At 39.2% G+C, this 72,089-nt stretch overlaps 3 protein-coding genes across 5 annotated transcripts in view; 1 reads left to right on the top strand and 2 right to left on the bottom strand.

Annotated features, from left to right (window-relative positions):
- LOC116255202 (putative pentatricopeptide repeat-containing protein At5g52630) overlaps positions 1-590 on the top strand; it is a 3,832-nt gene extending 3,242 nt beyond the window's left edge. For all 3 annotated transcript variants that reach the window (XM_050078059.1, XM_050078058.1, XM_050078060.1), the window contains 2 exons: positions 1-127; positions 210-590. The exon at positions 1-127 is cut by the window's left edge. The gene's annotated coding sequence lies outside the window, so the exon portion shown is untranslated. The remainder of the gene's footprint in view (positions 128-209) is intronic.
- A 15,910-nt stretch (positions 591-16,500) lies between these two features.
- LOC116255298 (uncharacterized) lies at positions 16,501-34,469 on the bottom strand. Its single transcript, XM_031631082.2, has 4 exons — positions 33,774-34,469; positions 30,614-31,099; positions 17,036-17,548; positions 16,501-16,935 (listed from the first exon to the last, which is right to left on the bottom strand). The coding sequence occupies exons 1-4, from the start codon at positions 34,284-34,286 to the stop codon at positions 16,852-16,854; spliced, it is 1,596 nt and encodes a 531-aa protein (XP_031486942.1). The 5' UTR covers positions 34,287-34,469; the 3' UTR covers positions 16,501-16,851.
- A 2,709-nt stretch (positions 34,470-37,178) lies between these two features.
- Positions 37,179-60,449, bottom strand: LOC116255162 (uncharacterized). The gene is made up of 4 exons (XM_031630933.2): positions 59,918-60,449; positions 59,370-59,611; positions 37,644-37,747; positions 37,179-37,497 (listed from the first exon to the last, which is right to left on the bottom strand). The coding sequence occupies exons 1-4, from the start codon at positions 60,269-60,271 to the stop codon at positions 37,340-37,342; spliced, it is 858 nt and encodes a 285-aa protein (XP_031486793.1). The 5' UTR covers positions 60,272-60,449; the 3' UTR covers positions 37,179-37,339.
- Between the last annotated feature and the right edge of the window lie 11,640 nt (positions 60,450-72,089).

Below are 72,089 nucleotides of genomic sequence, written 5' to 3'. Positions count from 1 at the left end.
GTGCATGGTTATGATGCACCCGAGCAAGTTTTTCAGTTTAGTTTAGTTCGTGTGGAAGAGAGATTTAACTGTGCAGTCAAAGGGAGGAGACTGCCAGCTAGTTTCAAGTTGAGCGCTCGTTGCATGAGTAAGGATGGATATTTCACTTCTTTCATGGTTAAATTTCGTGATACTGTTATTATTTCTTACCAAATACCGTTGTTCTGCAGGACGGAAGCTTTACTGTAGTGTCATTCAGGGGAAGCTATGTAGTATCCAGAAGATCCAATGGTATAAGAATGGATTTGGTCATCTGATCATCAAGCTCCACTTGCAACAGAGCTGTGTCAACTGTCTTACATATAAGTCAGTATTATTTGGTCACACTTCACCGTGGGAAACACTTTTCTTTTCTGGCTCTAAAAGCTAAATCCAGTTAAAGCAGTTTGCCACTTAAAAACTTTGAAAGGAGTTCATTGTATCTCTTGATAGCATTGAGAAGCTTATTAGTCTGTCCTTTTTTGTTTACTCAGTTAAAGACGCAGCCAGCAGTCCGTAACCCTCAACAAATCGTCAGCTCGTCAAGCAAAAGAATGACCTTAATTCTTTCACCGAACTGGGTGCCTTCCATTCTCTTACTGCTTTCACTTTATCGTCCTCCATTTTGTCCATTCCTTTACTGATTACATGGCCAAGGTATACAACCTGCTCAGTCCCAAACACACATTTGGATTGTTTGGCGTGCAGTTCATGTTGCTTGTAGACAAAACCAACTGCAGGTGCTGAAAATGCTCATCTTCCCTCATGCTGTACACTAGAATATCATAAAAAAACACCAATACAAATCCTCCAAGATAAGGTCTAAAAAGGATCGGTCATTAAGGACTAAAAGGTGGTAGAATGAACTGAAAGGTGGTAGAGGCATTGGTTAGCTCAAAGGGTATCACCTTGAACTCAATAATGCCCGTCGTGTTTGGAAAGCAGTTTTGAGTATGACTTAGAGCTGCCACCCTGATTTGATGATACCCTATCCTTAGATCTACCTTAGAAAAGTAAGTAAGCTGATTCATGCAATTGATCTAATAATTCTTCCATGAGAGAAATGAGGTAGCAATGCTTATTGACATTCAATGCAGGGTAATCAACACAAAATCTCCATCCTCCATTCTTTTTTACCAACAATGCTGGGGACGCAAAGGGGCTGAGGCTGGGCTGAATAATCAGCATTTCTTTCACCAATTCTTCCAGCACCTCTCGTTGGTGTTGGTGTTGGCTATACCGATATGGACGTCGGTTGACAGCTCCAACCCCATTTTGGAGCTCTATATGGTGATCATAGGTTCTTTTCAAAGGCAAGCCCGTGGGAGGCTCACATACCATCCTAAATTCTGTCAAGAGAGCTTGCAGTCGCTGTTCGCATATGTACTCTTGTGCTTCAGATCTTTGATCTTCAACTGGTTTCTTAACTGTCATCAACAACATGAAAGACATTACCGGCCCCTTCATCATCTTTGCTACTTTTTGCGCTCTCCCATGGTCTTCCGCGGAACTGCTTCTAAAGTCTGTCGGCCTTCCAATTCCATTGCTTTTTCAAAGTGCATCTTCATTCCTATGAAGTCCCACACGACTTCACCAAGGCTTCGCAGCCATCGTACCACTAAGACCAAGTCTTCTCCTGCCATTGCTAGGGTGAATAGCTCAACCTGAAACTTATGACCTTGAATTTCTAGGACTTCTTGTGCACTTCTTTGCCTACATTTTAACGTGCTGCCGTCCCCTACAATAACATCAAAGGTATTCTGATTCTCAATCTGGCAGCCCAGTGCTCTTGCTGATTTTTCATTCACATATAAAATTGTGGATAGAGCCTGTGTCCACCAGAATGCTCACCTTTCTGCCTCTCAACTGACCCTCCACCCTCCTTAATTGAGGAACTTCATCTCCTGCTAACGCATGGGTAGAGAGATCTCGAGAGAAGCTCCACTTCCTGCTCCTTCAACCTCTTCTAGTACTGCTACAGGGTCAGGTTCCAGCGCGGCTTTGTTCGATGGATCAGCTTCTTCTTCCACCAAATGCATATGAAGCTTTCGATAGACATGGCTTGGTGTCCATGGTTGATAGCAGTGAAAGCAAATCCGTTGCTGGCTCTTCTCCTTAATCTGTTCAGAGGTAAGACGACAGACAAGTTGGCACGAGGTTTGGCTTCCCTTCAAAAAGGACATAGGTGCTATTGGAGCGTTGGGTCTCACTGAGCACTGAGCTCTATTTGAAAATGGCAGCCGACTACCATAACCCATCCTTTGTTGCTTTTCCTCTATCAATCGAGCCATCTCAAAACATTTCGACAGGCTCCTGGCGAATGCATATTTCATCCTTTAATCCTCCCAAGAATGCCTCGATCAGTGCCTCTAGCGGCCATCCTCTGTCCATGTTGCTGAGATCTTCAAAATGTTCTTGGTACTCTATTACTGTCCCCTTATGTCTGATCTTCCATAGCTTGACATTGTAGTCGAGGTATGCACGTGGCCCAAATCAAGCCTTCATAGCATCTATCAAGCTTTTCCAATTCATCCTTCCTTGCTGCATCACAAGCCATCTATACTATATTATGTCTGTTCCTTCAAAATGCACCGCAGCATGGTTGACACGCTGCTCATCGACTTCAAAATGCACCGCAGCATGGTTGACACGCTGCTCATCGACGATGCCATGGCAGTCAAAGAACTATTTTGCGTTGAAAGAAGGACTTCGCCAAAAATCGAGGGAAATCCATCCTCGGTTGTTTCCAGGGCACTGAACCCATTCCCCTGTCGTTAGCAACCGATATCTCCAGCGTTTCCACTACCAACGGTGGAGGAGGTGGGTGTAGAAGAGGGAATGAGGGTTAAAAGAAAGACGGAGGAGGAGGGGTGATTGGCAGTTGGGGACCGTAACTCACATGATTCTATGAAGTCTGTGCTAGTCGAACCTCATTTCCCTTTCATCTTGAAGAATCTCCCTCATCATCACCGGGAGGGAGGAATTGTCTGCCATGAACACCTGCATTCTCGCTTCTTCTTCCTGGTTTTGGCGTTCAACGGTCTGCAGTCGGTGGCTCAATAACTCCATCGTCTCCTCCACTCTCTTGTTGTGCTTCTACCGCTGCGAAGACTTCCTTCAAGTATAAATTGAGGTAGTGTTGCTGGGCACCGCCGTCAGACATGGCTCTGACAATTTGTTAACTTCCAAAGTAAACACATAAACTCACGCACACAACCTTACTAAAGCCCAACGTTCACTAATAAATCTCATCGTCGTCTTTAGTGTCCGTTTGATGCAAATGAACTTTTTGGCATGGTAAAATTTTTAAGAAAAAAGTTCCCAGAAAAATGTACGGAAGGAGGAATTTTTAGTAGAAAAAGTCAGACCTTTTTTTGCGTGAGAAGTTTTTTCAAATTCAACAAAAAAATGCATGGTAAAATTCCCTTTGTTTGATGTTGCAGGGAAAACAGTACAAACTTAAAAAAAAGAATCACGTTGCACAGTATTTTTCCTACGCATCAAATGGGGCCTAGCGTTTAACCCCGCTCAATTTATACAGTGTACGCTGGGGTGGATTAACCTACCTGTTACCATGACCCAACCCACAGACTGGGTGCATCTGAATGATCTGCAACCCTGACTTCAGACTAAAGGGTCAACATAACTCCAAAGACTCTAACGTGACTCCAGCTTAACACTACTGAAGACCTACTGACTTCAGCATGCTTAACACTTACGTAGAACAATTGTAGGTGAAAAAGTTTATTAAACAAATTTTAGAAGTGTCTAGTTTAGTAATGTTTCCAAGTGAGAGAGTGGGAGAGGCTTGGGGGAGCGCTAGGGTTTTGTGTTTCCATCGTTTCACCTCATGGCCGCCGGCCGTCCAGTGGCCATCCCTCCTCCTCCAGGTTGCTCGGAAGATGCCAAACGAGATTCAATCCCCCTGCTACCAGTAGAGAACGAACTTGGGCCTCCAGCCCCTTCTCGTCAGTGTTGGTCAGGAAAGGAGAGTCCTGCTCCGTTAAATGAGGTGACCATGGAGGACCGTGAGATGGATGATTCATTGGCTTTGCAGTTTGAGACTTACTTTGGCCTTTGTGTTGGTGGTAGAAAGCAGTGCCTCCCTTTAGTTGAGGGCTTAGGTAAACCGAAGCACCCAAAGAGACCTCTTCAATCTCCTCCCAGGAGTTGGGCTGCCCTGGTTAGTAACAACGTTCAACAGGAACTCCCCAAGTTAGGGAACCTACAGATACGAGAGGAGAATGAGCGTAAGTTTCTTTTTATCCCAGATGAAATGTATGAGGAGATGACCAAGCCGCTTAGGTTTGCTGCCATCGGCACTTTTTATGGAGGTTCCAAAGCGAATATGGAATATAGTTTCGTCTCAAGAGCTTGAGACACCAGTGGAGAGAAGTTCATAACTCGTGCTTCTCTGGTCTGGGCAAAGGGTTATACCTCATCAGGATGGACTCTAAAGTTGAACTACAAGCTGTCCTATAGAGGAACTCTTGGCGCATTGGTGCTAAAACATTTGTTGCCAGTCGTTGGCATCCTGGATTGGAGATGAAAGTCAACCATACCGTGGGGATTCCTATATGGATTCAAATCCCTAACCTAGCGTTAGAACCATGGAATCAATCGGTATTTGAGGGAATTGCTAGGACATTGGGAGGTGAAGTCGTCAGCATTGACCCATTCACTCGCTCATTGGTTTGAATGGGCTACGCTTGGATGTGCATTAAGGTTCCTCTCTGTTTCTCCCCCCTAACCAGAAATTTTCTTGCGCAGAACTAATGGGGATTTCATCTGAGTTGAGATTGTTTATGAAAATATGATCAGGTTTTGTTGCAATTGTGGATCACTTTCACACTTGGATTCGAACTGTGCCTAGTCCAGGGTGAGCTCTGCATAGGATGTTGAGAAGAAATATGAGAATTGCAATATCAATGGTTGGACTAAGCCCTGGAGCTATGCAGGAGGTCTCTAAGCAAGTTTCAGATAGTAATAGGTTCCATGCGATCCAAAAAAACATGCAGGATGGGACCCTCAACAAGCACGTGAAAAAGTCCTCCTCCTATGGGAAGGACCATGACTCCCAGATGATGACCCTCGCCTTTCAAGTGCCCTCCTCATAGCCAATTGACCCACATGACACCAAAATACCTCTCATAGACATATCTATTCAATTGTCTACTCTTTCCAGCCAAGACCTCATTATGGAAGTCGATCCTGACGATTTGACTTGCCGCTCCCTCTTCTTATGAAGATCTTGAATTGGAATATTAGAGGGCTGGTCCGAAAGAAAGCCCAACGTGCGTTTTATAACTCCTTATAGGAGAAAAATCCTAACAGTATTTTTACTAGACTCCATTCTTTCTAGTCATCACATTACTAATTTCTTTAATAGACATAACAAATATAATTTTGTATCCAACCACGACCAGGCATATAGTGGGGCTCGTGTAATTGTGGAATGGAATCCCATAACCATCCAAGTTGCAAACATTGTTTTTTGTAGGGATTGAGTTGTCTAATTGCCAAGGAGCATAATGGTTCCCCAACTTTTGCTAGCTTTGGTGTTTACCTCCACCCCAACTGACTCGCCCATCCGTTGGGCTTCTCTTCTTTCGTTGGGCTTCCATGATACATGAATCACACGCATTATGACATGCGTCTCCACAACTTCAATCGAGATCTCAATCAATAGTGTTGTGGATCAATACTTTGATAGCTCTCGTGGCCTTAGACAAGTTATCATGGAGTGTCTTCATAGGTGAACATAAATAAGCTTTGTGGGCCAACTCTCCCAAGGATTGGGAAAGCGCCAGTGGAACTGTTTTTTGATGATGATATAATATTCTTCCTCCTTCTCAAGGTTGAGTTTCTTCAAGAAATCAAAAGCATTATGGGAGATTTAGAGATCAAAGCTGGTATGAGAATTAATGATGCTAAATCTGAAATGTAACTTTCAATGCACATGAAGATTTGAGCAACTTGATTGTGGCCGCCATGGGCTAGCCCCTTGCCTCCCTTCCTTTTAACTACCTGGGGCTCCCCTCTTTGTGGGAAAACTTAGTCTTGATCTTTGCCAATCCCTCGTCCTTAAAGTTCAAAGGAAATTGCAGGCATGGAAGGCCTCGCTACTCTCCTATGCATGCAGACTATGCCCGCTTTAATCTTCCCTTATACCTCTAATATTTTTCTAGTGTTCCCTCTTCAAACTTCCGAAAAAGATTATCTAGGTACTTGAGTCTCTTGCAGTTAATTTTTAATGGGGCTCTAACCTAGAATGCCACAAACACCACTTAGTTGCATGGAATAAGCTTTGAAGACAGTAAGGGGTGGAGATGAGGGCTTGAGCAACATTATAGATCTAAATAGAGTTTGCTTAGGAAATCTTACTTTGCAAGTTGGTCATAGAACATTTTCTTGGGCATCCCTTGTCTCGAAGAAATACCTCATGAACCACAGTCTCTGGACATGCAAGTGTAAGGCCAAAGACTCATGGCTTTGGAAAGGAATAGAATGGGGTTGGAACACCATTAAAAAAAAGTCAGATGGTCTGTGGGGGATGACTCTACAGCTCGAGTGTAGTTGGATGACTGGGGGGAGGACATTTTGTTGTTCAAAGTCTCTTCCTTTGAGTTTTGTATCTTAGAGGCCATGCGTTCATTTTCTATTGCAGATTTAAAGATTGTCATTTAGCATGACTTCGATGCCAAACACTTGGCTATGGATGTTCTACCCCATCTAAACTCTATCCGCCTTTCTCAATATCAAGTCTTGTGGCAATGGAAGGGCTTAGATTAGAATAACGTATCTTGGCATCTTATTTGAGAGGATTTCAGGAAGAAAGGGAACTCTTTCTATTGGAAAAAGACTATCTCGGATGTTGTTGTTCTCCCAAGGGCCCAGTGGTACGTCTACATCGCGAGCAAAGAAAAGTTGAGCACTATGGACATCCTCCAACGTAGAGGGTTTCATCTGTCGAATAGATGCCCTCTTTGCCTATCTGATGAGGAGTATATTAATAATCTATTTTTTGGTTGTCCAGTCACTACTGGCCTTTGGCTGCTCATCCTCACTAAATTCCAAAAACCTTGTGGGACATTGAGGTAGTTCCCACAATGTATCCAGTGGTGGATCGCCTCCTCTTTCAAGAGGAGATGGTTGAGCAGGTGCTGGCGAATAACCATTCCAGTAGCGATCTGGAATACTTGGGAATGGAGAGGCTCAATAGTCTTTGAAGATCGTCCCATTTGCCCACAACAGAATATTGACAAAATTTTGGAAGGAGTGCTGCTTGATTTACAAATCTTTCAATGGGCCACCTCTGATCAGAGAGGGAGATTTCTTTTTGGGTGAAGAAAAACTTCCTTCCTGGTCTAAATCTCCTCAAAGCATATTATGAGCATTGAATCCAAATAGCTACATTAAAATTGGATGACTTTGTTAAAGTTGGGTGCTGATCTCTACCAGAGGCAGATTCGACACAAGGAAGCAGTTCCAGGTTTCCTTTTCACGTTCACTTCTTCTCTATTCCATGAAACTACTAGTTTGGAACAACTACTGTCTATTTTGTAGATTGAGGGGCAGAGTGTGCAGGTTCTTTCTAACAACATGCAGTGGATTAAAGCAATGTGTCAGGTAATTCACGGTCAAACTCAACTTCAACCGGTTTTCCACAACATATGCAGGCTGAAGTCGCATCTCAATTTTGTTGTCATAATCCTTCTAAGAAGTTGGGTATCATTTTGTCTTACTCATGGCAATCCAATGTTATCCTTCATTAGGACCCCTCCTCTCGTGGATGGTATTTGAACTCATCGCTTAGCTCTTTACCATAAGTGACGCTTTTATGTTCTTTCATGTGTACATTCCTTCTACCCTTTTGTATCTTTTGTTTATAGCAATTTAATAATATGGTCGGGGGCCTTCCCCCAACAGAAACAATTGTAGGCACTGGAAATCAAACATAAAGTCTTGCACTGGAGGCAAGACTCGTAGCCTGTTATATTGGATACAGTACTGTTGTTACTTACCTCAGCTTTCACCGTACTACTGTCACAAATACCTCAGCTTTGCCATAAATTTGTGTACTATTTCTACTGCTTTTTCAGCTATTTCATAACACCCATGACTTGTCCCTCCCCTTAAATAAAAGTAGTAGACACAGTTATAGTTGGTACAATTCTCTCTTTATCATTGCGTTAACACCCCAAATTTTTCCAATCAAAATTGAAGCAATGTGAAAATTTTATAAAAGAATTGTGAACATTTGCAATTTCAAAGCCAATTTCGAATCTAAAGAACAATTAGATTCAAATCGTGAATTTAACTCGTGACATGAATCCCAATGCAGGATTACGAGTCCAAATCCAATTGCAAATGTCATTTGAAATCCAAATTCAATTGCAAAATTCAAATTTTGACTTAAATCCAAAAATTTGGATCTAAGTCAATCTAGATCGCTACGTGGGACCCATGTGTGGGCCCCCACCTAGTCTGTCCCCCAGGAGTCACCCCCCATTTAAAAAAAATAATAAATATTTTCTTCCAATTAAATGAAAAAAACCATTTTCAAGGAGAAATGAATGATATCATAACTATAATCTTAGAAAAAGAGAAATATTTATGCATCTCTCTCTTCTTTAACTAGGTCCTCTTTAAAGAGTTTTAGTCTTCGAAAAGCAATAAATAAGCTGGTCAATCCCACTTAATGCAAGTAAGTTCAACCCTAGTACACCCAAATCTTAGCTAGGCTCAGTCAACATGAGCTCAGCTTGGCCAAAAAGTAGGTCTGTCTCCAAAAAGTAGATTTGTCTCACAATCCAAGTTTTGGACGAAAATAGACTTTGACCAAACCAAACACAGTTTGACTAAACTCAGTCAAAGCACAATTTAGCTCGATTTAGAGCTTTCTTAGATCAAATTTATCAAATTACTTCAAACAAAGTCAAACTACTTGAAAATGAGCTTTGACTTTGGTCAATTGGTCGAAATTGATCAATTTGGACAATTTTGCTTTTCTGTGGTCAAATTTAGATTACAGAGCTTAAATTGACTTATGAAAGGCAAAGAAACATTTAAATTTGTCAAATGGACAAATCAAATACCAAATTAAAATTCAATTTTTCAAACGAAAGTTTGATTCAGTTGAAATCTATCTTCAATCAAATTATAGATGAAAATACCCCTTTCGAGCCAAATTTGATAGAATTTTCAAATTTTATTCAAATTTAAATTGAATTATCATAATTCAATGGCATTTAGAGCTTAATAACTAGGTTTTAACTTAACAAGCTCAATTTCAAACAAAGAAAAAAATAATGAGCACAAAATAAGGAAAAACCCTGTGCAAAGGCATTTTCATCCAAAATTTTGATCAAAGTTGATCAGCTAGGTCTGAACCAAGTTGACCAAACCTTACATGAGATAAGAATGAGTAAATAAAGTCATTAAAACTCATTTAATCCATTTTTTATCTCCCTAAGCCTTGATTAATTTTTCAAGGCAAATTTAAGGAGGTGGTTGAACTCACCTCCTCCTCTATATAAACCTGCCCTTGGCTACCAAGGAAGGGGAGCAAGAAGATTCGTCCAAGCTTTCTTCTCCCCTTTCTCTCATTTTCTTCTTCATTCTCTTTATCGAGTTTGCTAAGTTAGGGTGCTTAAGTGGACCCTCACTTAGGATTTTCGTAGAGAGAAGCTCTCTCATTCTCCATTCCAAATTCCAGCAAGCAAACTATTTCTTATTATAGCTTTGCTAAGCTTGAATCCATGGTTGGATTCTTGCTTAGGATTGCTCGAGTTAGAAAACAAGTGAAGACGAAGGACAAGCATCAAGACCGACCACAAGGTAGGTAATTTTAACTCACTTCTCTTCTACTTTAGCTTCTTGTTGATTTATTTTAATTCCAGCAATTCATGGGAGGGTTTATTTTCATTTGCTTACGGCTGGGAATAATGTCCAGCTAAGGGAAACCTACGGTTCAATGTACATGTTAATGCATAATGCATGCATATGTCGGTTTTTCTTAAATATGAACCCTCGTATCAAATTTTGAAATGGGCCCCAAGGCCACGTCCCTTTCAAAGGAACCAACTTAATACCATTTTGATCTCCCTACCATGAGAGAATCCCACGGTGAAAAAGTGATTTTGCTGCATCATGTATGATGAAAATACCCATAAGGGATGGATACGTTCTTATGAATGTGATCCACCCTTATATGGTGAAATGATGGACGAATAAGCTTGAGCATTGTTTTATTTTCTTTCTTATTCACAGTCATTTTGATTCATGTCTTTCAATTTAATTAATCAAGGATAGTAAAGAAGATTTGAAACAAGTTTTCAATCTTCCTACATAAAAGAACTCAGCCATGAATCATCATGATTCATGAGTCATGCGGTCCCTTGATAAAATTTCATTTTGAAGAGTAAGGTATGTATATATATATACGTTGTTATATATATACATACATGTGTCCAATCTCTTGTTAAAAATCATTTTTCTTCTCTTAAAATCAGGTTGGAATATGTTTCCAAACTGGTTTTTAAGAAGGAAGATCATTTTGATTGATTTTGATAATGTAAGGCTATGAGATCATTTTCATTTCATTTTTACTTAATTTCAGCAAACCCATACGAAAGATGTATGTATGTTGTTGAAATAAGAACATGTTTCATAGGAATTGGTTTAAGAATACTAAAATTTACATATTTGAAAGGCCAATTATCCTATAATCATCCAAAAGAGTTGACGATCTCATTACTATCAAATCTGAAATTTGAATCTATTTGAAAGATCTGTCATTTTCATTTAAGAAACAAGATATTTATTGGAATCAATGTCCACAATTTTCAGCTATTTAAATCAATACAAGGTCTGATTTTTAGCTATTTTGAAACGAAAGTGGATGTCATCCACGTCTGTCTCCCATCCATTTCAAGGATTGAACTTGGCATCATTTATATATTTTCATCATTTTGATAATTTTATGTCAAGCCTCAAGCTTATGGACTACATCTCTAATTCATGTGCTTAATTATATCATGAGCACATATAGAGAAAGTCCTACATTTTAATCAATCCTCATGCATAGATTGTATGACGTGCAATATGGACTGAGAGATTATGAGAGAGTGAAGAATGTATGTTTCATATGAATGAATCTTGAGGGATTATGAGAGAGAGAAGAATGAATGTTTCATATAGTTACCATTCCTTTTTCATGCATTCACCTTCACTCAAACTCAATAGCACCACATGCACATTTTCAAAAAATTAAGTGATTCAAATTTGAGTTGCAAAAAGTGACCAAGTCATATTGCAATGAAAATTTGTAAACCTCACTTAACTTCAAAAGAAAACACAAGCAATGCATTCTTAATCTTGGCCAAAGTGTATTTGGAAAACAATATGTTTTCTAACAATTTGGAACCTATGTTCTTTCAAAAGAATGAATTCTACAAATCACATGATTTGACAAAAAAAAAGTTCAAAATCAATTTTGATCATAAGATGATCATCATCATCTAGAGTTCACAACAAAGAACTCAATTCCAAATCTTCAAAATCCTCAAGAATCATGTGTTTCAAATAACACCAAAACAAAGGTTTGTAAACCAACTTGAAACCCCCCCCAATATTCAAATTCATTTATTCAAAAAATGAATTTTGGTTCTTGAATCCAAAACCCCAATACATAAGCATATAGGATTTGCATCAATAACTTGTACATGATCCAAATGATCCTTTATCCTTGGTCTAATTGCCCCTGTTAAAGGCGGCAGGAACGGTCGGACCTCGTACCGACAGGCAGATCCCTTTCTCTTGAAAATTTTCTCAAAACCTCAATTTTAAAATAATTTTACTGACTTTCATTTCGTCCCCCCTTAAAAAAGGGGTGGGGTGCGAACACGTTGTCACGAATACCTCAGCTTGGCCTTAAGTTTGTTTTCATTGAAATTTTTTGACAATTAAAAAAAAACTAAAAAAAAAAGATAAAACCTCAATTTTATACTATTTTCCTAAAGAATAATTATCAAAGTTCAAAAACGTTACCAAGACGTTGAAAGGAACATCAAAACATTTAGGATATATTGAAAACTATTTAAGCAAAAAAAATGCAAAAAAGTGATATTTTCATTTTGGCACTTTCTTTTTGAACAGCGTGTTTTGTACAAATTTTTTGTTTCCATTTATCCTTTTTTTTTTTGTCTTGAGCAAAAGCACAAACTTTTGAAACGGACATCTTGGCGTCCAACATCTCTCTAATTCTCAAATCATCACCTCTTAACAGAAAATGTTAACTTCAAATGAACAAAATAAAAAATAAAAAACAAACAAAAAGGCTGCCCCACACTGTCCGGCGAGGGCCTAGAATAGCCTCGCCGTCCAGCAAGGCTTTGTTTTATTTTATTTTTTGAGTTTATTTGGTTTGTGAGAAGAAATTTTATTAAATAATCTCTTTTAGTTAATGTTTGCCGTGAGGAGGCACTGATTTGAAATCAGACAGAAACTTTGGGCCTATTTGTTAAGCTTGAAAGGTTCGGCAGTTAAAGTTATTAGCCCATTTTTTATGTGGTGTTTTGTATTTTTTTTCAAATTTTTTTATTTTTTTTTCAAGTTTTGTTTTTTACTCATTTCTTTAACTTTTGTCGGGGTTCAGTTTTTCGTCACTGACCTAACTACCCATGACCCAGCCATTGAGCTAGTGCAACCTCAAAGGCGAATCACTTCATCCTCATGGTATTCGTCGGGAACATTACTTTTTTGGCATTTTTTATTCATTTTTCTGTTTGATTACTCTGTGCTTTCTGCATGCTTGATATTTCTTTGTGATCTTTTGGCTTGCTTATTCTTTGTGAAATCTTGAACCTTTAGATTCAACCATAATTTTTGGTGGCTGTGCTCAATATCTCCAAATAAACTAGACCACCAAAACGTATCTTAGGGTGTCAGATACTGCTTTCTGCGGATGCAGGTTTATAGCACAATTAAGCACACCCATATAGGCCAGATGGTGTTTGTGGTCAAGTACTGAACAGTTCCACGCCTGACTGAAGGAAATGCCAAAACCATCCTAATAATCTTTACTGTAGTATACTTGTAAATTACTCACATCTGCTTTATCAAATGGTTCCAAGGAATTATCAACTTCTACTTATTTATTAATTTGCTTTCCACAACCTTTTTGGCTGCACCAGACTTAAGGGTTATTGGGGGCATGAGCAGTCCATTCAATAGGCAGGAGGCAGGTGATAGCAGGAGGCAGGTGATACCCGAGAAGCCAAAGCCTCCCCCTAGCCCCTGCTTCAGGGTTCAATGCCTACTTTGGGACATGATAGGACATAAGTAGCAGCGTGGCTACCGTTTACAGTATGGAAAAGTAGCAGCCACGAAAATTGAACTGGCAACATACCATTTACATATCACGAGCTCGACCAGCTAGGCTACATCATTGGGGCAACAGACCTCATGGGCATCAGCTCCTTGTGGCACCATTAAATCCACCTAGGCAGTCATAAGCCTGGGGTCTTGGTTATTAGTTGCAAGGTCCTAAGTAGTGGCGGAGTGACGATTTTCTAGCTGAGGGGCACTTGATTCACCAGCCCAGGCTTGGCATGGGCACTCCATGTATTTTTTGAGTTACTACTTTGTAATTCTAAATCTTCCAGTGAAATTTTTGATGGGCTAGTGTGGGCATACCATCCCCCATGCATCTTCACCGCTGGCCCTAACGCTTGACTAGGCTACTACATCAGCTATTTTTGCTTGACCACACCCTGCACAATCTTAATTACAATCTCAAATTTGAGAAGAAACAAAGTAAATTCATATTGCAATTTAGCTTGTGCATTTTAAGAAAACCTACCATGGCAGGACCCAGATCCACACTTTCTGTTGTGGTCACTTATTGGTGGCGTAGTATTATAGTTTGTCTACGCAAGGGCAAGAGACAAGAGGTTGGGGGTAGGGCAAATAGTACTCTGTCAAGATTTTGAAACTATAGTTCAGCCCCTGCAGCAAACAATTCCTAGCTCTGAAACTGTGTCTTGCAACTGCCATTCAATGTTATCCATGTAGTCGTCAATGGAACTAAAGGATATTATTTTGGTGAGATCTGGCATCAAAACTAACATCACATCAGAGTCAATTTTCACGATAGGCTGTTGAATTTTCTAGAGAAGAAAAGACTAGAGCGAACAACTGTTCCTCATCTAAGTCAAGAAGGCTCTCTTTTGTTATCTAAATCTCTCCTTTTCCTAAATTTTTGCTCATCTAAGCTCCTTAAAGGCTAATCTCACCTATCTTAGATCTTATTTGTTTCTCAGATTTGACATCTTCTATTTCAGACCTTATGGTTCTTTTTTCTCTCTGAAATCTCAGATCCGTTTTATTTTTCAGATACGAAGTCCAATATTTTCCTTTTAACTTTTCTGGTCAGCCCTCTGACCATACATTATATTTAATCCCTCTTCTAGATTTGACGTCCATTGTTATCTTTTGCAAGTTTCAAACCTGATCGATACATGACATTAAACCTGATATGTCTTCCAAATTTGACATCACCTAGCAGTTCAAAGCTTATTATAATTTCATAGCACCAATCAAATCCATCTATGTTCAGATCCAGCTTCTCCAACAGATCCGATACCCATTACCTGCTATTCTGCTCTAGTTTGAAGTCATGCTATTCAGCCCAATAGTTGAAAGGTCAGAAGTATTCATACACAAGTCAAATCTGAACTATTAAAAAATCCAAGAAAAGAGAAGGCAAAAAAGGAAGAAGAAAAAAAAAGAACAAGTGGCAGCATAACTCAGACTTCTTTTGGTTGAATCCTTTCTGCGTTTTTTCATACGAATATTAGGTTGAATTTCATGGGTTGCATTCTCTTCGGCATGGATTCCTGTGTCCTTAAGTCTACCTTCTTCACTTCAAGTTCTCTGCTTGTGTTTGAAAAATTAAATCCTTCAGACTTTTTGACTCAGAAGAGGCAAATTATTCTTTGTATAAGAGGTTAAGGTCTTCTTAGCAACAACTCATATGGATGATATTATTCTAACCTCACCAGAGTTCATAATATGAGAATAGAATGATGACAAAGGGACAACCTCAGTTTTGTGTCAAACATCTAGAGCATGTCATTGGAGGAAGAAAAGATCAGTTTGTACACATTCATTTCACATTGTCAGAGCAGATGCTTGTAGCCATTCCTGATGACAGTTTAGCTATTTAACCTTAGAATATCTTAGTTCAAACTTATTATCAGGTCTCACAAGCTAGAATGGCTTTCTTAGTTTTAGTTGTTTGAAGGGTATCACATATCAGCTTGCTATTTAGTGAGTGATAAAGGTATGGTGAAACCGACCTTTGATAGTTTGGGACTGGCTATAATATTGTTTGTTATCATACGGCAAAAAAGGATTTGTTGAAGAGACTCAGCCACAATCAAATTCTTAGGACACCCTAGTCACAGGAGTAACTATGGGAAAGGACAGCAAGCTTTAAGTTTTCATAGAAGAGCAAGAGAAGGAGGAGGTAGACAAGGGGGTGAGGATTGCTTCCTATGCCTAATATACCTTGGAACACGTAAGGTCAAAGGCCCGTTTTGACTTGCTCTTTATGCAATAAACAAGAGACTTGTTAGTTCAACCCTTAAAATAAGAGAAAAGCACCTTAGAATGAACTCAAGAAAGAGATTGATAGTGCCAAAGGGTTGTTTGGTAGTAAGAACACATTATGGGTGTTTCATATTATGAGTGTTTCATGAATCTGACTATAAACTGAAGCAGATCCATGAAACACATGTTCTAGTGCTTCACAAATCTGCCTCAGTTTTTTAAACAGATTCATGAAATACTCACATAACATCCCTACTGTGCCAAATGACCCATAAGGGAGCTCGTGAACTTAAAGAGTTATTAATTTATTCTCTCACGAAACTGAACCTAAAATAGAATGATGATGACACATGGAGTGCTGATTCAGTTGCAACAATTCATGTGACTGATAATGTTGGTAAGTTCCTGGGTAGTATTGTCCTTTTTGGTAGAAATAACATTATTACTTTAAATAGAACTTATCATCTTGTTTCTCTATTAGAAAGTTTATTGTTCCCACGTCAAATTCTTTTCTTAAATTGTCCAATGTCCTATATGCTCTTAATGTCTATATCTTGGGAAGAGTTTCAATAGGGAGAGAGAGTGTGTGTGTGTGAGTGAGAGAGAGAGGGGGAACATAATGACCTCTATGGGTAGAGGTCATATGGTTTTACAATCTTCAAATGAGAAAAATAAACTCGGCCATCTTCCCTGAACTCCTGAAAGTATGAATTAGCGGGAGTTTACCAAAACCTAAAGCATAATAACGTAGAAGCAATCGCTAGTAAAAAAACATCATATTACTGCAGGACAAGGGCAATATTTAGTGGAAGAGGACAGGGTCTCGCACCAACTTGTACGTCATCTATAAACTTCATAAATGGCAACTTAAACGAAAAAAGCCCGTCGAACTTTTTAACCTGATTTTCGATCAGGCAATTCTATACAAATGTGATACACGATAATGTCAAGGTAGTTTTGTGAAACAATATTAATATTGCCATCCAATGAATTGATAACAGAAGCCTGATTTGTGTTACTTTTACATGCATGACAACAGTCAGCCAGAAAAAGTTCTCATTTGTCAAAGCACCGTCACTCACACTTGAGAGGGAAAAACAAAAGACATCACGTGAAAAATTGCAGTGAGCAAGCAGAAGGGCTTACTAGCTACCATCTCAATCAGCAGCAACACTGCACCCACTTGGTAGTGTAAATGTGTTGCTAATGCTGAGCAACCTAGGTGGAAGCAGAAAAATTGAACTGAATTCCTGTTTTTCCTTGGTCATAATCAAACTGCCTTAATATATAACAGTAATTCACCTGAAAAAGGTAATATGTTAACATGACAAGCAAGAGATACTCCACGAAGGACACAAAAATCCCTAAAATCCATTGAAAGTTGAAAGATGAAGAGACAAACCTCCACACGTAAAAGCTTCGTTGGAATGATGATACCACCTCCAATGGAAGTTCTGAATGATTCCCAGAATTTCCTAAGAGAGAAATTCTTAAACTCATTCTCAGTCAACTTGGTCAGATTGCCAGCTGAGGCAAAGAGGTGACCATGAATTCCAGAATCCCTGAACAGCTTTAGAGGTAGATCAAAAGACAAATCAGCAAAGGCAGTAACAGCAAGATCCCCCCCTAAGACATCTCTACCAGAAGCATTGGAAACCTCCTTGTTGGATGAATCAGTACAAACCCTTCTCACATCTGTTGGACCTAGACCCCGACATCTGAACCCTAGTAGTGATGTTGGGCCATTCAATGTGCACACTGGAGAAGAATTCCCACCTATGAAGAATCTTTCTGGCAAAGGGGAAGGCAACTTCATGAACCCTTTTCCCCAAGGAAAGATGACACCACCTGAAATTCCCACGTTAACAGCTGCACTAAAGAACCCAAGTGGAAAAGCATAACGCAGATCAAATTCCTGTAAAAATGCAAAGTAAGCAATAATTGAGCCAATGTGATATTAACAGAATACAACTTATTAGTACCTAAGGAAATGATAATAATATACGTTTTACCAGCATTTTTATTTAATTTACACTACACTAAACGAAAGCAAGAAAAAGATAAAAGAAAACAAGAGCACTGCAAATTAAAACAGACAAATAAATGGTAGTAAAAGATAAAAGAAGAAACAAAGAACTAATTAAAATTAGACACAGTAAAGTACTAAGTGATTACCATGGGTATCTAATGCAAATATCCAGCTATAGTACTTAAAAGTTATGGACTCCTTTCAAGTGCACACCAATGCTTTGATGATCATGAAACCCATATGATGACAGAAATACCAAAAAATCAAAAAACAAATAGCACCTTTGAAGGAAAAGGTTCTATAAGAAGTAATAACACTTTTCCTCAATTATTCTTGAAGGAGGCTACTAAATGTAGTCAGATTTGGATCTGGATCCAATCAAATCAGTTCTGTCATATATCGTCTATGTATCAATCTAGATTATTTGAGTACATACATATGCTGTATTTTGTTCTCATATTGAGGGCATATTTGTCCTTTGTATTATGTTACTCTTATAACTTAATCAACCAGATTAGGCACGTAAAAGACACTTTAAAAGTTGAAACCATGACCTATTTTGCACCTCTTCGCCTCTCCTCCTTCTCCTTCTAAAGGTTAAGTTTGGGAAACGCATAGGATTCAACAGCAAGTTGTCATTATGTTGAGGATTTACATTCCCTTTGCTTCTTAAATTAGGTCAGTAATTTTATGCTTTAGTATTAGACTATTAAGTTCTAGAACTTAGAATTAAAAGTTTCATCGTTGTCATTTGACAAATTAGAAAATTTTGTGTGCTCTATAACGAAAGCAGTGATATTAAAACGTAAACTTGCTCGATTTATGTCATGTAACCTATAGAATTTAATTGTTCAACCTTTACCAAATTATTTTTTAAGGCCTTAGTTATGTTTATTATTATGTTATGGGATGTTGAATGCATGGTCCCAGATGGTTGTTCCCAAGGTTAATCACGGAGTTTTTTTCAGATACTAATCAGAAAGTTTAATGTCTCGAGAACTTAGAAAGTTAAAACATAAAAAAATAGAAAAATATCAAACACTGAATTTTCTACTAAATTTCTTACAATAACAACGATAAAATTCAAAATAGTTGACAATATCAATGTTGTGAAAAGTGTATCAGTCAGGCTTACCTATATGCCATCTCGCAATGTATCGCAAACGTAGCATAGCGTATCATAAAATTAATTTTTTTAATTCAATAAACTATTAAAAAAGGGGAAAATAGAGAAAAATCGGGGAAAAAAAAAGAAAAATCAGAAATTTCTACAATCTTGGCTACTTTCGTTCCTCTCATAAAATGTATTTTAATAGAAAAATAGGAACAAGCAGGGTAAAAGGTAGGTTATCAAAGATCTTAGGGGCATTTTGTTGACACCCACAAAAAACCAGTTTTCTGAAAATCTGGTTCTGTGAAAACCAATTTTTTTAATGAGTTTTCAGAAAATGATTTTTGTGTTTCAACAGCGCCCTCAAAATACAATTTTTTATGAATAACCTTGATATCTAGTTATTGATTCTCTTTTTAAAAATCAGGTTTTGCAAAAACTACGTTTTAGCTTACACTAACTTTTTAAGTCATCCAAATAAAACCAAAAGCTGGTTTTAGAGATAAAACTAAAAACATCTTTTGTCTCCAATACCATTTTAGGCTATCATCAAAACATTGTCCATTTTTTTTAGACAATAGTATATATACTTGAATTAGCTTTGGTGCTAGTGACTGTTTATAAAATGATTATGCAACACATGTACATCTAAAAACTATGTCACACCGATGAGGGTGTGGATGTCGGTGCAGGTGCGGGAGAAGCACATCCCAAAGAAATTGGCTGCAGGGGTGTGGCAAATGTATGTATATATATATATATATATATATATATATATATATATGTTGATAGATTTGTGTTTCGGGTCCGGATCCATACCCGACCCGCCTTGTAGCCCGTTTTTGGGCTCTACTTAAGTCATGTAACCTTAATCCTTATGAGTTAATGATAATCTTAAGAGAGAGAGAGTCTGACTGCTAGTGGGCACCAACTCCTCCTCATTCGTGGTTTTTTCTCCCTCGTGTTGAGGGTTTTCCACGTTACATCGTGATCATTGTTTCTCTTCTTCTTCGTCTTGTTCGTATTTCTACATGGTATCAGAGCTGTGAAGTTCCGGCGTTTCTGGTTTGTCTTTTGCCCGTGGTGGAGGAGGATTTGCCCGACACTGTTCATTGACTCGCCAGGCACTGTTCATCGTCTCGCCCGGCACTGTTCATCGCCCGTGCCCGACGCTCGTGCCCGAGCTTCGTCCGTCGCCCCGCTACCGCCTCCGCCTAGCGCTGCCCTGATCAGCGCCGCTCAGCGTCGACCTGCCCAGCGACGCTCTGTCCAGCCGCCTCCGCCCAGCACTGCCCTGATCAGCGCCGCTCAGTGTCGCCCTGTCCAGCGACGCCCAATCCAGCGGCGTTCCTGTTCAGCCGCTTCCGCCCAGCGTCGGCTTGCCTAACGACGACCTGTCCAGCGGCGTTCATCTCTGTCATCCAACGCATCGCCCAGTGCTGCGTTTTTTTTCCGTCCAGCCCCGTGCCGCTCTGCCTGGTTCTCGCCGTTCTGCCTGTTTCTGCCCAGCGCCGCTCCCTCGTGGTCCTTTTTCGGCGCTGCCCTCTTGCTGTCTCTTCCACCGTGAGGCCTAGGCGTTCTCTGCCTTTTTTGGTGTTGTTTTTGTGTTGTTTCTCCTTGCTGCCTACTGGTTTGTGATTATGGCAGCCTCTTTCTCGTCCACCGTCAACACCAATCCGACTGAAATAGGGGCTTTTAGAACTGAGAATGTTCCCATGCAGGTCATTACTTTTCGCCTTACCAAGGAGAACTATTTCTCGTGGTCACCGGCTATGACTATGGGGATTGCTGGCCGTGGTCGCATGGCCTATATTGATGGAAGCAACCCCGAACCAGCAAGAACAAGTGATGTGTGGCATACGTGGTTTCTTGAGGATAATCAAGTGAAAACTTGGATTGTCAACTCTGTTTCCGCCGATATTCAGCCCCTTATCCTTCGGAAGAAGACTGCTAGAGACATGTGGGTGGTTCTCGAGCAAATGTATGGCCAAAAGAAAACGGCAATTCGTACTTACCAAGTAATGAAAACAGTCTATGGCATTCGACAAGGGAACTCGTCTGTTGCAGAGTACTATGGGGCTTTGAAAGCCAAGTGGGAAGAGCTTGACTATCATTCTAATATTCCTTGGCATTGTTCCCATGATCAGGCGCTCTATGTTGCTCATGAATGGGAAAACAGGGTGTTCCTCTTTTTAGCAGGTTTAAATGATGAGTTTGAAGGTATTCGAAGCCAGATTCTGAATTCAGAGGAGGTGTCCAGTATTGAAGATGTGTATTCCTGTGTTGAAGCGGAAGAACAGAGAAGGCTTGTTACAAAAGAAGGGAAGAGGGAACTTGTGCCCTATAACGAGAGATCTGCTCTCGTGAGTCGTGGTCCTGGCGGCCCGTCTAGATCTCTTCGCCGGTGCACTCACTGCAAGAAGACAGGTCACACCGTGGATTATTGCTGGGATCTTCATCCAGAAAAGAAGGGAACCAAAGGGAGATCTTCAATTGGGAGAACGCCTGTGTCTGAGGTGCAGGCATCCAGTGGAGAAAAAGTCTCCATTTCTGCTGACCAGCTTCGTGAACTAAGGGCTTATTTGGGCAGGATCGATGTCAACAAGATTGAGACCTCAGAGGGAACTACAGCTAATCAGGCTCTTGCAGTTATTGGCAATTAAGGTAACTCTTCTGTGGGGGAATGGATTGTCGATAGTGGTGCTACTCATCACATGACAGGTAATCCAAAATTGTTTCATGAGTATAAGTTGGCTTCGGGAAAGGAACGTGTTTCTCTTGCAGATGGTTCCTCTACCTGTGTGGCAGGCGAAGGCACTCTGTCCTTGTTGGACAAATTTCATGTGCAGGGCGCTTTACATGTTCCCCAGTTTCCTTTAAATCTCTTATCCGTCAGTAGACTTACTAAGAATTGAATTGTGAACTTATATTCTCTGCCGATCGTTGTGTTTTGCAGGACTTGGTGACAGGGAAGAGGATTGGGATTGGTTTAGCTTCTGATGGATTATATCGTCTTCCCATACGTGTGGCTATTGCTCTGTTGACAGCGATCCGCAAGACAGATAAGAGAAGAGAAGATTGTCTTCAATCTTTTATGTACTGGCATGAACGTTTTGGGCATTTACCTTTTGGGATTTTGAAACATTTGTTTCCAGACTTGTGTTCCTCCTTTGATTTGTCTTCCATTTCTTGTGATGTTTGTCAGTTTGCCAAACATGTGAGGGCTTCGTACCCTCTTTCTTCTAGTTGTGCTAATGAAGCTTTTTCCCTGGTTCACTCTGATGTATGGGGACCTTCGGGCATTCATACCCGTCAAGGGTTCCAGTATTTTATCACTTTCATTGATGATTTCTCTCGTGCTACATTTATATACTTGTTAAAAGACCGCAACGAGGTTCCTCGCATCATCGAGACATTTATTCTTCTTGTGCATACCCAGTATGGTGCGAATGTTAAAACTTTCAGGTCCGATAATGCCCGTGAGTACATGTGTCAGCCTGTTGAGGAGTTTCTTAGACAACGGGGGATTGTTCACGAGACATCCTGTAGTTACACCCCCCCTCAAAATGGGGTAGCTGAAAGGAAAAATCGTCAACTTCTTAATGTCACCCGGGCTCTTTTGTTTCAGAGAAATCTTCCTAAACACTATTGGGGTGATGCAGTTCTTACTAGTGCCTATCTTATTAACCGCATGCCAAGTCGTGTTTTGAATGGTAGGACTCCCCACTCGTTGCTTCCTGGCAGTCGTCCACCCTTTCCTCTTCCCCCTCGTGTTTTTGGTTGTGTATGTTTTATCCATGATCACAGTCCAAATGTCAAGAAACTTGATCCTAGGTCTATCAAAGGTGTCTTTGTTGGATACTCCCCTACGCAAAAAGGATACAAATGTATTGATCCTATTACTGGTCGAGCTTATGTTACGAGGGATGTTACCTTCTTGGAACATGCCTCTTACTTTGGTGCGAATCCTCTTCAGGGGGAGCAGTCTGTGGGTAGGGAAGAGTATTCTCAGAGACAGGAACTTCAGTTTATAGATTTTTTGGACTACAAGAAAGCAGAATCACTTAATACTGTTGATGTGCCTGAGAAGGAGGAAAGGTGTGACAATAACATTGAGAAGGAAGGGCCTCAGTTGTTTGGACAGTTCTACTCTAGACGAGGTACTTGGACAGAGATGATGACTTGTGATGCTGGACCTACTTCCAATCCCAATGCCACTCATTCCCTGGATGAACCAAGTCCTACCGAGGAGACCGTGAAGACTCATGATGAGGTTGAAAAGAAGAATGATGATCTTCCCATTGCCCTGAGAAAGGGTGTCAGGTCATGTACTCAACACCCCATTGGTAATTTTGTTTCTTATTCCAGACTTGGGAAAGATTACAAGTGCTTTGTTTCTACTCTTTCTTTGGCTGTGATTCTCAGGACTGTAGCTGAGGCTCAAAGTGACTCCAAGTGGGCTGATGCAATGAAAGAAGAAATAGATGCCCTAAGAAGAAACTTGACATGGGAAGTGGTGAAGATTCCTGAAGCCGCTCACTTAGTTGGATCCAAATGGGTGTATACCATCAAGTACAAACCAGATGGGAGTGTTGAAAGATATAAAGCTCGACTTGTGGCTAAGGGGTTTAGCCAGAAATATGGAATTGATTACTTGGAAACCTTTGCTCCTGTTGCGAAAATGAAGACTGTGAGGGTGGTTATATCCCTAGCTGTGATGAAGGAATGGAAGATGTATCAACTGGATGTTAAGAATGCATTCCTCAATGGTGACCTCGAAGAAGAAGTATATGCATATGCCTCCAGGATATGAAGAACCAGAAAAGTGTTGTAAGCTGAAAAAAGCCTTGTATGGCCTTAAGCAATCGCCCAGAGCGTAGTTTGAACGACTGAGAAGAGTGATGATATGTCATGGATACAAACAAGGAAATGGAGATCACACTCTGTTTGTGAAGAAGGAGAGCAGGGTTACTCTCCTGCTCGTCTACGTTGATGACATGATTGTTACTGGAGATGATGAGGATGAGATTATCAAGCTAAAAGGGTTACTGGCTACAGAATTCGATCTCAAAGATCTTGGCAAGCTAAGGTATTTTCTTGGTATGGAGGTTGCTAGGTCTAGTACTGGCCTTGTACTAAACCAAAGGAAATATACTTTAGATCTGCTGGAAGAAACTGGTAAATTGGGATGTAGACCTACTCCTACCCCTTTTGACACTGGGCACAAGTTGAGTCTTAGAGATGGAGAGCCTCTCTGTGAAGAAGACAAGGGGAGATATCAACGTTTGGTTGGGAAGCTAATTTATCTTACCCTCACGAAACCTGATATCACCTTTGCGGTGAATGTTTTGAGCCAATTCATGCATGCGCCAACCGATGCACATCTGAAGGCTGTGGACAGAGTGCTATGCTACCTGAAGAAAAATCCTGGCAAGGGACTCCTGTATGTGAAACAAGAGACTGTGGAAATCGAGGGCTACTCTGATGCGGATTGGGCAGGTTGTGGTGATACCAGACGATCCACTACAGGGTACTGTGTCTACTTGGGAGGAAACCTTGTTGTATGGAGGAGCAAGAGACAGGATGTTTGCTCTAGATCCAGTGCAGAGGCAGAATATAGGGCAGTTGTTATGGGAGTGTCAGAGTTATTATGGTTGAAGATATTGTTGACTGACATTGGAATATAGATTGAAGGACCTATGAAGATGTACTGTGATAACAAGTCTGCAATCAACTTAGCCAACAATCATGTTCTTCACGACAGAACAAAACATGTTGAAATTGATCGTCACTTCATTCGGGAAAGAATTGATGCGAAAGAGTTGATCTTACCTTACATGAAGTCTGAAGACCAAACTGCTGATGTTCTAACGAAGGCTCTTCCTTCAGCTTCATTTGAGAGGAATGTATCCAAGTTGGGCATGTTTGATATGTATGCCCAACTTGAGGGGGAGTGTTGATAGATTATGTGTTTCGGGTCCGGATCCATACCCGACCCGCCTTGTAGCCCGTTTTTGGGCTCTACTTAAGTCATGTAACCCTAATCCTTATGAGTTAATGATAATCTTAAGAGAGAGAGAGTCTGGCTGCTAGTGGGCACCAACTCCTCCTCATTCGTGGTTTTTTCTCCCTCGTGTTGAGGGTTTTCCACGTTACATCGTGATCATTGTTTCTCTTCTTCTTCGTCTTGTTCGTATTTCTACAATATATATATATATATATATGGTTGTTTCTTATCTTAATTTGTCCTTTCTTTACTTTTATTACTATAAATAAAGAAAGAGAGGGAGAGAGAAGTTTTTTTTTTTAAAGGGAATAACATAGGATGCAATTGGGGTGTGAGCCGGACCTGCACCTGCGTCACTCGACATGGGTGCTGCATCATTTTTGAAGAGTCCATGTGACATAGCATAAAAATCATTTTTTGGAAGTGTAAGATGAATTTTAAGATAAAAAATCAGAAAGTTTTACAAAAGAGTATTAATTTTGAATATGATGAATCGAATACAACATAAAGTAGGGTACTAAAAAATAAGAAAGTATTATAACAAAGAATATGGGTCTTGGGGCTCTAGTGGAAGCTGTGAATCATCTCCCAGTCGTGACGATTATTAGTAGTTATGAAACAAAATCTCATTTTCTTCTGAATGCTTCTTCATTTTTGTGTTTTACCCCATATGATACGGGGGTGTATTCACCTGTATCCATGTCGCACAATACGAACGATACGCTTACGATACAAGAGCATATTATGTATCATACGTGTACCCTATAGGTATAGGTTTACTAAATCTATACAGTATAACATTGGATAATATGTTAAAGGAAACCTCAAAAAATTAGGATATATTAAAAAAATTCTGAAAAAGGCAAAAAAATGATAAAAATGTTATAAATTCATTTCCTTTATTTTCCTTATAATGAATACGTTGTATGAAAGTTTTTAAGCAGAAGAAGGTGACTAAAGTATATTAACTTCAAAGAATCAGCTCCATCATGTATCATAGGTGTACCATATAGGTATAGGTTTACTAAATCTATACGGTATAACATTGGATAATATGTTAAAGGAAACAACAAAAAATTAGGATATATAAAATCTTTTTTTCTGAACAAGGCAAAAAAATGATAAAAATGTTATAAATTCATTTCCTTATGTTCCTTATAATGAACATGTTGTATGAAAGTTTTTAAGCAGAAGAACACGACTAAAGTATATTAACTTCAAAGAATTAACGCCACGATGGTTCTATTTTCATGAAACCTTACATTATTTCTCAAGATTTTGTCTTGTCCTAGTTGATCCAAAATTCCAAATCCTACAAAAGACAAAAGCTTGATAGCTTGCGAAACAATTCATGAAAGGGGAAATTTCAATGTTGAAGCATCATTAAGCCTGCATGAAACACGGGGTAAGACCTGGTGGTGAAGTTTCTAATAATGTAAGTGTTTTTTTTAAGTACCTTCAAGAATTTAAGGAGGGTGAACAAAGGAGAAAGATAGACTCTTTGATATTGGAAGACACATAATTTATAGTTCAATTTTAATAGACGAAAATGATGTAGACGAGAAACATTTGAATAGGGCCAAAGGATCAGTTTGTTAGCAAAGCAGCACAACAGAGTTACAGACTAGAACGAATAGTGCACTTAAAATAGAAGAGAAAAAATGTATGTCATATTTATAGACTTTTTTTTTTTGCTAACGCTTTACCTTTCAGTCTTCCAAAAAACCCTTACTTTCGCCCCTACATTAGAGGCAGTTGGGAATTATGGTTGACCATTATAGCCACTTTCTTACCATGAGACGAGGACATGGATTATGGATATTGAAGGTCGAAAATGAAGCCAAGAACACATACCGAATGCTAAAAAGTTCAAAAATATCATGGATGAAGGTGGTTGTACTAGGATATTTGACGGTTGGACCAACAATAAGCAAAGGCGGTTGCTTAACTTTCCTGTTAATAGCTCATATAGAATTATTTTCTTGAAGTCCATTTATGTTGGCTCAATAAAAAACGAAAAAAAAAAATCTGAAAATCCATGTGAAATATTTGAAGCTATCAGAGAAAAGCCAAAAAATATAGACCAAACCATCACAAAGAATGCTCCTAATTTTGATGCTATCAGGGAACACATTTTATTCATTACTGAAGGTAGAACATATCACAAGATATAATACAATCTAAACTTGACTAGAAATCATACAAAAAAGGAACTATTTTTCCCTCTATGTACACATTTTGCATGGCATCTTTACCAGAGAACTGCATGCTTCAAGATGGAGTTGGCTTCAAAATTCCAAACAAGTAATCATCTAAAAAAAAAACTGAAGCTAAGAAAGTATTCCATATTGCCATTGAAGATCATGAGCAGTCATATTTGCAATTAAGGCATTCATGCTTCTTGTCAAAGTGTTCAAAGTAATATGAGCAACCAATCATGGGGCTTTTGCATGAGGCAATGTATGAGGCAAAAGAGCAAACAGCTGCCAATTAAGATCATAAAGATAGAAAAAATAAGGTCACATGAGAATCTGAGATATAGCTGATAGAAGATGGAATATACAACTTCATCAACCACTATATTATTTAAACTTGCATTTCCATCAGATGACAATTTTGATGTCCATAAAAATATTATGGATGAATTAAATAATTGTGCACACAAATTGGTGAAACATCCATATGTTGTTTAACTATTAGTAAGTTTATAAATGTTATGCCATTTATTTATTTTAGCCTGAACAATCGTAATAACATTTGCACCATATTCTTTTGTATGTTTCATTTTACATTGCTCAGCACTGATTGCTGGAACTTATTTGGATAAAAAACTCTAAAACTAATTCATTTTGCAGTATAATTTTAAATCTCATATGCATTGTCAGGTTATGAATATAATCGGGGTACTTTCTCATTTATATGCGCTTTAATCAATGTTGACATTTCTGAGTGCTTGTGGTTTTATACTAACAATTTGGAAGTAGGTGTTAAGTTTGTAAATATGGATCGGGTCACTCAGACCCGACCCATTTGATCCACACGCCCAACATATCATGGGCGGCGGCATACTTGTAAATCTTATTGTTATTTTGTGTATTTTATGATGTACCCTAAATCGTGATTAGTATATAATGATAACAAGAGGCAGACGTCATTTGTTGCTGCTCTCTTTCATCTCTCTCTTGCTTGGACGTGCAGCCCACTTCTCTCTTCCTCCTCTTGCATCTAACTTCATTCGGTGGTTTGGTATTAGATATCAAAATCTTACATGGTATCAGAGCAGGTTTTGCCATTGAGAATGTTCGGTAAGAATCTTTAGTTTCTGCCCTAATCTTTGTTTCTTTTCTGCCCTAATCCTCAAATCTCAAATTTTTGCCCTAACCCTAATTCCCAAATTTTCTGCCCTAATCCTATCGTCTACCCTAATCTGCCCTAATCCTACCGTCTGCCCTAAACCTACTGTCTGCCCAAATGTGCCCTACCGTCAGCCACCTAACCCTAATCTCAAAATTTCTATTTTCCCCTTATTTTCTGATTATTGCATTTATGGATCCCCATCGCAATTCCAGCATCTTGTCGTCCAATTTCCTCTCCCAACTCATCTCACAAAAGCTAAATCATACCAATTATTTGACAAGGAAACGTCAAATAGTCTCGTTCATCAAGAGTCACCGTCTCTATGGATATCTCAATGGCACCACACCTGCGCCACCTGAATGGATTATGTGAGAGGTGAAGAATGCTATAAGGTAAGTTCAAGAGACACGGTCGTTTCCCAGTCATAGTGAAGTCAATATCACAGAGTATGATATGCCATCTTTTTGGCACGGTCATTTAGCACATTGTAGTCGATCTTCCATTCAAAGTCTTGTTGCAGACGGACTATTACAAAAGTTCAGTCTAAGTCCTATCAGTGAGTCTAGCATGTGCTCAAGTTGTCATATTTGTAAGTGTCATGCTCTTCCTTTTCAATCAATAAATAAGCGAGCTTCAAAGTTATTTGACACCATTTATTCTGATGTTTGGGGGCCTGTTCCTATTTCTTCCTCTTCCAAGAGTAAATATTATGTTTTTTCATTGATTCTTATTCTCGTTACACTTGGATCCACTTCATGAAAAGCAAATTAGAAGTTTTCCGCTTGTTCACCCAATTCCACGCCTTGGTCCAAAACAAATACTCTAGTAATATCGTGCATTTCCAATGTGATGGTGGTGGTGAGTTCATTTCAAATGAATTTACTGAGTACTTACTAAATCATGAGATCACTAGACAAATTTCTTGTCTACACACACCACAACAGAATGGTATTGCTGAAAGAAAACATAGGCACATAGTTGAGACTTGAAAGTGCTCTCAGTATGATGCATAACACTGATGTGCCCATGACTTTATAGACTGAAGCCTTCCATACTACTGTTCATGTTATTAATCGACTGCCACTATCCATGTTTGAAGGAAAATCTCCATTCTTTATTTTACATCAAGAACAACCAAATTATGATGAGCTACGTGTTTTTGGATGCATATGTTATGTTCATGTTAATGTTTCTTTGAGAAATAAGCTTCAAGATCGAGCTGTCATGTGTAGATTTGTGGGTTATGCAGAAAATTATAAAGGCTATTGCTGCTACAATCCAAAAGCTAGACGTGTGCATATTTCACAACATGTTGTTTTTGATGAGCTCGGGCGGTAACATACTTGTAAATGTTATTGTTATTTTGTATATTTTATGATGAACCCTAAATCGTGATTAGTATATAATCATAACAAGAGGCAGACGTCATTTGTTGCTGCTCACTTTCATCTCTCTCTTGCTTGGACGTGCAGCCCACTTCTCTCTTCCTCCTCTTGCATCTAACTTCATTCGGTGGTTTGGTATTAGATATCAAAATCTTACAGTAGGCATGATATTAGAGCAGGTGCATACAAAATTTTAAATAGGCTTGAGAAAGATGAGATGAATGTCCTAGTGTATAGTTAAGAGATATGCATCAATATATATATTTAAGCAACATTAATTCCGCAACAAGTGTATTTTTGTATGATGCTTTTCGTTTAACTCAGATAACCTTGAACTAATAGAGCTTCTGGCATTTATAGAATCAAAGACAAAGATACTTGGTCTCTGCATTTGTAGGACAAAGGGCACAAGGTCACTGATACTCTAGGCAAGGACCTTGATGGATTCTTCCAAGCAGAGTTATCCCCATCAAGCTCTCAGCCAGCCCCCATCTCCATTGCGGAGCTTGGATCAGGAAGAAAATCACCTCGGCCTCCACGAGAACACTATCACGCATAAAGCTCTCAAGCATCATTAATTCCCAGGGGTCAAAAGAAGCTTTACATTTATTTGATGCCAGAGAGTCTCAAATTTGTGATATTGAGGGGCAGGAAGCAATTTTTGAAACTATTGGAATTATTTTCTTCTACCCACTTTAATAGCCGAAATGCATCACATTCACTGAGCTTGAAATGGAGTCTCACAGTCTTAGTGTTTCTAAAGACAACAAATCATTAAATTTCAACATAAAGCATTGCACAATTCCTTTTCTATCCAAAAAAACAAAAGCTAGCTTATTGGCATAATTTTAGGTACAAAAAGTCATTGAAATATAAACAAGACAATTTAAACTATGAACGAAAATGTCAACATATATCTCAAATTAATTTAACACAATTTAGACCATAGAGAAAGATATACTAATCAACAACAGCACAAGTAATGCAAAATGTGGGCCATAGCTTTCAAATTAGGTAAGCCAAAATGAGGGGGAAAATGAACAGAATTGTAACCTGTATTTGAATGGAAATAAATGAATAAAATTCTTCACCTGTCTTACAAACCGCAAGGACCTACTATCAGGGTCAAGGCCACCAATATGAAAAACTGATGAAACTGCATAGCCAGATGTTGGCCGTAGTTGTGAATCTCGCTTGTCAAGTTTGTACATGTATCTTACTGAAGACTGCAAACTATGACCAAGCTGCCTCCTGATTGACTTTGAGGACATATGTGAAGGGTCTGTCAAGGTACGCCACGTCAAGTTGTACAATAGATCATGACGCCTTGTTGAAAACAGTCCTAGAGAAAAACCGAGGAGTCCTTCTTTGTAAGATGAAAATTTTAACCAATCTTGTGAAAGTAACGATACTCTAGCTGTTAGAGGGGTTGATAATCTTCCTAGTCTTGGCAATGATACTCCAGAACTAATTTCAGTGGTTTGATTCCATCCATAGGACCCAGAACTGTCCCAAATATCCCCATAGCCAAACAGATTTTTCAACTTTACTGATCCTTCAACAGACCAAGATTGAGCCTGAAATTCATTACAGATTACGAAATCAAGAACCAATCTGTATTAGAAAAAAGAAAACATGAAACATTTCAGTAACTTTAATGGATGTCATTTATGACCATTCTGCATTCCCAACAGCACCAGTTCCTTGCAATTTGTCGAAAGAGAATTTTAATGTGTTACATGGACTAACCTAGAATTGTGCCACACCCATGTCGACACAGTTGGACATGGGTGTGGGTACAGCACATAACTTGGACATGGCAAACTGATATTTGGTACTTTTGGTCTATTATTGTACTTTGTTCACTAATTTATATTTTATTAAATATAGATAATTGAGTTATGTGCCCGTTTGCTTAAAATCTTCTTGTGTGTGTGTGTGTGTGTGTGTGTGTGTGTGTGTGTGTGTGTGTGTGTGTGTGTATATATTATATATATATGTATATTGATTGTGTCTCCGACTCTCCACACCCAAGTTTTTTGAAAAATGCTATGCACCACAGTGTTTGCATTCACACCAGCATCCATGTGACATAGACTTTAATTCCATGCAGATCACAAAAAGGAACAAAACAAACAACGGGAGCTTGGAGCTCATAGTTGAGAGATTTTGCAGCAAGGAAAGGATGAATGGAAAAGAGTTTGATGAACCACTAAGAGCCTCTATCAAGTATCAAGGACTCTTAGTATGAAAGACAATGCACCAGTGACTAGTTTAAACTTTAAAGTTTAAACTATACAACATCATGTACACACAAATAAGGTCACTATTTAAGATGTCAAATGAGATAACTAGATGATTGGTTTGCAATAAGACCAAGGCGTCTTGGTTTGAAAACCATGCAGATTGCCTTTGTACTCATTTAAAAAGAAGAAAGAAAAAAGAAGGCTATTAAGATGCATTCAAGACAAATTCCATGTTAGGCTCCTGAAACATCATTTAACTAAATTTTTAGATATGATTCCAGTCAACAATGATGAAGAAACGGAAGCTGCTCATCTATTTCTATTCCTGTGTGTTAGTGCATATTTGCCACAGCCTACAATTGCTCTAATAAGGCATTCCGAAATTTTCCCAAGGGTTTTTACTTGAGATAGCAACCCAGAATATCGAGAAATTTTGGTACTCCATGTGATGCATCAAATTTCTTGTTCCAAAACACACCTAAGGTATCTCATATAGGTGCAGGGCGCCAATGCTAGTGTTGGCAGAGTACTTTTTAGAAAAATTTGGATACAGGCACAGTAATATATGTATAAATGTGTGTGTGTGTGTGTTTGTGTGGATAAAAAAATGAAAAATAAAAAAATATTTTTCTAACAATAATAAGTCACTTATCATAACAAAAGAGGGTTTAAATTTAAATTTTAAAGTAAGATGTGAAAAGGTGGCTGTTTGCATTCTACTTCTACTGCCATTAGGTATATGCTCCTCCTCCTTCACCATTCTTCTTCTTCTTCTTCTTCCTCCTTTTTTTTTTCTTTCATTTTTTTTTTTTTTTTGGAGACTGGACTGCACCCAGCAGCATCCACACCCCCCAAATGTGATTCATGTACTGCACCCAAAGGGCCACGTCAATGTGACGTAGAAGGTACCAGTTCTCCATCATGTATGCAATCAATTTAGATTTTGAAGAACGCTGGCAAAGTTCCTGATAAACATAAAGCTTTCAAAAGATTAAACATCAAGAAGTAGTGAAGGAATGCACTATCTAATTTTATCTCTCTTTTAAGGAGCAAAGGTATCCCATCCAAACCACATATTGCCAAATGCCAGGTCTTTAGTAGGCAATGTACTTTAGTAATTAGTCACCTTGCCCTGTGGAGAGTACATCCAGCTTCTACTTTATAGCAAGGAACACTGCACGCGGATTTCTAGTTCATGACATCCCATTAGTGGCATTCACAGATGGGCCATACCATATCCACACAGCCAGTGGGCCTACGAAACTAGAAACAAAGCAAAAGACACTAGAAACGTTACAAGCAACAAGTACGGATAAACAGAACGACCAAGCAAACAAATAGCAGCATGTGATGTTAGGAACAAGTTTCATGCCATCCACAGGCATAAGAATGATGAGGACTGACGGTATTGGCCTTTACACTTCAAAGTTCAAACATGGGTCATCAACTCCTCATAAAGATCACCCTGATTTATTAAACCAGCTTGCTAATTGGAATCTCGACCTTCCATTCACAATGATGGATCCCACTTAAAGTGAGGACCTCATTGTTCTCATGTATTACGAGACTGGGAAGGGCAAACTAAGTGCAGTCCAGAAGTTCCACCTTGAGCATGGCGTGGCTGCTCTTAGGACTGCAACGTGCATTTCCTCATATCGGAAGCATCATTAGAGTGCCACCTTTTTGTTTTCTGTTAGTAAAATCTTTCAAATATACATTGTTCTGCTACGTGACTGGTAAAGGTGGCAGACATGTTACTTGCGTCACGGTCATAGATAAATCTCTTAAAGTATTTAGGATCCTACAAGCTCGTATTTGGTCGTCGAACTGGAGTGCAATTGCCTTTGTGTCCAACCTATTGATCGAACAACTACCAATCGAAAACCTCACGCCACCAATAAGTACTTTAAATTTTTAACCAACCTAGGGTTTATGCCAAAGGATCTAAAAGGATAAGCAACGTAGACAAAGAACATTATGCTTATACCATGGTTTTGGGAAGTACCTCTGGTTTCGAGAAGACACCAATGTCCCCTGTAAGCGGGTTCTTCAACTCCCGGATGTCGACAATGACGTTGGCAGTGCCGGGGAGTTCAGGCGGCCCGCTGTCGAGGGTTATCGACACGGATTCAAAGATTTCCCAGCTCCCTAGCCTGGCGTTGGCGATGGAAGCAGCCCGAATTAGTTCCTGCACGGTTTTCGCGTCCCGCATGGCCTCGAGCTCGGCCTCGATCAAGGAATCCTTGGTCTTGGTATTGCCTTTTATCAGGATGTCGTGGACGCGGATTCCCACCTTCTCCGTCGACAACCTCCTGAACGCCCTCTCCAATTTGGCCTTCTCCGCCTCCGGTCCTGCAACCACATTAATTCCTTCAACCCTTTCATCTTCTTCCTCCTCTTCTCCTTCTTCTCCCCCCTCATCATCTTCTTCTGTAACTGCGCCGCCATTGTCTTCTACTTCTTTTGCTGCCTTCACTTCTTCATGTTCTGCGTCGGCCTCTTCTTTCCAGGTCTCCATGAGAGAGCAAGCGAGAGAGAGCGAGTGTGGCTGGGTGGGTAGCAAACGAGCCCGAACCAACCGAAAGGCAGTTAAAATCCCTCCGCAGCACTGTGCACGGCGGGGTTCGACATCGTGCCGAGTGATCTGCAGCTGAGAAACAAATTTCGAATATTTAGTTTGAGAATGCAACTACTATGTTGATCTTTAGAGTACTAGAAGCTTTAAATTGGCCGTTGATTGAATGTGAAACTTCACTTCAACCTCCTATTGAGGCGTGCATGAAGGTTTCTGCGGTCATTATCATGACTGGAAACAAGAACCTGGAAGGATTCGTGGTAAGGTGATAAATTTTTCCAATTAAATTTATCGAGTTTGCTATATTGTATATAACTATTGCTTGATTAGCTGACTGGAATTATTTAAGATTTTTTATTACTGTAGGATTATATTCAATCGAAACATGATCAAAGTGGTAACCAAAATCATTGGAAGTGATTTGTTTCAATAATTTTGAACTAGACACTAAATCTTACCAATTCTTACTAAATTCAGAAGTGAGGAACAATGTACTTGATTTCTGGTGGTATGCGAGAGGTGAACCGCTCTTTCTTTCCTTGCTGTTAGGGTCTAAGGTTGTTTTGGAACTGAAAAGTTTTACTGTACATTGTTTCATTTGAGTGCCAATCATGCTACCATTTGTACCATTTGCAGTTCAGATGAATAACATCCATGGAAATTATTAAACCAAAGATGCATCGTTTGCATGCCCCTTGTTATGCCCCTCAATGTAACCATTTTTGAATTCCCCCATTACTCATTTGTGTCGGCCCCTCCCAGCAGCAACGTAATTGTGGAAAAATATTTTCTATTTAAATGTGCCAAACTTACCAGTTAAAACCTGACACATAACTCTGGGGTGCGGCTAAGATTTCATTCTATGACAAATCAGCCACATATTTTCGTCTAAATTACCAATGTTTTTGTCTACAAGAGGGAATCACTCTTTCAAGCTAAATCGCCCACTGCTTTTTTGCGAAGATTGCAAACCAAGACAACATTGTCTTCCTTGAAAAATAGCTTCATAGGAAAAAAAAAAAAGTTGAAACGTGAAAAATAAGTCAGCTAAAAAAAGGCAAAAAAACGCCATTATTTCATTAAAAAAAAGAGGAAAGCAGGTATTGTTGTGTTTTTTTTTTCATTTGATGTGTTTTTAAAATTTTTAAATGTCAAACTACTTTTTTTTTTAATTTTTTATTTGCTGCTTATCTAACTTTGATGGTCTTTTTTGTTTCTCATTTATTTTATTTTCCCTTAATTTCTATAGTTTTTAAAAAAATTACCGCATTTTTTCTTTCCCTTTTATTTTTGGCGTATTATATCCAAGAAAAACCTCTCCATCCCTGTTTAAAAAGAGAAATAATTATTTACGACTATACTCTATTATTTTAATACTCTAAATTCGCCATCCATTTTTCGTTCAGAACTGAACCTAATGGACCAGCTCCACGTAACTATTTCCCATCCATTTTCTTAAACCTGAATCTCGCACTGAAATTAAATCACCAATCTCCTTTTTCCATCTATTTTCAAATAAATTGCATCAATGGCCAAAATCACCCTTCTTTTTCACCAGAAGAGAAGTGTATTGCATGTAACAATTGCAAATTGCTTCATGGGAGTTTGTGCTGCACTTAACTTGGTGAAAGTGGTAATCGTCGTCTGCTAGCAGTGAAGAATCTATTTTTCAATTGAGTGGAAAGTGAATGCAATGAAGAAATAACTTTCAAGGGTGATGCACCCACGAAGATTATTACACAAGAAAATTTATTGTCAGTGATATTTCACATAAAAACAATGAAGTTCACCTTGGCATGTACCGGTATAAAGACACAACAACCCGACTTGGCCCAATATATATATTATATATATATATATATATATATATATATAATATCACATTCAGGCTGAGCTTGAACCTGATCGTTCATGGTTGGGCTGGGCGCGAGCTTGCGGGCATGGGCTATGGGACAGTCTAAACCTGACTTTCGGTTGGGCTGGCCCGACTGCTGCGCAGCTCTACCTGTGTTCTCACCCCAACAAGGAAAGACCTAGTTGAGAATGGTCACACTGAGATTTGAACCCCTAACCAGCTATATGCTGGTACCAGGATCAGCCCCTCCCTAGTTGTTATTTACCTCTCTGGGTTCAACAAAATGCTTTTCAGTTGCTCCAACTTCTAATTTATGGTTGCATATGAGGTTACCAATGACGACAAAAATTTGTGGCACTTGAAATTAATGCTATGAAACCACATGCAAGGGCTAGTTCGCATAAATCAAATAGCAACACGGAGAGGATGACAACTGAGGCACCAAGTACGACCAAGACGCTATCCATCTCACAAATACAATCAATTTGGATAACAAGATCCACCTTAAGGTTGTGTTTGTTTCTCGGTGCATCTCAGATCCAGATCCGCGGTGTTCTGTAATCCTATGATCTTAGATCTATGGATTTAAGGTCATACCTCCCTCCAATCCGACCGTAAATCCATGGTTTTCAACATGTCCTGCGGACTAAAATCCATGTCACTGTTTAAACTAAGGACCTCTCAAAACACACCTTTTTATGCAGCCTCTGATCTAAGATCTGAAGGTATCAAACTCAACCTAAGACAAGAAAACCAATCGCCAATGGTGGTGGAAGGCTACCATAACCAGCAGACGGTGTTATACTTTGAGTAATTCGTGTATTGCCCAAATAGAATACGTTGAGTTTGTTTGTCCATAGAACTTGAATCACAGCAAAGTTAGATTTGTTTGCTTCGGTACCCCTGTGAATGGGATGGCTCCAAATTTGTGGATTCAATGCCATCGTAACAGAGAATCCTTGCAAGGATGAACAGATTCGTTACCTCAAGCACAAAATATTATCTTTTTATCTTTACAACAAAATTCTTTTTCCCAATAGGCAGAACAGAGTGAATTTAGTGCATGGCAACAAGCAGCAGGCCTTCACAAATCAGAATTCATCTTTCTTTCTGCCTGCATTAACTGAACAAAACCTGGGGCTTACAGGAGTCTTGTCTTAAGCCCTATTGAGCGAATATCAATTTTGAAAAGCTGTTCATCTTCCTCAGGTGGCAGTCTGCGGGGGAAGTTTAAAGATGCTGCAACCCGCACCGTTGTGTATTTTCCAATTCTTAACAGGTGCTCATCAAATTCCAAACCTAGCAAACCAACACAAATTTGCTGAGGAAGATGGTAATGGAACAGTAAGTATAACCCATGGCAGATAAATAATGCAAAATCCAGCATTCTTGATTTATTATGCCAAATTATGCTGATTCCAGGTGAGGACATGAATTAAGCATACCTCCAGGTGTAAGGTGGAAACCTGACCCAGTTTCATTATAGAAGTTCACCATCAATTGTGACGATGGGGAGTTCCACATAGTCTCCAGATCAGAAAAAGGAATTCTTCAAGCAATGAAAAAGAAGGCATCAGAAAAGTATCACATTATTAATCTACTAAAAAGTTAGTGGAAAACTCATAATTTCATGATTTTTTATGTCATTGTGCTTTTTTTTTTTTTTACGTTTGAATCCTTGAGAACTTCCTGAGAAACGAAAGTAACACTCCGAGAAAAGCCTCATTGTAAGAACCTGAAAATGATATTTGTGACAATGAATCCTCTGAAGTATGAGCATATGCTTGCATGAGTACAAACACTCAATAGGAATTTCACATTCTGATGGTTTGAAGGCCACAACTGGGACTAAGGTGTGTCTCTCAATAGTCTTTGATTCTCAACAATTTGTAGGTTATTATTTTCAGACAAATCCATGTAGTATCGACTTGACTAAGCAGCCCCACTTTATGAAGATGGAGTAGCTCTACATACTTGGAGTGCAAGAGTATAATTTGTCTAGGTGGTTTCCTCGAAGAACATCAACTTTCAATTCAAAGGCTTCTTTGACTGCCTAATGGAATCGTGTCATGCTGAGCCTTTCTACAAATAATCATGCTCTAATGACACATCCACAAGTCTTCACCTTCTATTTGAACTCTTGAATTTCAGTTTTTTTGTTTGGACAAGAGTGTCATCAATTTTTAGTAATTAAGTTAAATTGCACCTTTTGTTTTGGAGAATGGGGGGTTGTACTGCACTTGTCCACTTACTAACCCTATTTCACTACCACACAAACAAACAACCTCAGCGTAATAAATCAAGACATTTTATTGAGCCTAAGAGAAAAGAAAGATGCCTAGAAGAAGAGCACAGCACAAACCCAAAAATTTCAACGTGGCTTGGCTGTTAAGCTACATCCACTATAGGAGACTTCAATACTTTCTTGTTTCTTCAATTGCATTGAGTCTCTCACCCTCAGTTTGAATATTTGCTTTACAGGGTGGTGGAAGGTAACTCATGTTGCACCTTCCTACATTCAAACAATTACAGTCAAGATTCTCTTTTACAATCTCATCTGGTTTCCTACTTTGATACTTGATAGGTATTCATTACACACTGATTTTGGGAGACAACATTGGTCATAGTGCTGTCCTTCCTTTTGTTCAAACTATTTCTCTTATAATATTGTTTAACGTGGTTCGGTCTGATCAGTGGCCTACGTCCACACACAAGACAGCACAATGGTTGCTTTCACACACCTCCACCATAACAATGAGTTCTTTTACAGGTGAGAGAACAACCAAAACTTCACACACCTCCACCATGAGAGAACTAACCAAGGAAGGAGATGATAACTGTCCAAAAATAACTGGCAACATAGAAAAATAAAAAACCAGAAAAAGAGACACGTCCTTATAAATATAACTATTCAAAAAAGGGACGTGCATAAAACCCTATTCTTCAACACTCCCCCTCAAGTGGGCGTAGAGATTATAGCAGCCCCACTTGAATTTTAGCTCCTCAAGTCGTTTCATATCCAAACCTTTAGTTAATCCATGGGCAAGCTGATCATTGCTTCTAGTATATGAAGTTATAATCACTTTTTGCTGAACCTGTTCACGCACATAATGGCAGTCAATTATTGTGTTTAGTGCGCTCATGAAATACTGAATTAGCTGTAATGTGTACCACCGCTTGATTGTCACAATGCATAGAACTGATTTTTCAACTTTGAATCTTATTTCACAAATAAGAGATTTAACCCAAACAAGTTCACTCGCTGTAGTAGCCATCACTCTATACTCTGCTTCTGCACTGGATCGTGACACTGTGTGTTGTTTTTTGCTTTTCTATGTCACTAAATTTCCTCCAACAAAAACACAATATCCCGATGTGGATTTTCTATCTGTGCTGTCAGCCCAATCAACATCTATGAATCCTCTAACATCAATATTTCCATTTGCCTTGTACCATAATCCTTGTCCTGAAGAGCCTTTCAAATATCTCAAAATTCTATCAATAACTTTCATATGTATATTCTTAGGGGAATGCATAAACTGATTGACCCGACTAATGGCAAACGATAAATCAGTCTTCCAACCAATCGTTGATATCTAGAAACATCTCCCAAAGCTTCATCATCTTCTACATCCAATTTTATGTAGGGTTCAATAGGTGTCAAGGCAGGTTTAGCTCCAAGTTTTCATGTCTCCTTGAGAAGATCAAAGGTATATTTTCTTTGAAACATAAAGATGTCTTTCTTTAATTTAGATATTTCTATCCCAAGAAAATATCTCAACTTTCCCAAATCTTTTATTTCAAAAGTTTGGTGAAGGAATTGTTTGGTGGTAGAAATATGGTCATGATCATTTCCGGTTACAATAATATCATCTACATAAACAAGAATTATCACTATTGTCTCTCCAGCCCTTTTGATAAATACTGAGTTGTCTGCAAGACTGCGCTTGAATCCTCTATCTTCTAAAGCAGTGCTTAGTTTTTGATGCCATGCACGAGGAGATTGTTTAAGACCATATATAGACTTTTTGAGTTTGCACACTAAGTTTAGTTTTCCTTCTTGTGGGTGCCCTGGAGGTAATTGCATATATACTTCTTTGTTCAAATCACATTGTAGAAACACATTTTTCACATCTAACTAAAACAGTTCCCAATTGAGATTGCAAGCAATGGATAAAATAATTCTGACAGTGTTCATTTTAACAACGGGCACAAATGTTTCATCATAGTCCAATCCATGAGTTTGAGTGTAGCCTTTTGCTACAAGCCGAGCTTTGTGTCGCTTTATGGTACCATCACTATGATACTTGGTTTTAAAAATCCACCTACAACAAATCACCTTCTTATCATTTGGCATTTGAACCAGTTCCCAAGTGTTACTTTTGTGAAGGGCATTTAGCTCTTCATTGATCGCTTCTACCCAAACACAGTTCTTCATAGCTTCTTGATAGGAATTTGGATCAACAACTTTAGATATATTGCTCAAGTATGCAACTTGCTTGGATGATACCCGATCATAGCATAGATAATGATTAATTGGAAATATTTGAGTAGAATAAGTAACATAGTCTTGCAAATATCTCGTGAGATCAACACTTGGTTGGTTTCTAAATCGAAGCACCGATATCCTTTTTTTGATGAAGAATACCCCAAGAAGACACACCGCTTGGCTCTTTGACTTAACCTGTCAGATCCTTTGCATTTGACAAAAACTACACACCCAAAAGTCCTAAAGTGTGCAATTTTGATAGGTCTGTTCATAAGTATTTCCATTGGAGATTTATTATTCAAATGTCTTGAAGAAAGCCTGTTTATAATATAACATGTTGTCATAACTACATCACTCCAAAACCTTTTTGGTATTGACATTTGGAATAGTAATGAGCGAGTTGTTTCTAACAGATGTCTATTTTTTCTCTCAGCCACCTCGTTTTGTTGAGGAGTATCCAAACATGTAAATTGATGAGTAATGCCATGCATTCTCTCAAATTGATCAAATTCTTGATTTTTGTATTCAGTTCCATTGTCTGTGATCTCAGGACCTTCACACGAGCATTATACTGAGTTTCAATCATCCTAAATAACTCACAAAACTTTGAAAAAACTTCATTTTTAGATTTCAGCAGGTACAACCATGTTATTTTAGAACAATCATCAATGAAAGTCACATAGTAACGATATCCACTATAAGAATCCACAGACGCAAAGCCCCAAACATCAGAATGCACTAAAACAAAGTGTTAGTATGATTTTCTATAGTACCAAATGGTAATCTAGACATCTTGGCAAATTTGTAAATGTCACACAACTACAAATTAAAGACTAACTTAGGAATTAGAACTTTCAAAGTTTGACTTGACACATGTCCAAGTCGCCGGTGCCATAACTCTCCATTTGATTTAGAACTTGTGACCAATGCACTACTTGTGTTGTCCAACCAATAAACATCATGGCGTAATTCTCCCTTACCAATCATCTTCCTCGTCGCAATGTCCTGAATAATCACATCAGTTGGAGAGAAAGTAACACAACAATTAAGTTCTCTTGTAAGTTTCGATATAGATAACAAATTAGAATTCAAATTTGCCATGTGTAGAATTTTGGAGCTAATTTGGCATGGCTTCTTGCTTGATAGACATGTGCTTTAGCAATTTTGAAATCTTTTCTAAGACAGTTGTAGCATCATTAGTCTCTTTAGATTTGGTAGCAGCCACTTTTGCCGAGGATGAAGTTTCTCTAGATTTTTCAAACAGTGACTTCTTATGTTCTGGTCTCTCATTCAAATCCCAACATCGCTCGCGCAAGTGTCCCTCCTTTTTACAAAAAGTGCAAACTTTCTTCATTTTTCCTTTCCATCGGTTAAACACATTCTGTCTCTTAGCAGCCACAAAAGCAACTTTATCATCAGATTCTTCCCCCTTTGGCAGCGAGGGAATCATGACCCTGCTTCCTTGATTTATCACTCATTAATAAAGAACAAATGATGGATAATGACAACAGTGATGTATGCACAAAAATCTGCTGCCGTATTGGTTCATATTCTGTACCAAGACTGTTAAGCAATTGAAAGATTTTTTGCTGCTCACGTAAACGATCTCTGGTTTGCAGACTTTCAGTCATATCAACTAAGTAGTCTAACTCATCCCACAACCCTTGAAGATCACTACGATGTTCACTGAAACTGGTTTTCTGATCTTTCTTTATACTATAATTTTTTTTTTGACAAATGAAACATCCTAGCAATATTGTTTTTCTCACTATACAGCTCTTTGGCCTTTTTCCAAATTTGTGCAGCAGTTTCAACAAAGAAAAAACCTTGTTGAATTCTAGGTTCCATAGAATTCATCAACCAAGACTGACCATGTGATTGTTCATCTTCCACTCTTTGTAGAAAGAGTTATTCTCACCTGGTTTTGGGAGGTCACAGTAACATATTCAAATTTTGATTTTCCACTCAAAAATAATGTTGCTGATTTTGACCATGCAAGATAATTTATCCCATTGAGAAGCACCGACGTGATTTTAATAGTAGGATTGGGTTGCTCTTGAACAACAATCTTCTCAATGATTCGATTGTTGCCTGTCTCAGCCATGATGTTCACAGAGATGAGAATAAGGAGATCAGGTCTGCCCAGGCATCGTCCAGGGCCAGCAATCACTCGCCGAATTTTTAAAAAATCACCTCCAACTCAGAAAAATTTGAAAATTGGACAGGAACTCACTGACGGGGTGAAGAGTGGACGCCCTAGTTTCAGCTCCAAATGAACACTGGAGAGAAATCGCGTGAAGATTTCTTCTCGTCTTCTGGTTGTTCCTCAAGTTCACAAGAAGCTACAGAAACCTGCGGTACTTGTAAAATCCACCGTTTTTTGCAGGATCATCCAAAAAATCTGAAAATTTGTCTAAAAATAGTAGACACCAGCCCGAATCCAACGCACCCTTGCTCGACCCTTGAATCAACCCCAAAGAGAAACGCGTGAGAGAGAAAGTCACGCCTGGATAGAGTCGCAGGAAAACTTCCAGCGACAGATAGTCGTTCAAAAATCTGTATCTCCGCAACGACTGCTCCAAAAAATTTGAAATTTTGCAGGCGATTCTAACGAGCCTATGCTTGACGCTTTCTGACACCGGAGCTGACAGCGCCGGTAGCCGGAATCCGGTGAAGTTTTTGAGTTGGTGTGTCTGCTTGACTCATCGATAGAAAAACACAGAAAGCTCTCTGAAACTTAGGATCAAAGCCTCAACAACCTCAGTGGAAATGCTACACGCTTTGATACCATGTTGAAGTAAGAGAGAAAGAAGGATAGAGCAAGCACACAAAGTTTAATGTGGTTAGGCCTGATCAGTGGCCTACGTCCACACACAAGACAGCACAATGGCTGCTTTCACACACTAATAACAATGAGTTCTTTTACAGGTGAGAGAACAACCAAAACTTCACACACCTCCACCATAAGAGAACTAACCAAGGAAGGAGATGATAACTGTCCAAAAATAACTTCCAACATAGAAAGATAAAAAACCAGAAAAAGATACACATCCTTATCAATATAACTGTTCAAAAAAGGGAGGTGCATAAAACCCCTTTCTTCAACAAATATCCCTTCCATTTTGATTTTTCCTTGATTCTAGAATCCAAATCCCAACTACCTTCCTTGTCCATGCTTGGTGCTGTTTGATCATGAGTCTTCACACCCCCCTACAAGCTGAGCAGTAAGAGTTGCACATTCAGCTTAAACCTGAATTTATTGAAGATATCAGTGCTGAGGGTTTAGTGAGAATATAAGCAGTCTAAGCTTTTGAAGCTAGATGCTGAACTTGGATTGATTTGTTTACCTTGTTGAGAACAAAATAAAACATCTCTTTCAATGTGTTTGATTCAATTGCAAAAGGTAAGATGATCTGCAAGAAAGTTATAACCTATGTCACATAGGTACGGGTGCGGGTGCCGGTATGGGTGCCGGTACGGGTACCGGTGCGGGTACGGGTACGAATCATTTTCCAAAAACTTGGGTGTGGGGGTACGGCCGTACACACACATATATATATAAATAAATAAATACATAAATATATATATATATATATATATATATATATATATCAAAAAAATTATAAACAAAATAGTATATTCATAAATCATTAAATCATGATCCAAAATTTGTAGATACTAAGAATTTCAAGACAAAAATTCTGTCATTTGGGAGTTCCAAGGGGCAAAAAGGCAAGGAATGAGAGGGGCAAGGGGGGGAGAGGTGAGAGGATGAGAAAGGCAAGAGGGGTGAAAGGGGCGAGAAGGCAAGGGACGAGAGGGGTGAGGCAAGAGGGCAAAGGCATCGTGCGAGAGAGAGGGAAAAAAATGGTTTTTTAAAACGTGCAATGGACGATTTTGGACTCAGTCAACTTTAACCGAGTCTGAAAATGGTCGGATTCGACCTCGGGTACTTTGACCGTACCCGACACGGCCAACGCCACACCCAGGCCGTACCCGACGCCGTACCCGTACCCGTGTTAAGTCTGTACGCATCAATGTAAAGGGATCGGGTCTGGATCGGGTCTGTTCAGACCCGATCCACTTCGTTTTTATGTCTTCACGTCTAAGTGGTGGCACCTCTTGTAATTACTTCATGTTTTATTCCTCTTTTTGTTGTAACCTAATTAGGTTTATGTTTTAATAATAGAGATCAAGCATAGTGTGGCTGCATTGGCCGCCGGTTCTCTTACGTTCATTGCCTATTCTCCATCCTCCTTATTTTCAGACGGAGAGACGTGATTCGGTGATGTTTTAGTGAAGATTCTCACATGGTATCAGAGCCAGGTTACATCGTCCTCCGGTGAGTGATTTCTTCTTGGAGTATTCTGCCCTAAATCTTATTTTCTGCCGTGCTTGGAGTATTCTGCCCTAAATCTTATTTTCTACCGTGGTTATCCTCAAACTCTGTTTCTGCCCTTAATCCCACGATTTGCCCTAATTTCTGTTGCCCTAAATTCTGTTTTTTGCCCTAAGTCACACGGTTTGCCCTAATTTCTATCGTGACCTCTAAAATTCTGCCCAAATCGTCTGTTCTAATCCTCTTTTTCAATCATGGACCAGCCGGCTCCCTCTCTTCTATCCTCTAGTTTTCTCTCACAACTCATCTCTCAAAAACTGAACCATAGTAATTATTTGACTTGAAAACGCCAAATTGTCCCATTTATTAAGAGCCATAGACTGTATGGGCACATCGATGGGACTACTCCAGCACCTCCAAAGTATGTTAACCGTGAAATAAAGAAGACAGTCGTGGGAGATAAAGGTGTTGGGGCCTCGGCTGGAAGTGAAATCAGTTTTGAATATGAAACTCTTCCTGAGAGCAATCCCGAATATGAAGTTTGGCTGGCTCACGACCAGTCTCTTGTTGCTTATATCACTTCTACCTTGTCAGAGGAGGTATTGATGATGATTTAACTGCCCTAGAGTTGTGGTCTACCCTTGCTACAACATATTCTCAAGTCTCGGAAGCACGTTTTCTACAATTAAGAAGGCAATTTCAGGATATCAAGCGTGGGACGCGTACAGTTTTGGAGTATTTGAATGAAATCAAGAGTGTTAGTGATCAGCTTGCTGCAATTGGACATCCCGTCAGCGACAAAGACAAAGTCCAACAAGCCTTGAGTGGACTGGGAACGGAATTTGATATTTTTTGCACAGCCTTGGAAGTCTTACCTGTTCTCCCATCTTTTGAAGATCTAAAGGCCAAGCTTTTTCAACATGAAGCTAGTCGAGTTCAACGACATAATCTGGTTCCTTCCAACAGCCACAATGTATTGATCACAGGAACTCACGCACTGCAAGGAAATCGCACTCGTTCTTGGACTCCTCAGACAGGCATGGGAAGAGGGATTCTCCCAACACCGCCAGGCATGAATACTACCTCTGCCACATCTAGGAGAATCCCGACATGCTTCTATTGCAACAAGAAGGGGCATGTAAAATCAGAATGTTGGCACAATCCTCAGAACAAGAATAGTTAGGTCAGGCGCGAGAATAGGACAGTAGCGGGGTCAGCTCCATCCTCGTCTGGATCAAATCCAACTTCAAAGGTTTCAGCAGACGTGCAGCAACTTCTAATGACAGCCTTATCCAAACTTAACTTGAAGCAAAATGAGCAAGGAGAGTGGTATGTGGACTCTGGAGCAGCAGCCCACGTTACTGGTGACACAGGTAATCTCTCTAGTGTTTTCCCTTATTTAGATCAAAGCTCAGTAGTCACGGGAGATGGTTCCCATCACACAATATCGCACATTGGAAATGCACAAATATCCATGGGTTCTTCTTCCATTCCATTAAAGAATGTCCTTGTTGTTCCAAGTGTCAAGAAAAATATTATCTCAGTGTCCAAACTTATTGATGATACTCACTCCTCTATTGAATTCACACCATCTTCTGTTTATGTCAAGGATGCTCAAACCAAGAAGACATTCGCTGAGGGCACTCGCAAAGGAGATATGTATGTCCTTGAAGAAGCTCCAAAGCTGTCCAAACCTCACCCTCCAGATTCATGTTCTTCAAGTCATAATGAAGTCAATGTCGCAGAATATAATAAGCCATCCATTTGGCATGGTCGGTTAGCTCATTGTAGTCAGTCTTTTGTTCGAAGTCTTGTTGCAGACGGACTCTTAGATAAGTCCAGTCTGAGTTCAGTCTGAGTTCAGTTTTGAGTCCAACATGTGCTCGAGTTGTCATCTTTGTAAGAGCCATGCTCTTCCTTTTCAGTCAATTAATAAAAGAGCTTCAAGGATTTTTGACACCATATATTCTGATGTTTGGGGGCCTGCTCCAATTCCCTCTTCTTCTGGGAGTAGGTACTATGTCATTTTTATAGATTCATATTCTCGACATACTTGGATACACTTCATGAAACACAAATCTGAAGTTTTCCGTTTGTTTACTCAATTCCATGCCTTGGTTCGAAATAAATACTCCAGTAATATTGTGCATTTTCAATGTGATGGTGGTGGTGAATTTATTTCTAATGAATTTACTGAGTATCTACTAGATAATGGGATCACTAGACAGATTTCATGCTCACATACTCCTCAGCAAAATGGAATTGCTGAACGGAAACATAGACATATTGTTGAAAGCGCGCTCCGCATGATGCATGACACAGACTTACCCATGACATTGTGGACTGAGGCTTTTCATACGGCTGTGCATGTTATAAATCGACTGCCATTGGCTTTGCTTGATGGCAAATCCCCATATTTTTTATTACATCAAGAGCAGCCTCGCTATGAGGAATTGCGTGTTTTTGGATGTGTTTGCTATGTGCATGTTGATGTTTCCTTACGTAACAAGTTTCAAGATCGTGCTATTTTGTGCAGATTCGTAGGGTATGCAGAAAACTACAAGGGTTATAGATGTTACAACCCTAAAACTGGGCGTGTTCATATTTCACGGCATGTTGTTTTCGATGAAAACAGGTTACAAGATCCCAAGGCTACTTGCATGACACTCAAGGATAAAAATGAGATTTATGATACTTGGCTGCATGCTGAAATCCTAAGACAAGGGACTGACTGTTTGATTGAGCACGAGGAGCAAGATGTTAATGAGGCTGAGACACTTGTGAGAGATTCCTTGGACAGCATGCCCTCATCCTCACAACCCCATGATTCACCTATACATAGTCGGTTCTCAGGCCTTGTGTACTCTAGGCGATCAGCTCCTAATGCAGCCCCACGTCAGTCCCAACGTGTGCGACATCCCATTGATCGGTGGGTAAGTTATAACAACTTTTCTTTAGATTTTCAGTTGTTTATGACAGAAGTCAGCAAGAAGGTCGAACCAAAATCCTATCACCATGCAAGTAAGGAAAAATGTTGGGTTGAAGCTATGAATGAGGAAATGGCAGCATTGCATGAGTGTCAGACTTGGCAGATTGTCCCTCGTCCAACTGATAAGAATGTTGTGGGCTCCAAATGGGTCTACAAACTGAAATATAAGCCAGACGGTAGCATTGATCGACATAAAGCACGTCTTGTGGCCCGTGGTTTCACACAACAATATGGGGAAGATTATGATGAAACATTCAGTCCGGTTATCAAGATGGGCACAATACGTGTGATTATTTCTCTTGCAGTCTCATATGGGTGGCCTCTTTATCAGTTAGATGTCAAAAATGCTTTTCTACATGGGATTCTTAAGGAAGAGGTATACATGGAGCAACCTCCCGGCTACAATACTCATGATCCTCAAAAATGGGTTTGTAAGTTACACAAGTCTTTATATGGGCTGAAGCAAGCTTCTAGATCATGGTTCGATCGGTTTTCTCATCATATACAACAAGTTGGTTTTCTACGAAGCTCTCTAGATCATTCCTTGTTTATGTATCATACCGAAGAAGCTACCACTTGGTTACTTATCTATGTTGATGATATTGTTATAACTGAGAATTCTTCTTCTCATATATCTTATGTTAAGGATCTGTTGCAGCAAGAATTCAAGATGAAAGATCTCGGCGAACTTCGGTACTTCTTGGGTGTTGAACTTGATAGAGCAAATGATCGATTGACTCTTACGCAGCATAAGTATACTCTTGATATTTTGGACAGGGCAGGTATGATTAATTGCAAACCCATAACTACTCCTAGTGTTCTAAACACTAAATTGGCTGCCTTTGATGGAACTGCTGCCTATTCAAATCCTACCTTCTATCGCAGCATTGTTGGTATGTTACAATACCTTACCTTTACGCGCCCAGACATAGTCTATGCTGTAAATCAGATCTCTCAATTTATGCATGCACCCACAGAAGGACATATGGATGCTACTAAGCGGATCTTACGGTATCTCAAAGCTACTCTTGGGGATGGATTGTTCTATACAAAGTGTCCCAATGTTTCTCTTGGACATAGCATATATACTTATACTGATGCAGACTGGGCAGGAGATCCTGATGACCGACGCTCAGTTTCAGGTTTCTGCCTTTTTCTTGATTCTAATCTCATTTGTTGGAGCAGTAAAAAGCAGCGTGCCGTTGCACGATCTAGCACTGAGGCAGAGTATAGAGCAATGGCTGCAGGGACAGCTGAGGCATCATGGTTACGACATTTGCTTGGAGAGCTTCATCTACCTATTGTTCAGTCCTCATTGCTATGCGACAATCAAAGCGCCATCAAAATTGCCTTCAACCCCATTTTGCATAATCGTACCAAGCACATTGAGATTGATCAACACTTCATTCGTCAGAAGGTTGAAGAAGCCGAGATATTGCCTTCTTATATATCCACCAGTGAACAAATAGCGAATCTTTTTACCAAAGGTCTTACAGGGCAGCATTTTTGGGATTTGAAAAACAAGTTGTGCATGATCAAATCTCATGCACAACTTGAGGGGGGCTGTTAAGTCTGTACGCATCAATGTAAAAGGGATCGGGTCTGGATCGGGTCTGTTCAGACCCGATCCACTTCGTTTTTATGTCTTCACGTCTAAGTGGTGGCACCTCTTGTAATTACTTCATGTTTTATTCCTCTTTTTGTTGTAACCTAATTAGGTTTATGTTTTAATAATAGAGATCAAGCATAGTGTGGCTGCATTGGTCGCCGGTTCTCTTACCTTCATTGCCTATTCTCCATCCTCCTTATTTTCAGACGGAGAGACGTGATTCGGTGATGTTTTAGTGAAGATTCTCACAACTCGTACCGGTGTCGTACCGGTACGGTACTGGTACTGCTCCTTTGGAGCAGTACCCGTGTTACATAGGTTATAACTCATATTATCATACCCAATAGTTGGAATCGAAGGAATTGGAATTCCTAGTTCTGACAAAAGAGATGCAATCCAGGCTATCATGGCAGCAACATGTGCTCTGCCTCTGTATTCAGTTTCCATACTGGATCAAGAGACCACCAGTTGTCTTCTAGGACTCTACCACACTAGATTTGAACCAAGAAAAGCAGCATATACAAATGTAAATTCCCAGTCAACTGGGCATCCGACCCAATTTGCATCAATGTGGATGTGAATATTTTGATCTTTGAGAGGGAGACACAAGGAGGTGATAATGAATAGAATGCTACAATTATCTCAAAATTCTCTAACAGCTCCGCACTGTACAGTGATCCACTTGTGCATGAATTGACATACCCAATTCACGCAAGGAGATCTTGGGCTGAATCATAGAAAGATATTGTTTTCAGAAACCAGCTGTAACTCCTTCCAGAGGGTGCAACACTCAATCACTCCAAAACACAAGTGTAGACGCAAATCGACACCTTACAACAACAAATCTCTTCAACAGTGAGTTGAACCATGCACCAATGTGCCATAAACCTGCTGCCAATGCAGCAGCAAGAAGCACATAAACAAGGCACTAAGGCCTACTAGAGAAACACACCACAAAAGAGCACCAAGGCCCAACAGCTCACAACAGGGCACCACAGCCCAACAAGAAAGCTACTGACTGAATGAAGAAAAACTTTATTCAAGAAAGAATAAGGGCCTGTCAAACTGCCTCAACTATTTACAAAGTTAGATAGAATATGTATACATGTATAGGGCAAGGAGTTAAGGGAACTAGCCATTGGACTATTTCCAAGGCTCTAAATGAGCTGTTGGAGGTAACCAACGGCTATCTCCACAGGCACAAGAAAAGGAGAAAAAACAATTACGTAAAAAAGGAAAAAAAGAAAATTACAAAAGAGTCCTATATGAATGCAAACATAAACAAATACATATAGTATTCACATAAAATCTAACAATTGTAGTGCTCCAATGGTGCTTCCTGCTTCCATAAAGAGTAGCATTGCCATCTCTTGGCTATCCTTATCAAAGAGATTGGTTGAAATAGCCATCAGTTTTGCTTCAATCATGTTTTTTTCTCTTCAATATATCAAGTATGTTCTTTCATTGAGATAAGAAGAGACCTTGCTATGTCGCTTCTATGCTTACGAAATAGTGCAACCTGCCTAGATCTTTGACAGCAAACCTGTCCTTGATGGATTCATTAAGATGCTCAACAAATTTAGTCCTGCGGCTAGTCACAAGAATATCATCCCCATAAATGGAGATGAAAACCAATATGTCCTTTTTTTCCTGTAGACGAAAAGTGAAGGATCAATTTTGGAGCTCAAGAATCCTAACTCTATTAGTGCTAGTTTTACTTTTTGAAACCATGCCCTTGGAGCTTGCTTTAAGCCATAGAGGGATTTGTTCAACTTGCACACATAGGAAGGATTTTGTTTGCCAATGAACACTAGCGATGGTGTCATATGCAGTTTCAAAGAAAGAGCCATTCGAAAAGGGATTGCTAACATTTAGTTGCCTTATGATCTAACCATGACTTATAGAAGTAGTGTTAGAATATGTTGTTGTGGGAACCGGGTCCATATCTGGACCCGGTTTTATGGGGTGCGGGTACCGAGGCGGGCTCGGTACCCTAGGCGGCTTCTCCTCTCTTCCTCTTTATATTGTCACTTATGTTTAAGTGTTGAATTAAGTGAAATATAATTTTCTCTCTCCTAGGGTTGCGGTGAGCCCCTAGGTCAGAGCTTCCCCGTGGTTTTTCACCTCTTTCTGAGGTTTTCCACGTATATTGTGTGTTCGTTCTCTACTCTCTCTTTGTGGTTCGTGTTTCTACATGGTATCAGAGCCAGCGAAGTTGGAGAAGAGTTTTTTTTTCCCGAGGGATCGTTAGACGTGGAAGTTTTTTTCGTCGCCCGACGCCGTTGAAGTTCCGGCGCCGCTGCTGCCCTTGTGACGTCGCCCTGCTCTGCCGCCGCCGTCCTCTGTTGCGCCTCCGTAGTCCTCCGTTCGGCCCGTTCTTGGTTTTTGCCACCGTGGGTGGCCTCTGTTTTGCGTCGTCGCCTGCCTTCCGTCGCCGCTGCCTCATTCCCGCCGCCGTCGCCGCTGCCTCATTCCCGCCGCTGTGCCTCTTGTTGCTGTGTGCTTGTTTGTGATGGCAGAAGCGATGGGGACTCAAAAAGATGCCGTTCTTGACGCGGGCAGCGCCTCCAAGACTGAGAACGTGCCGATCCATGTCACTTCCATCCGTCTGACCAAGGACAATTACCTATCTTGGTCTGCCGCTCTCGAGATTGGGATTACTAGCCGTGGGCGTCTCTCTTACATCACTGGCGACAAACCTGCGCCCATCAAATCTGATCCTCAATGGGCGACGTGGGCGTTAGAGGACAGCCAAGTGAAGGTGTGGATTATCAGCTCCGTGTCCTCCGATATCCAGCCCCTCATTCTGCGAAAGCCGACCTCTTTTGATATGTGGACTGTGCTTGCAAAGATGTATGGTCGCAAGAAGAGACATCTGCGCACCTATCAAATTAAACGCAGTATTTACTCCCTGACACAGGGTGATTTGTCTGTTGTTGCCTTCTATGCTGCCCTGAAGACCAAATGGGAGGAGCTAGATTATCATGTGACTGATGAGTGGAAGTGCGGTTCAGATCATTCCCTCTACTGGGAAAAGGAATGGATGGACCGTACGTTTCTGTTTCTGGGAGGCCTGCGGGATGAATTTGAGTCTATTCGTAGCCAAATTCTTAATGGTGATGAGATTCCGGGGATAGAGGAAGTATATGCTCGTGTTGAGTCTGAAGAACAACGTCGCCAGGTGATGCATCTTGACACCGGTCATGGCCCTTCTGCCTTTGTCAGCCGTGCCTCAAAGACTGGGCAGCGTCCTGCCCGGCATTGCACTCATTGCAACAAGTTGTGGCATTCGGTGGATTTCTGTTGGGATCTTCATCCCGAGAAGAGACTGGTCAGAGGTCGTCCTCCCTCTGGCAAGCATAGCCCTTCTGTGTCTGATTCCAGTCAGAGCAATCATTCTAGTGGTGCAAAGTCCAAGTTGTCCCCTGCTCAACTCAAGGAGTTACAAGCATACATCAACCGCCTATCTACTACCCCTGAGGAGTCCTCCACGTCTAAAGGGGCTCAGCTAGCCCAAGCCCTCGTTGCCTCGACTGATCAAGGTAACCCTTCTCTTGGTGATTGGATTGTTGATAGTGGAGCCACTCACCACATGACAGGGGACTCTAAACTCTTTCAAGAATATCAACTTTCCTCTGGCAAGCAACGCGTGTCTATGGCAGATGGGTCTTCTATCTCTGTGGTTGGGAAAAGGAGCTTGTCCCTGTTGAACAAATACCGTCTCCACAATGCCCTGCATGTTCCAAATATTCCTGTGAACTTACTCTCTGTCAGCAGTATTACTAAAGAATTAAACTGTAATCTGATTTTCTCTGTTGATCACTGTTCCCTGCAGGACTTGGTGACGGGGAAGAAGATTGGGATTGGTTCGGTTACTGATGGGCTCTACAGGCTGCCGGTACAAGTTGCTTCAGCATTGATTTCTGCCACGAGTGGTCACTTGTCTGGTGTGAACGATAGATCTACTGTTCTGCGATGGTACGAGCGTCTTGGACATCTCCCCTTCCAGTTAATAAAGAAGTTGTTTCCTCATTTGTTTGCTTCTGTCTCCATTGACTCCTTCGCTTGTGAAGTGTGTCAATTGGCTAAACATGTCAGGGCTTCGTACCCTATTTCATTGAATAAAACCACTCATCTGTTTGCCTTAGTTCATTCCGATGTTTGGGGTCCTTCTAGAGTACCCACGTGTGGTGGTTGTCACTATTTTTTGACGCTTATTGATGATTACTCTAGATGTACGTTGGTGTACTTGTTGCGAGAACGTAGTGAGGTTCCAGCAGTTGTGAAAAACTTTGTTGTCTTTGTTGAGACTCAATTCCATACAACTGTTCAAGCTTTCCGTATGGATAATGCAAAGGAATATGTCTCCCAATCCCTTGATGATTTCTTGAAAGGCAAGGGTATTGTTCATGAAATCTCTTGTAGTTATACCCGTCCTCAAAATGGTATAGCTGAACGTAAAAATCGTCATCTTTTGAATGTTACCCGAGTCATTATGTTCCAACGTCATGTCCCGAAGCGGTATTGGGGTGATGCACTTCTCACTAGTGCACATCTCATTAACCGTATGCCTACTAAGGTGTTGGATGGTCAGTCTCCTTATTCTACCCTGTGGCCCACTCAGAATCCGTGGCCTCTTACTCCTCGTGTCTTTGGGTGCAGTTGTTTTGTGCATAATCATAGCCCTACTCTCAAAAAACTTGATCCCCGGTCTATTAAAGGAGTTTTCTTGGGGTACTCTTCCACTCAGAAGGGGTACAAATGTGTGGATCCCACTACTTCTAAAGTGTATGTTTCGAGGGATGTCACATTTCATGAACATGAGTCGTATTTTCCGGTGAATCCTCTTCAGGGGGAGTGTCTTGGGAACAAAGGGGAAGAGTATTCATCTAATCAGCTGATTCAGTTTATGGAGTTTTTGGATTACAAGGTTAGTCCCAGTGTGATTGACACGGTCACGGTCAGTAATGAGAAGGGCAGTCATATGGAAGGGGTCACGGTGGATGCTCAGCCCACTGTTGCCCGGGATCACTTGTTTGGCCAGGTTTATGTCAGAAAGGAGAAAGCTACAGTGAAAGATGTTGGTGATAAGGATAGAACCAATCCCAATCCTGTGATCTCCCCGGATGACCCAAGTCCATCGAATGAAGAGCTCCCCATTGCTTTGCGCAAAGGCACCAGGTCATGTACTTCTCACCCTATTCAGAGATTTGTTTCTTATGCTAAGCTCAGTACAAATTACAAATGTTTTATCACAACCTTATCCAAAGTTGTTATTCCCAGGTCGGTGGATGATGCTAAGGATGATCCCAAGTGGTTACATGCTATGACGAAGGAGATGGGTGCGTTAGCTAAGAACAAAACATGGGAAGTTGTTGATATCCCTAAAGGGACACACTTAGTTGGCTCTAAGTGGGTTTACAACGTGAAGTACAAACCTGATGGCACTGTAGATCGATATAAAGCTCGTCTGGTTGCAAAGGGGTTCAGCCAGAAGTATGGGATCGACTATCTTGAGACCTTTGCCCCTGTTGCAAAGTTGAAGACCGTGAGGGTTATTCTTGCTCTTGCTGTGCACAGGAAGTGGCGCATGGACCAGCTTGATGTTAAAAATGCGTTCTTGAACGACCATCTGGAGGAAGAAGTCTATATGAGCATGCCTCCCGGGTATGTTCAAGAGGGAAAATGTTGTCACCTCAAGAAAGCTTTGTATGGCTTGAAGCAGTCGCCTAGAGCTTAGTTTGAGAGATTAAGGATCGTTATGAAGTCTACTGGGTACAAGCAAGGAAATGGAGATCATACCCTATTCATAAAGCAGAGAGATGGTCTGGTGAGTCTTCTCCTTGTCTACGTTGATGATATGATTGTCACTGGCAGTGATGAAGAAGAAAACAGAAAGATGAAGGAGAGATTAGCTAAAGAATTCGACCTCAAGGATCTGGGTAAGCTGAGATACTTTCTGGGGATAGAGATTGCTCGATCAGAGACAGGGCTGGTTATGAATCAAAGGAAGTACACTCTTGACTTACTAAAGGAGACAGGTAAACTTGGTTGTAGGCCCTATCTTACTCCTATGGAGTCGGGGACTAAGATAAGTATCAAGACGGACACTATTCTGGATGAGGAAGGAAAAGGGCGATATCAGAGGCTAGTCGGTAAGCTTATCTATCTTACTCTAACTCGCCCTGATATCACGTATGCTGTAAATGTGCTAAGTCAATTTATGCATGCTCCCACGGATTGTCACTGGAAGAGTGCAGAAAGAGTGTTGGGATATCTAAAGAATGACCCAGGAAAAGGACTGCTGTATACTCGACAAGACAAACTTACTATTGAGGGCTACTCAGATGCAGATTGGGCAGGTTGCACTGACACAAGGAGGTCCACTACAGGGTATTGTATCTTTCTTGGAGGTAACCTAGTTGTTTGGAGAAGTATGAGGCAAGAAGTATGTTCGAGGTCTAGTGCTGAGGCTGAGTACAGGGCTGTTGCAATGGGGGTTACAGAGATGCTGTGACTGAAGATTCTTTTGACTGATATTGGTGTGGAACTGGGAGATAAAATGAAGATGTACTGTGACAACAAGTCTGCGATTAATCTTGCCAATAATCCAGTTCTACATGACAGGAACAAACATGTGGAGATTGACTGTCATTTTATCCGGGAACGCATTGACTCAAATGAGCTGATTCTGCCATATATGAAGTCTGAAGATCAAGTTGCAAACGTCCTAACTAAAGGACTTTGTACTTCTTCATACGAAAAGAATATTAGCAAGCTTGGCATGTTTGACATGTATGCCAAGCTTGAGGGGGAGTGTTAGAATATGTTGTTGTGGGAACCGGGTCCATATCTGGACCCAATTCTATGGGGCGTGGGTACCGAGGCGGACTCGGTACCCTAGGCGGCTTCTCCTCTCTCCTTCTTTATATTGTCACTTATGTTTAAGTGTTGAATTAAGTGAAATATAATTTTCTCTCTCCTAGGGTTGCGGTGAGCCCCTAGGTCAGAGCTTCCCCGTGGTTTTTCACCTCTTTCTGAGGTTTTCCACGTATATTGTGTGTTCGTTCTCTACTCTCTCTTTGTGGTTCGTGTTTCTACAAGTAGCAAGAATCATTTGGATGGTGGCAGGTTCAACCACAGGATTGAAAGTTTCAAATAAGTCCACTCCCTCATCTTGATGAGATCCTTTGGCCATTGGGCCTTATATGTCTCAACCATAGAAGATTTTGAATATTTTGAGGTGTGTATAAGGGTCCAAGTCATTCTTTTCAAGGGCCTGATATTCCTCCTCCATGGCTTGACACCAATGAGGGCTTTTACTAGCTTTATGGCAAGTGATACGTTTAGATTCAAGAGATAGGTCTTGAATAACATTTCTGGACAACATAATTGGATTGAGGACCTTAGTTTTACAGTTCCAAACATTTTTCTTGTAATCATGGTGTATCTTCTTCGTACTGGAGAGGATGTTGAGGTTCAACTGCAGTCGATTCAGGTTGAAGGTGTTGGGTTGGGATTAGCCACCAAATTGGGACTCGAAGACAAAGGTTCAGAATTGTGGGACTCATGACAGATTGGTTCATTTTGATTTTCTATGGTTTGCCGTGACTGAACACCCTCATTGAGTGGGAAAAGGTTCCAAGTTGAAATGATACTGGGTTCACTCTTTTCATTTGTGTTTAACACTCCACCTTCTTTGTGTCTTTCAAATGGAAACTTTTGCTTCCTGATCACAATGTCCCTTGATGCAATCACTTTGGACATTTCAAGATCCATACAGATGAAGCCCATGATCATTTATACCTGTCAATGAACTACCTCAATATATCATAAGGTGGAAGAGATTAAAAAAGACAGAGAAAACTGTACAGAACCCATGTTTTTGGAAGGATGTAGCCATATTGGTGAAGAGAATAGAGCTTTGCTTCAATTATTAAGATTGGTCAACAATGATGATCAATGGAAGGTAGGTTATACATATGAAACAATGGATAGAGTGAAAAAGAAAATGAAAGATACATACCACAGTAATGAGAGAAAATAGAGAATTTATTAAGAATTAATTAACAAAAGAGGAGAAGGCCATTTCTACCACCATGTTTTGTGCTGCAAGATGTTTCTTAAATCTAGTGTTCTAATATTCACACTATTTTTCAACATTAAAACTTTGACAGTAATTATGGAAACCTTATAATACTATATTATATTATTACACATTTAACTATATTTTGATAGTATTTAATAGTTCATAATGGATACATTTTTCTTATTGGCTTATTTTACCATCATGAGGTTAGTTCTAGACTAGAAAAACATCATGTGCCCAGAGCTAGACAATCATACCATGCTACAGGTTTATTTTTACTTGCCAATAGTTAAAAATCAAACTTACACTTACGTATACTGCATGTACCCAAATTGAATTTATAACAAGATATTTCTTATTGTACTACTATTACCTAATACTTCTTTTTGTCAGATCAAAATTCTCACAACATGCATTATCAGATTTTGGCGCTCTTTTGGCTGTAAAAACTAAAAACTAGACAAAAGAAATACTGCATGCCCCTTTAACTTTTGCTTTTAGGCTTTTAACGTTTTTAAAGTTTAATCAATTCAATGATGTATTCAATATAATGCTAATGATGTAATGACTTAATTATAGAATTAGAATTTCATGTGTGTTCATATATATGTGATATATATGTAGACACACGCGTACTTTTGCACACCCACACCCAAGTTTTTTCTTTTTAATTCTCTTACTTGCACCCTCATTTGCACCCTCACCAGCATCCCCACCCCGGTCATTGATGGCTTCTCACACATCTGTGACTCTTCCGTAAATGCAAACAAACACCACCACCTCTTGACCTCCTCCCTTATACTCCTTCCCCAACCAACCCCCACGCTGCTCTGCCCATGAAACCCCACTAAAGAAAAAGGAAAAAAAAACACTCGATTTATAGCCTTAATAAAGGCACTAGTAAATGATGAAACAAAATCATTAAGACAACAATGAGAATAAACATGAACCTTAGCCCTACCTACATGAGACCTTAGTAAATGATGAAACAAAAATCATTAAGACAACAATGACAATAGACATGAACCTTAGCCTTACCAATACAAGACCTTCCAGCTCTTTCTTTTCCTTCTATTAGAACCATCACACAAGATTGACATCAAGTATTCAAATTGAAATGGGCCATAAATGAGTAGAAGTGGACAAATATGCAAATGCTAGATGCCACATGATTTTCAGCCGTATAGAACAAGTGATAAGACATCTTTGTTTGTTTCAATTGCCACAGAAAAATGAGAGTAAGGACCATGGAGGGCCTACCGTGTTACTGATTGTATATTTAAGGGTCATTTGAAAAAATCTGCAGTCTAACATATAAAAGAACTATATCCCTAGTTAATAAGTAATTCAAATGGTTTTCTTTACTGATTTCCCATTCTATAAGTGCTATGTATCTTTTCACATGTTACAGTAAAAGATTAGGAAAAAGATGGAACTGAATCCAAACTCCAATGCAGAAATTGGAGGTAACAAAATCAAGACACTGAAACAGAAAATAACGAAGCCTAATAAGTAAAATATAGGTCTCATATTTCTCTAGCTTATCAAACTTAAATTGAACCCATACTTGTAATAATTGGAGCACCATGTCAAACCACTGGAATCATCACACCGACACGCAAATATTAGCAAAAGAACGGGGAAAGATGCCGGTACCTGCAGCGGATGCTAGCAGCAAGAGATGATATCCCAACTGGAAATTTCATCCGGATCTCGAAACAAGGACTGGGCATGACATGGAGGATGGCATACTTCGTTTTCAGTCGAGCTTTTGGCACGAGAACACCGCCATCGTCGTCCATTTCCACGCTGCCTCCAATTCCCAACTTCAACCAGGGAATCTCCCTAGGTCCACCTTCCGTTGCTTCTTCTTCGCATTTGGGAGGGAGGTCCCATGTCTAAAACTCATGAAATTCCAGGTAACCATTCATCAAAAAAAAAAAAGCCAAACAAATTTGAAAGAATCGCATTAGCCAACTCCCAATAAAATCAGAGACAAACAGATAAACGATCACAAAGTTCCACATTCATTCACCCAAGCACACACAACTACGCGTCAATACCCACAAATCGAATAGGCCAAATTTTCAAAATAATTGGTTCAATGGGTGATATTTTTCTGGTAGCTCTTCCATGCAGACAACACCAAAGAAAAGAAAAAGAATAACAAGGAAGAGACAAGATGGTGGTGACGACCGGCATACCTGCATGAGCTGGAGACGGGTTCGGCTGCCATGTAGGGGACCAAAGGGGGAGGAAGAACCGGGTGGTGGGGGAGAAGGACGGGATGGACGCTTGGGGAAGGAGAGAGGGCGTCTGAAGTCGAGACGGAGAAGCGTCTGGGAGGAGCGGGTGAGGGAGGCGAATGGCGAGGCGAGCAGCTTCAGTAGGCGAACGCCCAGTATCTCCTGCCCCTCCGGAGCATTTGGTGTGCAGTGGTGGGAATGGAAGGGGGAAGCAGAAGGAGCAAGAATTGGGACCTCGGAGACGGTGGGAGGGGCTTCAGAACGATAGCCCCCCAATGCTGGCGCTCCTCTCGCTTCTTGCTGGCCATTCATCGCTCCCTGCTTCTCCAATTCCTACCTCCACCTCTGGCTTCGCGTGTGTCCGGTCCCATCTGGCTTACCATGCACGTATATCAGGATGCTTTGAACTTGCTTTAAACTTCCGACGGCAAAGATCGCCAGTACATTCGACTTCGAATAAGAATTGACCGCAAGAAGCTAAACGAGCTTGGCTAAGTTCAATCCTCTTTGAATTGGTGACTTCAATAATGCCGGTAATGCTCTCAATCTAAACCAAAGTAGAGGAGTGAAGCAGAACAGGTTCAGAGACCGGTTGCATGCCCAGTTCGAGCCTGAAGGTGATATGGCTTGAGGTGAGAGTTCAGTTGCAGACCCAGATCTTAGCTAGGGTTGGGCTTCTCTGCATAGTTCCCTCAACCAACCAAGGAACAGAGGTGTGCACACAGCCCGTCGTAGGCTGGTTCTTGAGACTTTTTCACTTCAGATCGTATTTTAGACTCATTTATTCGTTATTATAGCTTCATTGGAGCTTCAAACCATTAGTGTTTTGGATGTCTCTTCCCAATCCATATTTCTTTAAACCTCTATTTGTAGATTATTGTCTTTCACTGTGGAGGGTTGATGGTTAATTGAAGTGATTCTTTTTTTTTTCCTTCCTTTTTGCTTTCTTCCTTACATATTTGATTTCTTTATTCATTAGCATAATCATCCAAGGTTTAGGGAAAATCATATATGCCTCTGAATCAAAATGGTATTAGAGTGTTGGAATTTAAATCTAGATCCACCCATGATGGACTGAATCCCAACCCACATAGCAACTCAAATGAATTGCCTAACAGCATGAACCGATCACTAAGGTGGTGTTGCTGTAGCGCATATATATGCGAGATTTTAGGAAGAGAAAATAAATGAGGCCAATAACCAAAAGGAGGAAAGAAAGTCCTTGAACGATCACGGTTGTGGAACATTGGACGTTTTTCTAAAATAGTGTGAAAAATTTGTTCCCATCGAGCACGAGAGTTAAGCATCTATCTTTTCTTCACGATCTTCTACTGAAAAGCTCAAAGGTATGCAAACTTATGCCCATATTAATTAGTTAACATGTAGTTGAATACTTTTTCTTTTTTAAAATTGGTATCAAAGCCAGGTGAACTGGCTCGGCTCTCAATTGTCTCGTGGGATTCTGGCAATGGCTGGTAAAATTGGTATCAAAGCCATAATGGTGCCCAAAGGCCAAAGGAGACTAAGATTGTGCTCTTATTTCTTTTTAAGAGGACTTCAACAGTTGAGGGAACACTGCCCTCCACCCACCAACCGGAAAGAAAAAGGATAAAGGGGGGGCGGCAATGACTGCTGCCCTCTCTATCTATGCAATAGCATGATGATGGGTGGTTAATTCAATCCATTCTTCACCCAATTCCCCTGCCTTAAGGATTACTGGAAGATGCTGATGACAACCAGAAAATTGGACCGTGGTTGTCTGCCAGGTAGCCATTGTCACTTCGTGGTGCTAAACGCCCTTGTGGCATCGTATTCTCTGCTGGTTTTTGACGAACGAGTGGGAGCTGACATGGGTACACATTCCTCTAACTTTTGTGGCCTCAAAACCAATTATTAATGGTGGTCATTTATTACTTTCACTATAAGAGCTATAGCTTACTCGGTTCATCAAAGAAGGAGGGCATCGCAAGGCGCTAGGATTAAAGTTGGCATAGATCACTGTTCTTCCCCAAAACCGGGTGGAGGATGCAGCAGCACTCAAAGATGCCTGCTACCATCTTGTGCACATTCTCCTCACTCATAAGAAACAAGGGAAGAGGTTGTGGTGGTTCACCCCCTTTTTTTTATGGGTGGATACCAACAACTTCACTAAATTTATTTTAATTTTATTCGTGTACGTATTATGATATCTCTGTGTGGTTGGTTCATGTGTTATGGTCTGAATTTTTTTAATTATATTTGAGAATCATGTTCTAGGCTCCAATTCATATTAAAAATCAGAGCTTTGGATCTATGATCAATATACTGAATAGTAATGGATTTATATTGTTGTATTTGTCCTCGATTTATTCTCATGAGAGGTGGTATGACTAGAAACCATTAACATCCAATTTTAGATCCAAACTCTACTTTATCCTTAATATATACCTAAATTAAAAATATATTTCCAAATTTTCACATCAGATTTCTAAATACTTACATATTTGGTTGTAACATTTATTTTGCCAAATATGCACGGTGGACCTTCATTCAATCGTGCTTCCGTTTTGGATATTGGAATAGATTTTTGAATACTCATATTTAAATCTCACTTGGCATCATTATTGACTTTGATCAGATTTCCAAGCATAAATCTGATCTAAATCTAAAAATTTAGCGTTTTGTACATTCTTGAGATGATGGCACGATGCTTTGGATCCATGCTTAGGTTGGTTTTGTTTGACCCTCATTTGGATGTGATTCCATATATTTATTTTATTTTATTTAGTAGTGCATGAAATGTTTCATTTATATCTGCATTGATATATCCGTTCATAATTTTTTTTATTGCAAAAATATAAGATCCATGTTCATATTTTGTTGAATCTATATTTTTTGGACTTATATTTTAGAACTGAGTGCATGTCCAAACAAGATGTTCAATATTATATATTATATGATATTGGCCTTTTACTTGACTTTGTGCTTCCACAATTTTTTTTATAGCATACTCATGCACAAGAAAGATTGTTATTGTATAATTCATATTTTGCCATGATATAAAATGCATGCATCAGTCCATGTCTAATACATTTTTTTATGGCATATGTGTGTTAGTAACCATGTCAAGCATTATAGATAGCCCGAATCATAATGAAGAGATCCCCAATCCACTAACATCACTGTAGTCAATGGATAGCTTGAGTGAGCCCACTGCATGAGGAAATATATCTCCCTCAGAGCGTGTGCTTGATTATTTTTTAAACTGTAAAAGTGTGCTCATATTCTATGTATGATCACCTTGCCATTATGGATGACAAAATTAGATGCATGAGGCAGAGAATGGGATCTTTTTTATCACAATCATGAATGAAAAGCCATTTTGAGTTCTATTCCAGATTCTTAGGCTCTATTCAGAGAAAAGTGTTTGTTAAGGCATGGAAAAGAAATTATTCTCTGCAGGGTGTTGATCGACATTGAATACAATGTTGAACACTAGATAAAGTAAATATTTTGGTGAACTCGATTTCAGGTCAATCATATGGACTATTCTATTATTTGGAATGGAAAGGTGCAACACCTGGCTTCGAGGAACGACACAGAGGCATAGCTGATGCTACACAAACAAGAATTACAGCAAATTCTAATGTTCAAGAGAGCATTTTTTATTACAAACAAACTTTTCCTGATACTGCTCATTTGTGTGCAGGCCTATACGATAGTGTCCTAGATACGATTATAGTTGACTAATTGTTGATGTTTGGTTGGATTTCATTATGACTTTGTTTTAATTAATAATGATGGACATATTTTGCTTTTGGACTTGATGCTAATAAACTTCATATATACATAGGTGTGTGATGTTTATCCCTTATGTTTTCAAGATTACTTGTGCATGTTATGTTTCATTTATTTTTAATATCATATGGATAACATCACAAGTGAGAAAGTATTAGGTTTCGGGCTCACTCTAATTGTGTGTTAGAGTTAGGGTTCACAAATTAGTTATATTTTTTGGACCTATAAGATAGTGCGAGATTATTTTGAACATGGTGATATTTTGATTCCACAGCTAAAAAAAAAAGCATGTTTCTAGTTGTGTGACCCTAGCTAAATATAGGTAGGTCATGCAATCGTAAATATGATTAGACAATACATTAAGAACATTGATTCATAAGAGATGACAACACCATATTAGACTTAGTCTGTATTTGAAGACCAAATAGAGATAATTATGACATTTGGCATCATAAGAACTAATTTGTCTTAGAGAAGGCCGAAGCCTTGAACAATGTTGTAACTACACCTTAGGGTAATGGTCCACAAGCATGTAAAGACATAGAGGCTTATAATGCGTAGAAGCAAATGATCATTGTTGCATGTGTTACAATGTTATGCTCTATGCAAGATAACATCACGTGTCAATATAAACACTATGAACCAACATCTTAAAGAGATGGCTAACATAATTAGAGAGCTTAATTTTGTTGGACATATCCTCACATATGAACAACAAGTTCAGGCAGTAATAAGGTCATTGCTAAATAGTTGGTAACACTTTAAATTGACTCATAATAGCAGCATAAAGACATTTGATGACATTGTTCACCATCTAGAACTATAATATGAATGCTTAAAAGCTTCTAAGTCCAACAATTAGGCATATGTAGTCGAGAATTCTAGGAATGTTTTCAATTACAAGTAAAAGAAAAGGTTCAATCCAAAGATGTTTAGAGGGAATTCCACTAAAGCACATGGCTAGAAGAAAACCTAAAGGAAAACTATGAAACCATGGAAAGTGTGGGGGGAAAAGGACAAGGGAAAGTTAATATTCCTACTTGGTCATCTTTATGACACAATATTTCTACTCATTTGTTTTTAATTGTGCTCTAACTATTAAAACTCTTTATGAATTATAGACTTAGGATCAACATACCACATAACTTGTCATTGTAGCACATTTGTCAAATATTAAAAGATCTCGGTAAGAGAAGATTGTTGTTTTTAGGGAATGATAGTGGTGCAGAGGTTCGAAGATAGGAACCTACAAGCTAGATCTATATAATGGACAAAGTTCACTATTGTATGATGTACTATATATATTTAATATTTGGACGGAATCTTGTTTCAGTTTCTACTTTACTAACTTTTGGTTGTAGGCTTATTTTTTAAGATAATTTTGTGATAATATTGTTTAAAAACTATGTGATTTGTTCTGGTGTTTTATCGAATCATTTCTATGTGTTGGATGTTAGTTTTAGATCCTATTATGTGAACAGTGAATGTTTTAATACACATGTAAATCTAGATGTGTTAACTTGGTATGTTTCCCTAAGGCATATTAGACAGAAAAGATAGATAGACTAGCGTGTGAAGGATTATTAGGGTCTCTTATGAAAACTGATATGCTTGTTTAAGAACACTGATTAGTAGGAAGGGCAACAAAGAAACCATTTGGTAAAGCAATTAGGGTTGGTACTCCATTGCAATTAATCCATTTAGATATATGTGGTCTTTTGAGTGTAGCTAATAGTCATAGTGTGTCATACTTTATTACACATATTGATGACTATTCTTGGTATGAATATGTATATCTTATTTCTCATGAATCTGAAGTGTTGGATTGTATTAGATGCTTTATGAATTTGGTTAAAATTCATTGTGATCATAGAATCAATGCTCTTAGAATGAACTAAGGTATAAAATATCCATCCAAATAGTTCAAGGAACTTTGTGATGAGAAATGAATAGATATACAATTGACTACTCTTCACACACCACAACAAAATAAGGTTGTAAAAAGGAGAAATAGAACCTTAATGAAATGGTTGGATCTATGATGATCCAAGCACAATGATCTTTCTCATTTTAGAAGGTTTGTTTATTAATTGTGACACATGTTCTTAAATATGTTCTCATTAACTCCTTATAAGTTGTGAACAAATAACATAGCCAAACTTAAGTCACTTAAGACCTTGGGGTCAGTGGCATATGTTCACGATCCTTCTCGTCCACATAGAAAATTGGATCTAAGAAGAAAAATATATATCTTTATCAAATATTATAAACACCTCAAAAGATATGTATTATTAGGAGAAAATACTGATGGGAGTATTACTGAAATATATTCTCAAGACAATACATTTTTGAAAAATGAATATCCTAGCAAAGGTGATATAGGCAGAGATATTCAACTATATAAGTTCAATAATCCCGAGCAAGTAAATAATATTGTTCAAGAAACTAAGATACAAACCAAGATTTGTCAATCGCTCTAGATAATTGAAGTGAACCTTGCATAGAGTAGCATTCTTGCAGTATCAGTGCTATCAAAGTATGAGAAAGAGGGTTTTGCTACACAAATTTGACATAGAATGAGAATTTATGATGACATCTCCAGATGACATTGACATTCTAAAATCTGTATGTTAAGTTTTCTTTTGCTTAGAAGGGTGCAATTGAAAAAGAGATGATATCCTTGAACACCAATAAAGTCAGAGAATTAGTTGATCCTCCTTTAGGAAAGAAGACTATTGGGAATAAATGAGTTTTAAATATAAAGAGAAAGGGTTTATTGTCAAAGGCTATGAGTGCAATGTTTACAAACTCATGCAGTCCCTTTATGGGCTTAAGCAATCATCAAGGTAGTGGTACTGAAAATTTCATAGGGCCATCATTTTGAATGATTTTGATATGATTGATGAAGATTACTGTGTTTATATGAAACAACAAAAAATATAAGTTTGTGATTCTCTCACTTTATGTTAATGATATACTATTAGCTAATAATGACATAGACTTATGAAAATTAACCAAGGATTGGTTGTCTATTTATTTTGAGATGAAGGACATGGATGACACAACAATCATTCTTGGGTATTTAAATTAAAAGAAATGTTCAAAAGACTTCTTGCTCTCATATAAAGAAGATCTAAAAGCAAATTAATATGCAAAGCTGCAAACCAATTGGTACTCCAGAAAGAGACAACCTATAAAAAAATGCATCCACAAATATCAACCATATCTAATGTGGTTGATAGGCTAATGTACTTAACAATGTGTACACAATCAGACATATGTCCTGCAGTCGGTATGGTCACTCGATACCAATCAAGCCTTAGACGTGCTCCCTTGAAAGTTGTTAAGAGAATCATGCGATACTTGAAGGACACTAAAAATTTATCTCTATACTGTCATTGTGGAGATTTACATATAGAGGACTATACTAATGCAGCTGAAGGAGGATACACCCTAATGAGCGGAAATTCACATTTGAATATGTGTTTTTGCTTAACAATGGTGTAATATCTTAAAATATGTGTAGCCCTATCAACCATGGAAGAAAAATTTTTAGTTGGATCTATGACAGTACAAGAAGGCGTTTGGTTGAGAAAATTATGTAAGCATCTTTGGATTGTCCTGAAAGCAAATGTCTCAATAATTGTCTATTGTGATAATCAAGGAGATCAAAAAATTCTCATAGTAAAACCAAATACATGGATACTAATTGACACTAAATGTAAGTACATGTGTGGTGTTGCCTAGAAAGGAAAATGATAGCTGATCTATTAAGTAAGTCAATTGCTACTAATGTATTAGAAAAGCATGCAATATCAATCAAACTTAATAGAATCTAAAAGTTGAACTTTTATGTGATAATTGTTTTTGAACATTTGCATATCTATGTTAGGTTGTGCAACCAGGTTGAGATTATTCACTCATACGAACTGATCACCTTAAGCAATATGTGAAAGACAAGCTGAGATGAGATGAACAATGCCTAAGGATAATTATTGATAAGTGAGGCAAGTTTTGTATGTTAAGATGTCAATAAATTTGAGACATGTTAATAAATAACATTGCGTATTAGTGGCATCTTGTGTATGTGTATTTTAAAACGTCACCTTGATTGAATCAAAATGAGGCTAACAGTAGAAATCATAAAACTAACATGATCTCTAAAAATCATGTAAAACTTGGTAACCAGATCCAATGGCTCAAATTATCTTAGTTGGACTAAAAGGGATATCTTTGATAACTTGAGTAATCTCTTTGGAGTGATTGGACTTTTGGTGATTTGTATAACAAAAATTAATTAATTACTGCAATGATGAGATAGCTTTGCCATAGTATGTGAGACATAACACATATGCTACCATTAAATCAACAAAGTGGACCATATATGAGAAACAAATGATGGTCTCTGCTCCTCCATTGTGTGAGTTCTATGGTTGTTGGATTTCATATCCATTATATATATATATATATATATATTTCTTTTATAAACTCTTGAATGTATTTTTTCATGATGAATTAGTAATGCTACTTTAGTGTATTGTCTAAAGACTATGAATGATTCTGTCCAATAGGGATATATATAGGAAAACAACTAATTTTGATTTAATGAATACATGTAGGAGAGTAAGATCATTTGTCACTTCACAAATGTTTTATTATTTAATGCCAGCAAATTGAATTACCACAAGGATAGACTATAATGAATAATAATTGAATAAGTACATTGGAAGACCTCAGCCTAACATATTCAGTATCATTGTATGCAGAAGGATTGAATGTGTTGAGATTTGTGAAGGTGAAATTTGGTCTAGGGTACAATGAGTTATGCGTATACCTAGAGTACACACATTATTTTCCTTTTGCAAGTTGAGTCATAATATTATGCTAATCGGTACACAGTTGATTACTCTGCAAGGATAATAAATAGTTTACCCATCATGTGCGAGTTGGAGAATGCTAAATTTTAGATCTAAATTCACCCATGATGGGCTGGATCCAAACCCACATAAAAACTCAAATGAGTTGCCTAACTGCATGAACTGACCACTAGGGTGGTGGTTATTATAGCACATACAAGTATGGGATTTTAGGAAGAGAAAGTAGATGAACACAATATCCAAAAGAATGAAAGGAAGTCCTTGAGTGATCAGGGTTGTGGAACATTGAAGGTTTTTTGAAACTGTGTGAGAACCTTGTCCCTACGGAGCACGAAAGTCATGCAACTACCTTTTCTTCATGATCTTCTACTGAAAAACTCAAGATATGTAAACAAATGTGCATATTCATTAGTTAACATGAGGTTGAATAATTTTCTTTTTACATAGAGCAAGGATTTATCATCCCTTTCTGCAATGATCGATGAGGTGAGGTGTGGTCCATGAAAGAAAAACAACACAAAAAATAAAAAGGCAAATTCTCAAAAGATGCAACTTTATATATTCTAGAAATTGTTACAAGATTCCCTCCTCCATGGTTTACTCTTGTGCTAAAGGTTTTTTTTTTTTAATTTGCATTATATATGTCTCCCTTTATGAGCATCCAAAGAGGAGAAGAGGTGAAGCATAGACAGCAACACAACCTTTTCACGTAAGGTAGACATGTACTCTTGCTGGTTGTTGTTTCTCTTATGATCTGGTCTTCTTCTTTCTTCTTTCAATTTCATTTTTTTGTCTATTCTTCTTGATATCCCCCTTAATCCATCATCATTTTAATCCATTATCACTTTAATCTCTCGTTGTGTCTATACATTTTCTCTCAAGTGTCCTCGTTATTTCTCAATTGATCAATACAAACAAGCTCATGTGCTCTAAATGTGTCATGTTGACCTCATGTTTGATGCCTTAACTAGTTCATTTAATGGGTACTAGATGGTTCTATTTCATGCATAGCTTGTTATTTAAAAGCCACATGTGGAGGACACACCTCCCTTTCAATGCAAGATATCTCTCAGGGCCCGTTTGATGCACAGGAAAAATCCTATGCATCGGGTGAAATTTGTACGGCGAGAGGAAATTCACCCTGACGAGTGTTGCGTGCATCAAACGCCGTTAAATTCCACCTGCAAATTGTGTACGATGAAGTTAAAATTCACTCGAAAAAAAAGTCTGAGCTCTCAGCGAGAGGAATTTACCGCAGATTTTTTTGAGAGCCGTTAGGCTCTCAAAAGAATCTGTTCTCGCTGCCTCTTTCCCCTCTGTCACCTCTTCCCCTCTCCTCTCTCAATCTCTCGTTCCTCTCCTCTCTCACTGCCTCTTTCCCCTCCATCGCCTTTCCCCTCTCCTTTTTCTCTCTCTCCTTCCTCTCCTCTCTTGCTCTCTCTCTTTCTTCACACGCAGGCCTTCAGACACCATCTCTCGTCTCTCTTTCTCACCCCTTCCTCTCCATGAAGCCATTAGGGCTCTCGATTTTCCCTCTCTCACTCATTTTCCCCACTGTCTCCTCCTCCCTCGCCATCGCCACAGGTTTCTCTCTTGCTCTCGCTGTGTCCCTTTCAGAAATGCCCAAAATTTTTTTCTCTGTTTTAACTCCATTGAAATTCTGAAATTGAGCAAGAAATAATGTTGAAAAGAAAGACTTGTGTGCAGAACATGTCAAACAATAGGAAAATTTTCTTTTATATTGAGGGGTTTTACTTCGAGCAGCAAAACATGTAGGTATCAGATATGTCTAAAAATCTTTGTGGGATTACCTTGTCATGAGAAACCATGTATGCTTTAATTTATGAATGAAGAATGATCATGCGTTATACAAGTTCTTCGAAAGTCGGTCTTCTTTCTTGACCAGAACAGGTCATATGGGTTGCCCATTGAGGACACATTACTTGATTAATCCTCACGAGCTCTACATTAATTTCACGGAACGTTGTTCATTTTGATTTCAAGCTGCCATGTTTAGTCTGCTGCCTGGAAAATGACTGAACGAATCTCCTCATCTGCTGCCTTTGATACAGAGTCATGCCATAAGATATGTCAAAATCACGCCATGAGAGCGACCTATACATTTCTATGTCCACTTCCTCATCTACTGATTTCTTTTCCTTTTCTTCAGTTGGACATGCAATAGAGGTTTTTCTTTTCTTTTCTGCTCTTCAGCCGTTGCAAGCCATAGGTTGCACTAAATGTATATTTTAGTTGCTCCATCAGCTGTTGCACAATAAAAGCTAGTGGAAAACTGGTTTAAAGTAACAAAAGCACCACATTTTATGTTGCATGATTCAGAAACTCCTTGCTTACCAACCCAGGTTTTCTCTTTTGTCCTTCGTTGTAGAACTCTCGGATATTTCGTTGTAGGGCAACTAATTCGTCCTGTAGCATAGCGGAACAAGACCTCTTAGCTAGGAATTGAGCTCAATTTTTGGAATTGCTGTTTGAAGTGCTCTCTCTATTGCTGGATCCTTAGCTAGGAATTGTTGTTTGAAGTGCTCTTTATATTGCTTGATCGTCTTCCAATATCTTCCCACGTCAAATTGGGGAGGAGAAGAAAAAAAAATAACTACTAACAGTTCTGAAAAAAGTCTTTCAATTTTTCTACCATGTGCATCAAACATAGTTAATTTTACTCTGCAAAAAACTACCCTGTGCATCAAACAAGGTTAGTTAAATTCTTCATGTGCATCAAACAAGGCCTCAGATTGGAAAAGGGAGAAATTTCATCCTATAAACTTATCCAGAAAAATTTACCATGGTAAATGTACCACGTTAAATTCTTCCTGTGCATCAAACGGGCTCTCATGTAATTAGTTATAATGACATGCATTTTGAGGATTTATGTGCTTATGAAGTTCAATTGCATATTATGCATTCTGTTTAATTTGCTTTCAAATTAGCATGTTTGAATGTATCTTAAATGGATATCATGTTAACAAAAGTCGAACCAAACCATTAGGAATCTATACGAGAACCTTAGAAATTATGTTTGGCTTTGTTCAAAATTTGTCCAAAAATCAGAATTTAACCCAGCTTTGTTAAACCATAGCTCCTGATTTGGGGAAAATTGTGATTTCTGTAAAATATGTTTGTTTCTCTCTTGTCTCAGAAGTCCCCATATCAAGGTTGGTCAAAACCAAGCCCAGTGTGTCCCTTGTTTCCCCTTCCAAAGAGAATCTATTTTCCGAAATAAAAGATTTTGGTGAAATGAGCTTGAAATTTTATAACTTTGGAAATTCAGTGCCCTCTACCCAAACATCAGATTTCCACATATAATATCTCATTGAAAGCTCTAAGAGTTCTTTGTTCATGCCTAAAACTTCTTAAAAAGCTGAGTCCCAACATCAGATTTCCAAATATACTATCTCATTGAAAGCTCTAAGAGTTCTTTGTTCATGCCTAAAATTTCTTAAAAAGCTGAGTCCCCT

Source organism: Nymphaea colorata, chromosome 5 (assembly GCF_008831285.2).
Source record: "Nymphaea colorata isolate Beijing-Zhang1983 chromosome 5, ASM883128v2, whole genome shotgun sequence".
NCBI lineage: Eukaryota > Viridiplantae > Streptophyta > Magnoliopsida > Nymphaeales > Nymphaeaceae > Nymphaea > Nymphaea colorata.
Note: the sequence above shows the minus strand (reverse complement) of the source record. Positions and strands in the feature narration are given on the sequence as shown.

Bases quoted from the DNA above. Each gene is read 5' to 3' on its own strand.
- LOC116255298 (XM_031631082.2), bottom strand. From the start codon at position 34,286: ATGGAGACCTGGAAAGAAGAGGCCGACGCAGAACATGAAGAAGTGAAG. The intron at 31,100-33,773 runs GTACTTCCCAAA...AATGAATTTCAG, and splicing joins GTGTCTTCTCGAAACCAGAG to GCTCAATCTTGGTCTGTTGA. The intron at 16,936-17,035 runs GTTTGTCTCTTC...TACCTTTTTCAG, and splicing joins CGAAGCTTTTACGTGTGGAG to GTGAATTACTGTTATATATT.
- LOC116255162 (XM_031630933.2), bottom strand. From the start codon at position 60,271: ATGAATGGCCAGCAAGAAGCGAGAGGAGCGCCAGCATTGGGGGGCTAT. The intron at 59,612-59,917 runs GTATGCCGGTCG...CATGAGTTTTAG, and splicing joins CCCGTCTCCAGCTCATGCAG to ACATGGGACCTCCCTCCCAA. The intron at 37,498-37,643 runs GTATGCTTAATT...TTGGTTTGCTAG, and splicing joins TTTCCACCTTACACCTGGAG to GTTTGGAATTTGATGAGCAC.